At 44.4% G+C, this 72089-nt stretch overlaps 1 long non-coding RNA gene across 1 annotated transcript; it reads left to right on the forward strand.

The window, feature by feature from the left end:
- Window positions 1-5912: 5912 nt before the first annotated feature.
- LOC122461101 lies at window positions 5913-41923 on the forward strand. The gene is made up of 3 exons (XR_006282833.1): window positions 5913-6049; window positions 6554-6615; window positions 41678-41923. It is a non-coding gene; the product is annotated as an uncharacterized LOC122461101 (long non-coding RNA).
- The last annotated feature ends 30166 nt before the right edge of the window (window positions 41924-72089 follow it).

Below are 72089 nucleotides of genomic sequence, written 5' to 3' on the forward strand. Positions count from 1 at the left end.
GAGTTTGTAATCATTCATGAGAATTGCCTGCAAAGCAAGTTGTTTATGGTCTTCAGGGGTAAACACATTTGTAAAAGAATTTAGAAGAGCCTGTTTTAATCTATTAGCATAATAACATCCTGAAAAACAAGCGTTTTTGTGCTCCAAAGACATCTGATATTGAGCCATTAAGTACCTTTTATCTTCTGCTCAGATGCCAGTGGGTCCCTGTTTTGGGCAGCATCTGGTGATTGTACATGTACCACAAAGTATTGTAGCTGAGGCATTTCCTGCGGTTCTGTAAAAGTGACCCAGTATTAATAATACACTAGGCGTCAGTGTTTCTTACAACAAAAATGCTTTAAGCCCCTTGTGAATGTGAAAATCATGACACATTTTGCTGCATACCAAGATATATGCCAATATGCACATAGCTTAATCAAATTAGATCTTGAAACCTTTAATGCCATCATTAGGAGTTATTATTTCCTCTTCAAACCATGTAATTAAATATCACATGAGGAATATATAATTTTTCCTTCCCTTGTTTAGTAAAGTATCAAGGGTTACATTTGACAATGGTATTATGATACACATCTGTTTGTATTTAAATTAGAATGGTTTTAATGATACCTCCAGAATTACAAAAGCAATTGGTTAACTAAACTGAGGGAATTCACTGCAAATGAGATCATTATGTTTACATAAGATCTGTTTAATCCAAGAATTGTTCTATAATTAGTGACATTATGCAGAGGAAAATTAGATACACTTACATGATTTACTCTTCTTTGGCATACTGCGAAATTACAAAGAGCACTGATTAATCAGTCTTCATTGAACATCCCATTTATTCTTTTGTAGGTAATGTCCAGTGGCAATAACATGTACTGTTATTGCATTTTGAGAGATTCTAGCAAATTTAAAGGAAACTATATTAAATAGAAGTTGAAACGATAGTCTTTTTTTTGAAATTCACAAGTATTAAGAAGGAATGTACTACCTTTAAATGATAGGTAATAGTAAATATAACAATATTGAGAATAATCTGGTGATTGTATCTAGAAATAAAGCAACTGAAAGCATTCTGACTGTAATCTAAGAGCGCAGGCATTAGTCCATAGGAATATCGGAATTGCCAGAGAGACTCAGACAAGTGGCCTCTCTGGTCCAGTATTCTCTCTCTCCTACATGGCCAGCCCCAGTTGTTGCAGACGAAGGTGGAAGAAACCCCGCGTTTGGCAGTTACAGGGAAACCTGTCCATAGGGAAAACTTCTTCCTAATTGTCAGAAGTTTGGTTTATGGTCGAGGGCCTGCATTTTTCAGCACTTATCTCAAGAAGGGGTGGTTGGGAAGCCCATGTTCACCTTTTCTTAGAATAGGAGGTGGTTTAAGCCTGGCATGTGTTGGCTTTTTAATGAATCTCACCATATTTTAAAGGGATACCTACTGTTAGAGGGTTTTCCTTTCACCCTCTCCCCTGGCTCTTGTCACGCAGACAGAAAGCAGAAGTCGAAGTGCAGGCAATGGGATGTTTAGTGGGTTAGTTCCAAACAAGCACATCCATAGCTCTACGCACCAGCAGAGTCTGTTCCCCAGGGTTCCGTTCCCAGCTCTGACACCGCAGAGCATTTACCCCGTGTCCCCATTCCCAGCTCTGATGCTGCAAAGCCTTGCCTGTGTCCCTGTTCCCCATTCTCCCTCCCCACCTCCTCCTCCAAATATACCTGCATATATACATGCCTACAGTCCCACTTTTTGTACCCCATGGGAGGGTAAGGAGAGAGGTTGTGCTGCGGTCAGGGACAGGCATTCCTTTCGTCTTTTAGTGTTTTATACCTTCCTCCCATCCCCTTTGCCCCTCCCGACTGGTTGCTTGACCTTGCCTTGAGATAGGGATGGAGGCAATCTTAAAATGTGCTGTTGAGTAACACTTTAACTGCTCTTATCTGTTTCCATTGGATTAACAAATCCATCTGACTAGGCAGAAGCAACATCACAGTGTTTTTGTTGTTTGTTTACACATATTAGTATAAGATATAAGAGTATCAAAAAGTCAAACCCAAAATTCTATCCCAGGCTAATAAACAGACCTTTCCTATCACCTACCTCAATTTTCTAAAATCATGATCCATGGCATTTTGGAGGTGAGACCAATGCTCTGGCAAATGCCTGAGGTTATCACCTAATTCCTAAACATCAACACCAAGCATTAAACATGTTTCACAGGTTATATTCTGGACTATACATGTGTTGTACTTTATTGAAGTGGGGGAGGGAGACAAAAACCCATTGCATGTTTAATATGATCACATGTCAGATGTGCAACTGAGCACAATCTGAAATGATGATATTGCTTTCAAAAGCTCTAACCGTCATGAAATATTTGAAGATCTGCAAATCAGCCACCAACACATGTACAGTGGGAGCCATTATAAAAAATCAGCATTTCCTAACTGTTATCATGCAGATATTACAGGTATCGCTTCTTCAATGGGCCTTAATCAGAGTCCATTGAAGTCCGTAGGAATCTTTCCATTCACGTCAGTGGGTCCTAAGCACTGTTGTGTTCAGATCCACCATTTGCGGTCAGCCGGGTATAAGGACAGGAGCCATTGTCAAATTTCAGTCCAGATCCAGGTATGGTTTTTGAACCTCCATACATTTCAAAGGTATTTGGATTTGGTGTGTATTCAGAATAATGAATCTTAGCTGGTAACACATCAAAGTCTTAGCAATGACTGGAGACTCTGGGAAAACGTAAGGACGATATAAGTGCTTTTAGATCAGAGTGATGGCCCAGTGGAGACAGCAGTCTGGTGCTTTTAAAATGGCACAGTTTAGTGCCTCTGTTTTCTGCTTCCGTCACCAAAGGGCTGGGTCTTGGCAGTGCAGACTCTTTGCCTTCAAGTAAACATATTTGAAAATGGATTAGTTTGCAAGCACTTGAATTGATTTAGTGTGTATTTGCTGTTCAGATATGCACCAGGGCTATTTACCTCTACCGGATAAATATTAAAATTGCATTTGATCCTCACATTAACATTTATATTCTTGTCATTACAGTTTCCTTCTCTGAATAAGATTCACCTATCAGTCTTACAGCAGTAATAAGAATGGGTCTATTTTTGTAACTTTTCAGCTTCCCATGATAACCTGCCATAGGGAGGAATTAATTTTGTGGCATTTTCACTATTCTCTTTCATCGTTTGAGTCAGAACAATGAAGCATCCATCCGGATTAGAGGGAAAAAAATGGTATTTGTGAACAGAGCTAGACTGACATACATACAGACAGCATTAGTATTATTTAGTAAGTTTTATTATGGCATTGATTAAGGGCCAACCAAGAATGGGGTCCCATTGTACAAATACAGAATAGGAGATGGCCCCTGCCTTGAAGAGCTTTACAAGCTAAATCAACAAGACAGACCTACCATGGAGGAAGGGGTGGAACACAAACAGAGTGAACAATGTGATGGCAGCAAATGACATGCTAGTTCCACTGTTTTTGGTGGAGAGTGGATACAGTTAGCAGGGATTAGCTAAATTGAAAAGGGGAAAAAGGGACAGGTGGTGGAGTCAAGGTGAGGTGAAGAGACTGTGAGAGAGGAGGTGCAGGAGGTTTAGAGGACACAGCCAATCAGCACCTGGCAGAGAAGTCCAGTCAAAACTGTAGAAAGCTCTCTGAATGTCCAGAGATCTCTGCTTTGGCTTTTTCTGCCGCTGCTGGCTGGAGTCTGGCTGTCTTGATGGTTAGTCATCACTGTAGATTGAATCTGGGGTCTTCAGCACCAAAAGCGCCAGCACCTCGGAACATCAAAAGTAGATGAATAAGTATGGTACTGGTGTGGTAGATCTAGACTCTTTATCTTTGCTGTCGTCTGTCCTAGATGGAGAGAAGAGCCCAGGTATGATGGCAGTTTTAAGAGTTAGGCCTCTTGTACACCAGGATTAGGATGGAAAGTTTAATTTTACATCACAGAGCCTGCCAAACAGCTGTCACAGTGATGTTTAGTTACTATTGCTGCCTGTGCCACCTAGAGGCGAAACTTCCTACCACCTATCCCCTGAGGTATCAGAATATGCATATTAGCTAAACTAACATGGAGCTGATTTTGTACCTTGAGAAGTGATTGCCCTCCATTCTCTCTCTCTCTCTCTCTCTCTCTCTCTCTGGTGACCTATACTATGGAAATGTCTCTGGCATTATTTCCATAATTTTGACACTCGGTTCCCTTCTCAGCCCTTCTATAAACGGAGGAATCCCTACATGATCAAGCAACAGTTGCCTTTAAAAATGTTTTGTGCATTATACCCAGTGAGCACGGACTCAGAGTTTTACACAGGCATGTTTCAAATAGTGCAGTTTAGACACCTGACTGTAAACAGGGTTGTATGCATGTACATGGGGTGCTTTTAGCAAATGCCCATTTCAAAATGTGTTGCATTTAGGTAGTTTGAAAATATGGTCTACTTGGTACCAACTCTAGCCACGCTAGAAAAGCCACACTCTGAGTAATGTCACATATCTTGTTACCTGCATGTAATACCCTTACCTCACATACTGTGCCAAAACCATTGCGTACTTTGATAGTAGATGAGAGATTTTTGACTTTCCCGTTAATCTTACAAAGACTAAAAACTTTGTTCTTTCTTTCTGATTTTGCAGTTACCAATGTGAAATTTGACTGGTAACTTCAGATACAAACTTTCCAAGTACTAATGGGTATAATTAGGGCCCTACCAAATTCATGATCCATTTTGGTCAATCTCACAGTCATAGGATTTTAAAAATTGTAAATTTCATGATTTCAGCTATTTACACCTCAAATGTCACAGTGTTATAACTGTAGGGTCCTGACCCCAAAGGAAGTTGTGGGGGGGGGAGTGTCACAAGGCTATTGTAGTGGGGCTTGCGATACTGCTACCCTTACTTCTGCACTGCTGGTGGTGGTGGCTGCGCTGCCGTCAGAGCTGGGTGGCCGGAAAACAGTGGCTGCTGGCCAGGAGCCCAGCTCTGAAGGCAGAGCCACTGCCAGCAGCAGTGCAGAAGTAAGGATGACATGGTATGGCATTGCCACCCTTACTTCTGCACTGCTGCCAGCAGCCACCACCCTTCAGCTGTCCAGCTCTGACGGCAGCAGTGCAGAAGTAAGGGTGGCATGGTCTGCGGGGGTGCTGCCTCCACCTGCAGGCACCATCCCCGCAGCTCCCATTGGCTTCAGTTCCCGGCCAATGGGAGCTGCGAAGCCAGTGCTCTGGGTGGAGGCAGCTCGCAGAGCTCACGCCTCCACCTAGCAGCTGAGTGAGGGGGATGTCGCCCATCCGGGAAGCCCCAGGTAAGCGCTGCCAGAGCCCTGCCCACTCCCACACCCACACTCTGCTGCTGGGGAGTGGGGATGTGGTGGCCCAAGAGACTTCCCCAACAGTGTCTGGTGCGCCTGGTACAGGGGCTGCCTGTGCACCGGCCACTGCAGAAGTCATGGTGGCCACGGAACGTCATGGAATCCATGACTTCTATGATCTCCATGACAAACTTGCAGCCTCACTCATGATGTCCATCAGTTAATAGGTCACTTGTTAATCAGCTCATTGAGTTACCCTTGGGAAGGGTTCACATTTTTCTTTCTTTGTAGTATTCATAGTAGTCCAGCAGGTCTTGACCCTTTCCACTATCTAGTTCATCTTCCTTGTGGCAGGGCAGGGGTAAAACCCCCTTTAAAGCCCTGCCAAAATGCTGGCTGCAGATGGCTCTCTGGTCAAAAGGCCAGGTAGAGAGACATGGGTCTGCAGCAGGGAGCCCAGCTGTAAGCCCTAATGAGGGCTAGCTCAGAGCGACAAGCTGGGCTGAGTGGGGACAGCTCGGCTAAAGACTGGGAGGGCTATAAAAGCCCTGGGAAAACCTTAGTGAGGGGGTGGACTAGGAGGAGATAGGAGGGCTCTTTCTCTGTTGCCTTACCTACTGGAAGGAACCTCAAGGGCCAGAAGACCCTGGGAGGGGTCTGTGGTGTGATTGTTGTTGGGGGAATTGGGTCTGCACAAGAACATGTTAAATAAAGACACAAAGGTGAAACCATTGAAGAAGGTGGTGGGACTCTTTATTATACCAGCCTAAACACAGGGTGCAGGTACAAAAGTGGGAGTGCTGGCATAGACCATGGATCATGTCCTTCAGTGTATTTCCTTGTACTTTGTTCCACCTGAGTATATTAGATGGTCTTCAATAGTTTGGCATGGCTGGAAGTCAAGGCAGACTGTGACCATCATCTTACTTTGGTTATATGCTCTTCGGTACAAGCCTGGCATCTTCCATATTTTGTACAGTACTCAGCACACTTTTAGTACTTTATAAGTAATAGATGATAATGATAAAGGCTCTGCAGACAGGTACTTCTATACACAAGCATGCTGGTCATGTGTGATGGGGGTAGGATCTTTATGGTCAGAAACTAGTATCATGTTTTGTATCCAAGAACAAAGACAAGTAATGTGAGGTTCCTTCTTGATGTACTTGCGGTACTGCTATGAAGGTAGGCCGCCAAAGTTAATTTCCCATTTTTGTTTTTTTCAGAGGTGACAAGAAATATCAGGGTCCTGGATGGTGATGGTGGTTGTGCAGATCATTGTGCAGAGGTAAGTCCATGTGGCAGCATGTCTCCTCTGTCATCCTCCTGAAAAGATAAAAAAATGATGCCTTCAGGACAATAGATATTACTTTGATTCAGAGATGTAACACTATGAAACCTTTTGCAGATACAGGATCACATTTTGAGATTATTTTCAGGGTACCTTCTACTAATATTTAAACTGCCATATTACCTTGTAAGCAGGCGCAGAGCCATCCTGCCAGATGGCAATGAGTGAATGGATCCAAGACATCCAATTTGTGTATCAAATTTAAAGTGTTGGCGAGCTGGCTTCCTATCCAAGAATGCTGAAACAGTTGAAGGCAATACTTTTCACACTACATTTAAAAAGCTGCACCACCCCTATTACTAGTTTGAAATTTTAATAACTTTAGAAAACCGCCCAATAACAAACCTCATAAGCTTTCTCTCAGATGATTCAAGATGAGTGTCTTCTAGAAAAAAGCAATTGGTACAGAATGTCATGGTTACTAAGGGTATTTTCCATTCCTTAGCGTCTCTCCATTTATCTGCAAGATGGCAAAAGGCTAACCATGCTGAGTTTTATTGTTAATAGGGAACACAATATACAAGCTCCTGCACACACACTTCTGATTCTTTTTCTTTTTGGCAGGAAATGTGGGTGAGGTTAGGTCTGAAATCATGCACATCAAGTTGGTTTTATGGGGAAATCATTTCTGAAGAATGTAGACATAATTGATTATGCAAATCTCAAATTGTGTTGCTAATTGCTCTGCTTGTTAGTGGAGTACTTCTGCTGTCTGTTACAATACAAAGGAAAGACAGTGCACTTTATCCCTTTGGGGCCATGATACTCTCAACAGGCCAGACTCTGTTCAGTTTACACCAGTGCAGCCCAACGGATTTCAGTGGGCCTGCTGAGGTGTGACTGAGAGCTGAAAGTTGGCCTAGTGTGGTTGGTGATATATTTGCCAGTCCAGGAGAGATGCTCAGTGTATTCCCTTGATTTTAAGAGGGTGATGAATTTATACGAAACAGAGAAAGCACTTTCTGATACTGGGCTGGCTTCTTCCCAAGGAAAATGGCTGGCTGTTCTGTGCAGTTTGTGTTTATTTGTTCAAATTCAAATCTTGCTATTGGACACTTATCTGCTTTCAAAGTTTAAACAATAGTTTTGGCAATAATTACTGACCCAGCATGTACGTAATATTAATATCTTACTTTGGGGAATGGGTTGATAAGTTCTTCAGTCCATGACTGTAGCAGGCGGAGTCATATATTTTTGTTTGGTGGGGCTGACTCTCCAGATAATTCCTTCCACTGAAGAGCTGCTCCAGAATTTTCTCTGCCTTCAAAGGTATAGGAGGTTACAAGTCGGGTCCTCTGCAGACTGTCCAGGTCCTTTTTTCCTTAGTGTAGGCCTGGCTTGACACAAGTAATTGGACGTGGTTGAGGCCTTTTTTATTGGGAGACAGGATTAGGGAGGCTAATGGATTAGCAGGCTGGAAGCAGAATGCCTGTAATAGCTAAGATAAGGGGGAACACCCAGGGAACCATTGACAATTTACAAAGAGAACAATGGATAAGGTAAGCCTGGAACGTAAGATGAGGTAAAGTGTAAGTTTTTCTTGGACAGTGTGTGCTGTACAGGGATTGGTTCCTACAGAGTGACTAACCCAATCCAAAAAGGTGTGATGCAATATAATATGTAAGTGTATATAACTGAAGAGGTTTGCTGTGTAACTTTGGATGTGTGGTATTCCCTTTACCCTACCCCTTACGCTTGAGTATAATCAACTCTGTGTAGCTTTGCTGTATGCCAAATAAAGGAACTTGAGTGACGAGACTGGAGCCAGGTGGGGAGACAAGTGTAAGAGATGTTGAGAGAACTCCAACACAGCGGTGACATGACTTGATCTGCTCATCTAGGGCAAGTAATGTATCCATCCTTTAATATAAGGGCCACAACCTAGCTTTAAGGGAAATGGCGTTGGAAGGGTTTTAGAGATTATAACTGAGGAAGTTAGTACCGCACTGGTGAAGAGGGGTAAATCTAAGGGTGGACCACATGGACTCACCTGGAGAAGTATTAGAGGGAGACTGGGACCAGCTAAAAAGGGCACTCCAGACAGTGGTATTAGATTTTTAAAAAATGCTTGGCAGAGCATGGCAAAGGTATGCCACTAATATTTTCAGAAAATAGGACCCATTGGCAGCCAAGGAAAAACTAGTAACCAGGTTTTTTTATCCTAAGGCAAAGAAAGCCCAAATCAAGCCAGCAGTTTTACAAGGATTATTTCTAGAAGCTAAAAATTTACTAACAAAATGTGCTACCTTGAGAAATAAATACAAAAAAGCATAAAGAGAAAATCAAAATATTAAATAAAGCATCCCCAAACTAAATAATTACTTTTCATGGAAAGTCAGGGAGAACACGATGTCTGTTCTAAATCCAAATTAAAAAACACAGCTGTCCTTCAAGGACTATATCTGATGAGTACAGCTTTGCAGGCAAACTGTACAAAGTTAAAAAATAAGTGTAAAAACCATAAATAAGCTTAAAGCTGTGAATAAGTCAGCTAAAATATCTATTACTCTAAAAAATAAAATCAAGTTACAATCTCAACATTGAGTAGCTAGTAAAATCTTAGTGTTTTATTAAATAATAAACAACTAAAATAAATAACTTTTAAAAAGTGTGGGCAGTTAAGAAGAGCTTTTGTACAAATTAACAGTGCACAGCTCGGAGGGAACTAAATAGTCAGAGGTAGTTGAAGTAATAAACTATGTAACATTCTCCTTTAGTGCTGGCTGAGTGTGTTGAAGGGGAATAGTGTACTTTTTGGCCCCGCAACCTTAGAGCTGCTGTGGTTAGAAAGAAGGCTACCAGCCTGCCCCAGTAGGACACAGCTGTGGACAAACGCGAGATCCAGAAAGGCAAAGCAATGACACAGGGACATGATCGGTACCATTGATGTGGACCAGGCTCCACAACAGGTGTCCCACCCCGGGAGCTGAACATGGGCCCTGGTGTCACATGGCCACTGGTCCCATCAGCGAGTGTACCATGGAGTCCTCAGGAGATGAACAGAGCATCCAGAGCACTGGGGGTCAATGGGGGCCCCATTGCTGGGTGAACTATAAAGGCCTCAGGAGCTTCAGCCAGTGGATCTGGTGCAGTAAACCCCCAAGTCCCCAGTTACCTTCCCTCCTCCCCTCCACCAGCCAAAATATTGTGACGTGGGGCTACATGTGTTACCAGGGACTTGCCCCTACCATTGGGCCTGGTGTGGTCAGGATACCCCCTCTGTTCCTCTGAGCTCCTCAGACTCACCAGAGGCACAGAGAAATTAGTTTCCTGCCACTCTCCCCTCTTCCCTTTATAGTGGGTTGTGGCGACCATTTTGGAGTCGGAAGCTATGTGCCACAAGCAGCCATTTAGGAACAGGCTCCTGGCCTAACTTCTCAGCAGCCATCTCAGTGGGAAAGCACAGGCATGGGCTTTCCTGTCTGGACTCCCATGATTCTGAATCCTCTCTCCTGTTAGTCCTCCCTGTAAGCAGACCAAGGGTCATAAATACGGACATAAACAGAGAAATCCTAGAGGATGCCCAGGAACTCTTGTTCTCTGCACAGTTCTTTTGAGTCTATTTCTGAACAACTGTTTCTGTTCCTTGATGTCGCCCCTGAGCACTCCACCAAAAAGAATAAAAAGGGGGCTGAGGAAAAAGAGGCAGTCAGAGACAGAAATACCCACAAATATTTTCCAGTGGGCTCTAAAACTGACTTTTACATTCCCATTTCAGCTGCCATGCTTAAGGTTGCAAGGGAAGAATGAGGAAAAATCCAGCAAAGAGAAAGCATCCACCCATCAAAGTCATTCTTGTTGCTTTAGCTAAAATGGATGCAGCCTTGTCAGCCCTTATCTAGGAGACTTCCTACCCAAAGTTTTCAGTGACAGAAGGGTGGAATCAACTCTGCATAGAGACCATGAGGCAGTCTTGGCAGCCCTTAGCGCTCAATGGAGATGACTCTTTTTCAACAGAAAAGTAAGTACTTGCCCATAATGAGTCCCTGCTTTCTGTCATTTGTGAAAAGAGCCCAGAGGTTCAGATCCAGAAAGTCCAGAAAGTTTTATACCAATTCTTAGTACTGTATATAGTAATATGGAGAAGATTTGATTCCTTGTGCACATCAAGAGGATACACAGCAGGATCAGCATTGGTCAAATTGTTCCTAGAATTTTTACAAGCAGGCCCATCTCTGGGGCTGTGCTACAACTGCACTCAAGAGTTAAGTTATATCCTCAGTTCTGGCAACTGAGAGTTGGCATACCTGACCGCATCACCCACACATCACAAAATTCCTCAAAGCTACCACCCTAATCAGATCTCCTCCCACTCATGGGGTAGCTCCATGGGATCTCTTAATATTTAGTGCATTCTTGGCTCAATTTTTTGAAATCCTGTCTGAAGTGTTCTGATGATTAAGGCCACATTTAGTGGCCATAACACCTGCATGAAAGGTATCAGAGTTGGGATCCCACTGTCTTCCTTCAATATTGTGATTTTTGTTTTGCTTTTTTGCCATAATGACAGGGTAGTACTATGAACAGATCCTTCGTTCATTCCTAAGAGAATTTCCCTCTTCCACCAATCCCAGGAGATTTTGCCCCCCTCTTTTTGCTCAAATCAGCCTATCCCAAAGAAAGGATTTGGTACACCTTTGACATCTGCAGGGCAATTCAGATCTATATTAAGAGAACAAAGTCCTTCAGTAAAATGTCCACTCTTATTCATTCTGATACACCATAGGGTCAGGGGACAGAAAACTTCCAGATCCACGATAGCAAGATATATTAGGGAGGGGGGATTTCCCCAAGCATGCAAAGTCAAGGGGAAAACTCCTCCATTTCAGACTAAAGCCCATTCCACAAGGGCAGTGGCCATTTCATGGGCTGACAAGTCCAATGCACCCAATGAACGGTTTCGCTGAGTGCAAATTTTGGGCATCCCTGCATACATTCGCAACATTTTATAAAACTGAGACTTCTGTCAAGTGAAACAGACTTCGGCAGGAGGGTTCTGCAAGCTGTAGCTCACTCTAGCTCACCCAACAATCAGTTGGAGTGATGGGGTGTAGGGAAGGGAGGACTGCTACAAAAATCCCATTACTCCTGAAAATCTCTCTCACTTCTCTGGGACTTTTCATTCCGGGTAGAGGGATGGGTCCATAAAGACACTGTACCTTGTTCCTTTATCTCCTTCTACCGGGAAGTGTTTTTTTCAATATGTTTTTTCAAACAATTGCATTGTTTTGTTTTGTGTTTTTCCTCTTTTTTAGAGAAATCTAATGGATAACCACATTTGTACAATTAATTGATGACCCTTGAGGTTATCCTAGATTATATGCATCTGTCAGAATGGACAGTCCTACTTCCTAGTTGTTGGGTAGATGTATAAACTATTAAAGTTTTATTCAGTTCTGACAATCTTCAGCTTTGGAAGCAACTCTCTGGAGGGGCTCTTCAGTGGGAGGAGTTATCTGGAGAGTCAGCCCAGCCAATCAAAAACATCTGCCTCTACCTCCCACAGCGTGGGGGTCATCACTACTGATTTTATGGATCCACCCTCTACCCAGAACCAAAATGTCCAGGAAGCTAGACAAATTTTCTCATTTTGTGCTATTAATAGGGACATAGGACTGGAAAGGTCCTCTTGGGTCGTTGAGACCAGTCTACTGCTCTCCCAGGTAACCTCATCATATAATGCCATTAATAAACTTGTCAATCTTCAGTTTAAGACTAGTTAGGTTTTTGCTCCCACATCTTCTACGAGGAGGCTGTTCCCAAACTTTGCTGCTGTGATGGTTAGAAACTTTCTTCTAATTTCCAGTCTGAATTTGGTCATGGCCAGCTTATACTTATTTGTTCTTATGCCAACATCCTTAAATAGATGCCCCACTCCCCGGTATTTACCCCCTAGTGCATTTTGGGCAGATCTTGCAAAGGTGCTAAGTGCAGTGACATCAATGCTAGTGGAGTGTGGATTCAGTCCATCAAGACTTTGTGCACTGTAATCGTGAATGGCTGTCGCCAAGGTCCTGATTCAGGAAAACATCTCTACCCAGGGCAGCACGTAAGCACATAATGGGACTTAAGGGCATGCTTAAAGTTAGACACATGCTTCTGTGCTTTCCTGAAAGATGGATGGACTAAAGTACCTGCTTAAGTGCTTTCCTGACCTGGGCCTCCGGTATATGAGAGGAGGAATAAATGTTACCTCTGCTTCCTCGTCTGCATTTAACTGGACCATATCATCTTTGCCCACCTTATCAAAATGTTTTATTTTAAATGGCTACATCATAGAATCATAGAATAGAATCATAGAATATCAGGGTTGGAAGGGACCCCAGAAGGTCATCTAGTCCAAACCCCCTGCTCAAAGCAGGACCAAGTCCCAGTTAAATCATCCTAGCCAGGGCTTTGTCAAGCCTGACCTTAAAAACCTCTAAGGAAGGAGATTCTACCACCTCCCTAGGTAACGCATTCCAGTGTTTCACCACCCTCTTAGTGAAAAAGTTTTTCCTAATATCCAATCTAAACCTCCCCCATTGCAACTTGAGACCATTACTCCTCGTTCTGTCATCTGCTACCATTGAGAACAGTCTAGAGCCATCCTCTTTGAAACCCCCTTTCAGGTAGTTGAAAGCAGCTATCAAATCCCCCCTCATTCTTCTCTTCTGCAGACTAAACAATCCCAGCTCCCTCAGCCTCTCCTCATAAGTCATGTGCTCTAGACCCCTAATCATTTTTGTTGCCCTTCGCTGTACTCTTTCCAATTTATCCACATCCTTCTTGTAGTGTGGGGCCCAAAACTGGACACAGGGCGTCGTAGGGCATGAAAGGAAAGGGCTGATGTTAAGAGAGCTGCTAACTGCTCCCTGCCAGCTCAGAAGAATGTCTCTGCTCTTGAATATTTAGGATAATTGCATATGAATTTTTCAGATATCACAAAGGTTGGACTGTCACAAAACTGGCCAAGAGCACTCTGTGTCAGCCATCAGTTAGTAATCTATCTAGACAGCCGGCATCTGAGCAGAATTAATGGCAGCAGATAGAAGCGCAGCAAATGTTAAAGTGACTGTAGCATTTACACCAAGGTGGATTCTGTGGTTCACCAGTTCTGAATTATTTTGGTTCTCAGTTGCTCACAACTCTGGGGAAAAAACAAGACTTGCTCACCCCGTACACTGAGTGAAGACTGGAGTGTGAGTCTTCACTGAAAATACTTTGATTTAGTTTTCTGTGAAGTACGTAGTCTAGAAAACACTTTTTTTTCAAATTGTTTAAATTTCTTGGGGTTGACCTCAAGCCGAAGGAGGTCAGAAGTGGGCATTACCTTCAGACCAATACCTTTATTTGCTCTATATTAGTTTGAATATATAATTTATGTACAAGATATAATTACACTACTTATAAATGAAATATTAATGTACAGACATTTTACTATGATTTTGCATGTAGTCACAACTTAAAATACAAGCTATATGTTCAAAAATACCATGGGGAAAGGACCTGATTTTAGCTCTTATGAAGCAAATTTGTAAGATACTGGTCCATATGAAAATAATTTAGCACTAAGAGTGACATAGACATCAAATGGAAAAAAAGGCACTGACAAGTAAAACATTTCCACAGCAGCACAGAATTAGAGAGAATACTAGAGGTTATTCTGGCTCTATTGAAAAGACATCTTACAGTGTCTAGACATCTGAGTCCCAGTTGCTATACCATGCTCAGTGAGATGCTTTCAGTACTGATCTTTCAGCTAAGTCGGTGCCATTAGAATTCGTACTCGTTAACATTTCAAACATTCATTTATTACTTTTAATTCTTAAAACAGTATATGGTGAATATGAAGGAAAAGACCTGTGTTCTCTGTAAGATAAACTACCACTGAGACATTCTTGCTTTACACCACTAGACTCTCAGTATAGAACTTGCAAACAGTGCTTGACAAACTAAACTAGCGTTGGGAAAGCAGTGGTGGCAGATAAGGGTGGTGGAATTTATGAATTGGGAATGGTAATATCATCCCTTAATGCTCATGCAATTAATTCACTAATAACAAAGTCATGCAGAGATGTGGGGGATTAAAGCATTTTAAGAGATTAAAGTACATCTCTCCTTTTGGGGTTTTTTCTGTTTAAATGTTTTATTAGTTTTAATAGTATGCACTGGTTACAGACATTAAACGTTAACAGCATTGTGAGCCTGATCCAACTCCTATTAAAGTCAACAGACCAGACCCTCAGCTGGTGTAAACTGGAATAGTGAGTAAACACTCTTCCCTTCCTATTGACTTCAATGAGCGATGCTTATTTACACTAGCTGAGGATCTGGCCCAATGTGATTCTTTCCATTGACTTTTATGGGAGTTGGAGCAAAGTTTGGACCAGATTTTAATGCTATAAAATAAAGATCCATGATAAAATTAATACTACCTATGGGGAAAAGATAGCAAAGTACTACAGGGATTAGCATTATCTCTCGTTTCACATCTTTATTAATGATCCTGAATTTGGGCTAAGCACCCTTGGGGAGTAATGTGCCTAAGGGTGGCAGAGTTAGACCATTCGGGCATGTTTGGTTTTCCTGTCTAGCTGTTCTCATTTGCAGGGGTTACCTCTTGGCACTCGCTCCCCTGTTGAATGCTCAAGGTTGTCAGTCTCACCTTCAATACTCATGCTTCACTTTAGCCTTTTAATGTTAACACATCTGAGGGAAGATGTTTTTTAATCTCTTGGTTTAATTTTGCAGCAGAGAGTGGGTTGGGGGAAAGCGGTTGAGCGGGAGCAGTCCGAATCCTGCAGAGAAGGAAACCAAGAAAGCAAATGGCAGGGTGTGACACAATGTGACAACAATGTGACACTCCATGTCAGTTTTGAAAGGGGAGTGCTTTGGAGAGCAATGCTGCTCAGTAAATTATTCAGGAGTCAGTCTGCAACCAAATTGCCTATCATTGCATATGGCAATTCAACATGTAAGGCAGCTGGGAGCGAGGAGATGAATAAAAAAAGACAAGTGGCACTAAACAGCAGCCAAAGATAGTACAAAAGCAATTACATGAAATACAAATTGCATGTATTAATGACAACTTTTAGGTGCTTTTGTCGCTGAATTGATATGCAGGGTCAGAGGTTAATTACTCCAGGGGCCAGTTCAATGGCAGTAACGTGTGGACAGTTGAGGAGGTCATTGACATGGCAGAAGAAAATTCTGTTGGGAATTCATCTGAGGTTCAGAATGATCACTATCTATTGGGGAGAAATCCTGACTCCACTAAAGTCAGTGGCAAGACTTCAGGGGGGCTGAGATCTCACAGTCAGTCTCTGCCCTAGAAAGGGACTTGTGGCCCAAAGATCAGTTGGCATAATTCTACTGAAGCCAGCAGAGTTTGTACTGTTGTGTGTGAGGCTTTATGGAACTGATTTCCCACTCCTCCATTCATTCACCCTGATCCTTTACAGGCAAAACCTCACAAGACATCAACTAAAAAAGCCAATGGGAGCTTGTCAGATTTCCTCTAGGTTCAAGCTGGAGAGTGAATGAGATGCTGTCCTTGGGTGTAAAACATCTGCCCAGTCTGCTGGCTTGGTATTAATAGAAAATCCCTTTGCTAACACTCAAACTTCCTTCACGTGCTAGTCTTCAGAGTTCCCTATTGTGTTAGTTTTGGTAATCAGTGGTATAAGTCAAATACAGGCTTGAAAGGAGCACAGTAAGCAACAGTGGATTGCAAGAAGATCTTCCTGGGGGAAAGAGGTTCCGAGACCCATGTGTTTCAGTATAGATGTGGAAATTGCAGGTTTCACGTGGAAATAGCTGCAAAGCAAAACCATAAGATAAAATTTCACGTATCTCTGTATTGATCCACCCTGTTACTTTCATTCAGGAAAGTTAGTCATCTTATAGCCTGCAGCCCCTCTGTACTACCACAGGCTGAAGTCTCACACATTTCACAGGCTAAGCAAGATCATTCTAGGTCTGTGTTGGATGGAATCAGTCTAGGGGTAAAGGAATGGTCTTGGTGATCCTTTTACTTGTGAGCTGGTAGTGACTCAATGCTCTAGCTTGGTTTAGGGGGATATGGAGGTACCAAGCTGAAGTCCTGTCCATGTGGGGTCAGATTTGGCTCCATGGGTTAAAGGCAGAGTAGCCTATGAGCTTCTCTGATCAGCAGCCAAAGAATCTGAAATCCCATTACAGTGGACCCATAGAAAGTAGGTTTATTTTATGCCAGTTTTACATCTCCTTAATGACCAGTTGACACAATTTTATTAATCTGTATTGATTGCTTTTTATATGTAAACCGGATACTTCAGCAAAAACTGAATGATAAAATTACAGCAGAATTAGTCCAGGTAAATGAGTATAGCATATTGGTAGGAAGATCATCATCTGCAAAATTATAAATTAACAGCATCGAAAGGCAACTTGATTACTGTATAACAATTAAGAGGAGACAGCTTATTGTTTCAATAAAACAATTAACTCATTAAAAAGTCACATGCAACAAGTAAGCAGAATCTGCCATCCATGGTATGTAAAAATTGAATCATAGAATCATAGAATCATAGAATAGAATCATAGAATATCAGGGTTGGAAGGGACCCCAGAAGGTCATCTAGTCCAACCCCCTGCTCAAAGCAGGACCAAGTCCCAGTTAAATCATCCCAGCCAGGGCTTTGTCAAGCCTGACCTTAAAAACCTCTAAGGAAGGAGATTCTACCACCTCCCTAGGTAACGCATTCCAGTGTTTCACCACCCTCTTAGTGAAAAAGTTTTTCCTAATATCCAATCTAAACCTCCCCCATTGCAACTTGAGACCATTACTCCTCGTTCTGTCATCTGCTACCATTGAGAACAGTCTAGAGCCATCCTCTTTGAATCCCCCTTTCAGGTAGTTGAAAGCAGCTATCAAATCCCCCCTCATTCTTCTCTTCTGCAGACTAAACAATCCCAGCTCCCTCAGCCTCTCCTCATAAGTCATGTGCTCTAGACCCCTAATCATTTTTGTTGCCCTTCGTTGTACTCTTTCCAATTTATCCACATCCTTCCTGTAGTGTGGGGCCCAAAACTGGACACAGTACTCCAGATGAGGCCTCACCAGTGTCGAATAGAGGGGAACGATCACGTCCCTCGATCTGCTCGCTATGCCCCTACTTATACATCCCAAAATGCCATTGGCCTTCTTGGCAACAAGGGCACACTGCTGACTCATATCCAGCTTCTCGTCCACTGTCACCCCTAGGTCCTTTTCCGCAGAACTGCTGCCGAGCCATTCGGTCCCTAGTCTGTAGCGGTGCATTGGATTCTTCCATCCTAAGTGCAGGACCCTGCACTTATCCTTATTGAACCTCATTAGATTTCTTTTGGCCCAATCCTCCAATTTGTCTAGGTCCTTCTGTATCCTATCCCTCCCCTCCAGCGTATCTACCACTCCTCCCAGTTTAGTATCATCCGCAAATTTGCTGAGAGTGCAATCCACACCATCCTCCAGATCATTTATGAAGATATTGAACAAAACGGGCCCCAGGACCGACCCCTGGGGCACTCCACTTGACACCGGCTGCCAACTAGACATGGAGCCATTGATCACTACCCGTTGAGCCCGACAATCTAGCCAGCTTTCTACCCACCTTATAGTGCATTCATCCAGCCCATACTTCCTTAACTTGCTGACAAGAATGCTGTGGGAGACCGTGTCAAAAGCTTTGCTAAAGTCAAGAAACAATACATCCACTGCTTTCCCTTCATCCACAGAACCAGTAATCTCATCATAAAAGGCGATTAGATTAGTCAGGCATGACCTTCCCTTGGTGAATCCATGCTGACTGTTCCTGATCACTTTCCTCTCCTCTAAGTGCTTCAGGATTGATTCTTTGAGGACCTGCTCCATGATTTTTCCAGGGACTGAGGTGAGGCTGACCGGCCTGTAGTTCCCAGGATCCTCCTTCTTCCCTTTTTTAAAGATGGGCACTACATTAGCCTTTTTCCAGTCATCCGGGACTTCCCCCGTTCGCCACGAGTTTTCAAAGATAATGGCCAAGGGCTCTGCAATCACAGCCGCCAATTCCCTCAGCACTCTCGGATGCAATTCGTCCGGCCCCATGGACTTGTGCACGTCCAGCTTTTCTAAATAGTCCCTAACCACCTCTATCTCTACAGAGGGCTGGCCATCTCTTCCCCATTTTGTGTTGCCCAGCACAGCAGTCTGGGAGCTGACCTTGTTAGTGAAAACAGAGGCAAAAAAAGCATTGAGTACATTAGCTTTTTCCACATCCTCTGTCACTAGCTTGCCTCCCTCATTCAGTAAGGGGCCCACACTTTCCTTGGCTTTCTTCTTGTTGCCAACATACCTGAAGAAACCCTTCTTGTTACTCTTGACATCTCTTGCTAGCTGCAGCTCCAGGTGCGATTTGGCCCTCCTGATATCTTTCCTACATGCCCGAGCAATATTTTTATACTCTTCCCTGGTCATATGTCCAACCTTCCACTTCTTGTAAGCTTCTTTTTTATGTTTAAGATCCGCTAGGATTTCACCATTAAGCCAAGCTGGTCGCCTGCCATATTTACTATTCTTTCGACTCATCGGGATGGTTTGTCCCTGTAACCTCAACAGGGATTCCTTGAAATACAGCCAGCTCTCCTGGACTCCCTTCCCTTTCATGTTAGTCCCCCAGGGGATCCTGGCCATCTGTTCCCTGAGGGAGTCAAAGTCTGCTTTCCTGAAGTCCAGGGTCCGTATCCTGCTGCTTACCTTTCTTCCCTGCGTCAGGATCCTGAACTCAACCAACTCATGGTCACTGCCTCCCAGATTCCCATCCACTTTTGCTTCCCCCACTAATTCTACCCGGTTTGTGAGCAGCAGGTCAAGAAAAGCGCTCCCCCTAGTTGGCTCCCCTAGCATTTGCACCAGGAAATTGTCCCCTACGCTTTCCAAAAACTTCCTGGATTGTCTATGCACCGCTGTATTGCTCTCCCAGCAGATATCAGGAAAATTAAAGTCACCCATGAGAATCAGGGCATGCGATCTAGTAGCTTCCGTGAGTTGCCGGAAGAAAGCCTCATCCACCTCATCCCCCTGGTCCGGTGGTCTATAGCAGACTCCCACCATGACATCACTCTTGTTGCACACACTTCTAAACTTAATCCAGAGACACTCAGGTTTTTCCACAGTTTCGTACCGGAGCTCTGAGCAGTCATACTGCTCCCTTACATACAGTGCTACTCCCCCACCTTTTCTGCCCTGCCTGTCCTTCCTGAACAGTTTCTAACCATCCATGACTGTACTCCAGTCATGTGAGTTATCCCACCAAGTCTCTGTTATTCCAATCACGTCATAATTCCTTGACATCACCAGGACCTCCAGTTCTCCCTGCTTGTTTCCAAGGCTTTGTGCATTTGTATATAAGCACTTGAGATAACCTGTTGATCGCCCCTCATTCCCAGTATGAGGCAGGAGCCCTCCCCTCACAGACATTCCTGCCTGTGCTTCCTCCCGGTATCCCGCTTTCCCACTTACCTCAGGGCTTTGGTCTCCTTCCCCCGGTGAACCTAGTTTAAAGCCCTCCTCACTAGGTTAGCCAGCCTGCTGGCAAAGATGTTCTTCCCTCTCTTCGTAAGATGGAGCCCGTCTCTGCCCAGCACTCCTCCTTCATGGAACACCATCCCATGGTCAAAGAATCCAAAGCCTTCTCTCCGACACCACCTGCGTAGCCATTCGTTGACCTCCACGATTCGACGGTCCCTACCCAGGCCTTTTCCTTCCACGGGGAGGATGGACGAGAACACCACTTGCGCCTCCAACTCCTTTATCCTTCTTCCCAGAGCCACGTAGTCCGCAGTGATCCGCTCAAGGTCATTCTTGGCAGTATCATTGGTGCCCACGTGGAGAAGCAGGAAGGGGTAGCGATCCGAGGGCTGAACATTGATTGGTCAGGAAACTAGCAAAGCATTGAGACATGAATTTTTATCACCACAATCTTCTGAATATTAATTAATTAATTAATTAATATTAATTAATATTAAGTGACAGACAAGTAAAGAGAGTCATGAATAAAGAACAGTCAGTGCAAATGCTCAGCTATGGAATATCAACTTCCAATCTTTTACAAATATTTATCATAGCGCAGTTAATAAAAATTAAAGCAAAAAAGGGACTTCACTTTACCACTGAAGTAACCATCTAGGACACTTAAAACTAGAGTTGGATCTGAATCACAAAATTTGGCCCCAGATATTCCTAGACCTGTGGGGTGAAAGGATCATGGATTTGATTTGGACTATTTAAGACTAGATTGTGTGAAAATCAATAACTGTACAAATACAGGACCAGATCCTGAAATTGATTTGGAATAGGTGTGCCTTGTGCTTGTGTAGAGCCCATTGGCTTAAAATGCTACCTTGGTGGACGTCATGTGTGAGTCCCCTTGAAGTGAATGGGATGCCAGATAGGCTTTGTTTACACTGCACGCTAAACCCTGGCTCTGACTCAGATTTGAGCCCAACCCCCTGCTTCTGTCCACACCCACACACATCTGTCTGACTTGGGTCAGCAGGCTCTCAAGACCCAGGTCCTAGTATCATGGTAGGTGTGGAGTGGGTCAGAGCCCGAGTCCCACTGGACTCTGGTCCAAGCCCTGTTTCATTTTGCAGGGTGGATGCAGGTCAAGCCGTAGACCTGAATCAGAAGGTCTTTGTAGTGCAGTATGGATTTGTTAGCATAGCTGTGAGACGCGGGTCCAGCAACTGTAAACCCAGCTTTATAACGCAGTGTGGATTCTCAAGCAGTCCACAAGAGTTCAGTGAAGTGTTGACATCTCCATAGATGCAAAGATTGGCCTACACAGATCTGATTGCAAGAAGTAAACTCTTCTTATTATAGAGAAACTCCTCTGATTAATGTCAGTGGCTCCAGGATGTCCCTTGCTCCACTCAGCTATGGACAACATACTTTTCTCTGGGAATTCAAAAGAAATGCAGCTATGGCAGCATGGAGGTTAGCTTCCCAATGAAGACTGTGGGGTACCATAACAAAAGGAAATGGGATCTTCCCAGGCACACTGACGTGTGTTTAAAAAGAAAAAGCCTGGGGGGGGAGGGGTAATCTATCAAGCTGCAAATCAAAGCAAAGGTTATTCTCTCCTGCCAGTAGTAATTCCTTAATGATTATTTGTGGAAGGAGATGGCTTGTCAGCTTGCTGTGCCTGAGCTGACAGCATTGATCACATCCCTTGGAAATATGTGGTGCAATGTGTATTGTTTTGACTGCTCAGGGACTAGTACTGGAGTCAATGTGCAGCTGGCCTGTCAATGGCTAATCCCAACAATTCAGTGGTTATGTTCTGAACAATAGCAACAAAGAAATTATAATCCAGATCAGACAACTCAGCGTGAGCGCTGAATAATGAGCTTTGTCATGGGTTTTACAGCTTCCCCAGACCACAGTGGCTCTACATCACATTTCCTAGATTGAGGGTGAAGGGGTCTCAACCTCTTCCATGCTGGGCCACTGCCTCCATCTAGCAAGTAACTAGCTAAAACCTTCCTCCTGCCTAGAGAAGATCTAGACAGCACCTCCCTCCCATTCAGCATTATTGGAAAGGCAGGGTGCTCCATACCCCCAACTTGAGACCCTAGTCTTAGATTGTAAACTGTTCTGGGCATGGTCTGTCTCTTTACTGTGCAGAGCTCTGCACAATGGGGCCTTGATCCTTACTGGAGCATATGAGCTCTATTGTAACATACATATTAAATAAAAAAGCCCACATTTTAGGTCCTTATCCTGCATTGGGGGCTGTTAACATGGACCACTGCACCCTTGCAGAGGTCACTTGAAGACAACAGTTGCTGGGGTTAGCACTAACAGCACTGGGGACATCTTGCTTACTTATATTGGACGCAAAGGGCTACATGAATCCCAGCTGTAATTCCATTAGCTACATGGAGTTAGAACAAGGATACTGGCAACTGGCAGAGGCACATGGAGGGGTGCAGAGGGATTACAAAATTCTCCTGAGTCTGGTATGTATATTTTGGTTCACCAAAGAATGTGATGTGAGGTCTTAAATAAAAGCTGGTGTCATGTCGGTCATCAATATCATTGCAAAATGCATGTACGGATGTTGTGTAAGGAATTATGTATATAACCTGAAAATAATGTCACTGACACCTAGGGCCCATTATATAAAATAACATTTGTCAGACAGCCTTAATAGTAAAAATAAAAGTAGTAATAAACTAATCCTAAGACTGGGGTTTTGAGGACCAACACTGGGCCTGATGCTGTGAAATATCCAGAGCAAGACATGATCCCTGCTGCACAGAGACTCAAAGCAATACCAACATGGAATATACGGAGCAGGATGGTATTGATGTGATTTCAGGATGTGAATTTTGCAATCAAAATAAGATATTGAACATATCTAGCTGGCCCACCAGAGAAAAAAATCATACTTCAGAGACCGATATTGTAGAGGTTAGAGAATTATGAAGCGATACTGCTTTAAACTCCCCCCCCCACAATAGATGGGCATTCCTCATCATTGCTCTGGAGGTCTATCTGACCAGCTATGCAGGGGTTGTCTGAATTGAGGATTAATGTAGTTTTGTTTACTGGAGTAATTATACTCACTGTGTGTATGTCAATTTCCCACACATCACTGGGAGGACAGACCCTGAAAACGCCAGAGTTTCTCTGTTCAGGTGATAGGTCTGAGAATTTGGAAGGGACTCTGATTTTGGCACTTCTAGATGTCTTGTAAATTGTGTGTCTCATTAGGTTGGAATAAAAACAATTCTCATGTTAAACTTCAGAGATCTGAAAACTGGGGCAATACTTATCTGTGATCAAACACACCAGATGAGACAGTGTGCTGATTTAATGAAGCATAATGATGTGATTAATATTTGTTACATTTTACTTCCCTTTTTAAAATACAATGTAATAAAAGCAGTTCCCTGTGAAAGAAGAATGCCAACGTGCAATAATGTACTACTTTACATAGTAGGGGACTAGATACTTTATATGGATTGAATTCACCCACAGATTAAAAAAAAAAGCATAGTATTTGAACTGCTGCGCAGCCCAATTAAATAAAAACCTAGTGAGGGAATAACCCTGCTGAAAGATTACCCTTCCCTTCACTAAACCTCAAAGACTAAGACAAAGAAGCTCTTCTAAAGATATGCCTGCCATAGGGATAAAGTGCTTAAGGAAGGCATCCTGTGTGCATCAAGTTTGAGATTAACAGGTCTCTACTGCACTTTATCTTAAATTACTTTATAAAAAGAACCATCACTCCAGGATGAGCTCTGGTAGTATCTGTTGCCTGCCTAACGACTAGATCATCATTAGCAGTGGCCCTTATCTAGCCTTTGCTTGTGCTGCAGGGTTTCTAATGCCACCCAACCCATTGGAATGTAATGCTTCCATTTTAATTGTTTTATCTTTTGCTACTATAGAGCCAGCTGTATACATTATTTAAGAGGTAGAAAGTTTTTCCTCAGTAATTAATGACGGGTTTGTCAGATATGGTACCAGCCTGAGGCTTTGCTTTCCATACACAGTCCTCTAACAATCTCATCATTATCCAATATAACAACCAGCTGCCATCGCATTATACAATTATAATCAATGGCTCATACCAATAGCACTTAAGGAGGAAAGATTGAGGTAGAGTTGGATGCACTTGTTATCGCCGACAGATAAGAGCTTGTTTCTTGACAGCATATGGCCCATTTTTCAACTAATCAGGAAATACTGTGTGATATCAGAACCTAAGAAACTAACTTCTTTTATGTCTGACCTTGACCAGATTTTAATCTTGAAAATGATGTGTTGCCATACACCTAATATATTGTAAAGTATGTACAGTAGGCCAAGAAAACCCATGCTGGTAATAAATTCTTCACAAGGGCCTTTTTCTCATTCCCCTTTCTTCCATTGTCTGCTTGATAAGGGTGTAGAGTTCTATCGTTAAGTGTACTGCAGGAGTCTTTACGAAGGGTTCATTTTCCTCCTACATCATTTGAAGTACCATAGGTCACCTCCTTAATAGGAGCCTTTGTTATACTTCTGAGCAATGAATCCTTTCCCCCATCAGGTACTAGATACAGTCAGTCTTGTCAGTTCTAATCAAAGGATCTTTGGTTTTTCAGATGATGGATAAACACAGCTCATTTGCCAAAGTTCAGCAGTGAAAGCACTTCAAAGCTACTATAGTGGCTTGCCTGGATTAGCAGACTGTGTCTTTGAACATGGCACCAAATGTGCAGTAAGAAAAGGAGGGCTTGTGGCACCTTAGAGACTAACAAATTTATTTGAGCATAAGCTTTCGTGAGCTACAGCTCACTTCATCAGATGCATAATGTGCAGTAGTTCAACACTTTTTGGATTTAATTTAGTCAAATCATAAACCTAACTAGAGTGTGGTCTCTAGAGGTTTGGTTTCTCCTATGTCTCTAACTCCGTAACCTCAGTATATTTTAAAAATGATGTCCAGGATAAATACCCCTCCCCACACACCTTATAAAACTAAATGAATGATGTCCTCTGTCCAAAGATTGTTCCTATTATAATTCCTTCTTTTGCATATTATGCAATGAAACTGAAACCCATTTTGAAATCCTTCCGTATGTGTCCAGAGAAATCAACACAAACATAAAGGAAGGACGACTTCCTACAGTGCATGGTGCAGTTATTATTATTATTTTTTTAATATCTGGCAAGACAGGGCCAAAGTCTAGGAGGATCCAAAGCAGCATGTTGTTTGGACAGAGCTGGCAGCAGTGGAAACTAGAAACTAGAGACAAGAAAACCCAAGATGGGGGAGTAGGAGAATATCTAGTCAAGCAACAGTAAACTCATGGTGCGATGTTCTAACAGCGTGTTGTGGTCTTTGTGTCATGATGTTGTATTTATGTTCTGTTGAAACATTGCAACAGGCATTACAGTGCACCACGAGGCTGCTGGGGTGTACCTATGTTCAGACTCTGTAATGTCATGAACATAGGTACACCCCAGCAGCCTTGAGGTGCACTGTTGATAACAAGAGCTAGCAGCTCTGCTAGGTTTGAGTACCGCTAGTTTAGGAGTAAGTTGCATGACCCCGCTAGCCTTCTGATGCTCCTGTTGACATTTTTTTTCATAGCAAAAGGGGAACATATTTCTTCCAAAGAGTGCTGTGGGGGAGGGGATTGTTTTCTCTTAAATGGAGACTTTAGAGCCTACAGTTTCTTTCTGGTGGGCCCACTTACAAAGTAGGGCTGCCCACATCCTCAAAGAGGAAATACAAGCTCCCGTATAGTCATACTGAGGCTAACTTCAAGCCTTAAAAACAAAACCCAAACCACTACTATGGCTCAAATCCTGCAAAAATCCCTGGACAAGTGCAGGGGTCCACCACTCAGAGTTCTTTGCAAGGCCAGGGTTTTAGGCCCTAATCCCTCACTTCCTCCAGTCTGGAGGACTCCCCTAATAGTGTTGACAGCTTTATAATGAAAAGTGCAGTTCTGCTGTCAATGTCTGCTCTAGATCATGGAGACATCAAGGTTAAAATGATGGGAATCCATAATTTGCTGTGATCTGCAGATAGCAATGATTAAAACTCCTGTTTTGGCAGGCCTGCTTCATGACTCACAAGGTGCTAATGCATTGGCATAGCTGTATATAATTTATTTGGGGCATTAAGTGAGTTAGAAAACAGATTAGGAAATGGAGAATTCTGAGCACTGAGAGAGGGCATTCACCCTTATGCTGTGAAATCTGCACTATTCTCCCTCCTAGAGAATGGAACTCTTAGGTACAGGTGAATGGCCACAGTCAGTCAACTGACCCTCGTTTGCTTGTATGCTATAAGAGACTGTGAGTGAATGCTTCCTAGCTGTCATTTTACCTGAGAGTCCTGCTTTCAAAACTTGAAGGCCCTTTAAAATGCAGCTCCTTTCACATTGCTACCCCACGTATCTTGCTGTCAAAATTATTCAGACTTCTTAAGGAATAGGTGGAGAGTGCATGAGAACAAGCCAAAAGAATTATGTTTTTCTGATCTTTTGCTCCTGACAGCCTTGCTGATGTGCAGTGAAATATAAATGGCTTAAAGCATGATTCACTATTAAACATTAAAGAGAAAAAATTCAGCTATTCATAAATTAATGTTAAATCTGTTTTCTGCAGCCCCTGTAAGAGCTTGTGATAGCTCACTTGTTTGTAGTTAGAAAAGAGAAATGCTCTCTGAAGAATCATATTCCATTGTTTCTGTTGGCAGCTATTAAGAACAATATTTAAAATACCTTTTAAAATTGTATATGTAATTCTTGGTAAAGTGACATTGCATATTTTCATTAAGTTATCACCCTGTAGTGGGACTGGAATTTGTGACATACTAATTAACTCTGATTTAACACAACCATTATTTTGGGACTTAATGGTTGGAGACCATTGTCTAATATTATTATACAGCAATTAATATCATTAAGGAAAACAAGTTAAGTAAAGTGGGAAGAAAGTTAATATGGCAATTCAGGGATACAGATAGGATTTTGTTTCTTTATGCTAAATAAAATAAAGGATCTGTAATTTACCTTTATCAGAGGAGGTAAGGAGACGGAATGTGCTGGACTTATTAAAACTATTCAATGTGGGTGTAATTCACTTCTTTTGAAGAAGGCAAGATCAAACCCTATGCACCGTGTAAGTCCCACTTAAGCCCTGTTTTTGGTCTTAAATGGGATTTATGTAGTGCATAGGCCTTGAGCTGGCCACAGAAGTGATTTTCACCCCATGTCCTAATCCCTGAAGACATTACTTAGTCCAAACTCCTGTTGAAGTCAAGGATCTCAGGAGTGGGTCCCAAGGGTGGAAATATAGATTCCAGGGACAGAAGGAACCATTGAGATTGTCTAATCTGAGCTCCTGTGGAACACAGGCCAGAGAACTGCACCAGAATAATCCCTAGAGCAAATCTTTTAGAAGATCATCCACTCTTGATTTTAAAATGGTCAGTTATGAAGAATCCATCACGACCCTTTGGAAATTGTTCCACTGGTTAATGACCCTCACTGTTAAAAATGTACACCTTATTTCCAGTGTGACTTTGTCTAGTTTCAATTTCCAGCCATTGGATCGTGTTATGCCTTTCTCTGTTAGATTAAAGATCCCATTATCAAATATTTGTTCTCCATATAGGTAGTTACAGATTGTAATCAAGCCACCCCTTAGCCTTTTCTTTGTTTAAGCTTTAATAGATAGACTGAAGGTGCTGAGTTGCTATAAGGTAGGTTTTCTAATCCTTTAAGCATTCTTATGTCTCTTCTCTGGACCCTTTCCAATTTATCAGTATCCTTCTTGAATTTTAGACACCAGAACTGGACACAATATTCCAGCAGTGGTCACAAATACCGAGGTAAAATAACCTCTCTCTAGTTACTCAAAAGTCTCCTATTTAGGATCACATTAGCCCTTTGGGCCACAGCGTTGCACTGGGAGCTCATGTTCAGCTGATTATCCATCACTACCCTCAAACCTTTTTCAGAGTCCCTGCTTCCCAAGATAGACTCTCCCCTTGTGTATGGCCTGCGTTCTTTGTTCCTAGATGTAGATATTTACATTTAGTTATATTAAAGCACATATTGTTTGCTTGCACCCAGCTTACTAAGTGATCGAGATCACTCTGTGTCACTGACTATTATTATTAAAAGGCTTTATTGGTAAAGAGGAATAAGTATTTACTGTGTTCCTGCAATGATCTGATTCCTATATACCTATTCAAATAGGCTTGTTACAGAAATTTCTCTCCAAAAATACTCGTGAAATTCTTGATTACCATGAAGTTTTACAGGAGATTTTGAGTTAACCACCCAAACTAATTAAGTGAAATTATCCTAATTTGTTTATTATGTTAATGATTTGAGTTAATTTATAGTAATTTAGCATGTATTACTAAAGATTTATTATGTTTCCTACAAAATGACTTAAGAGCTATAAATCCCATGGTTAAACATAATTAGTGGAGACATATTTATCGAAAGGGATAATTACATCTGATAAAAGTTCTTCAGTTAGGCTTAATTAAAACAGATTATTCCTCCATAAATGAAAAATAAATATGGTAATTTACTGAGTAGATTTTCATTGCAAAAATGAATATCTCAGCATTTTAATATTTTAAAAAGGGTGGGAAAATAAACTAAATAGCTGATTGGTTCCCAATAATTGCTTCCCAATATGATTAATAATCCCTGGGAAACAGATACTTTACAGGAGTAAACAGTTTGCTACTTAATGACCAAAGAGTAGAACCTGTTCAGAAAAATCAGCCACTGACTTGTTTTTAAGTGGGCTGTTGCTGTTTTGAACCATAATGAAGAAAGGGTTAAGAAAATTAATTTTTCTTCCAATGAGACTAATCCTAGCTCATCTAAGTAGTGCTTTGGGGGAAAATGGATGTTAAGCACCCGGGAAGTAATTTGTACTTATAGTAACGTGAGCCATGCTCTGTAAGATATATAGTAAATTTACAACTTTTTCTGAGGCTAACAGAATATGTTTAATACACATCAGTACACATGCAGAGATTAAACTGTAAATCTGTGTTTTCATAATTTATATATGAATACTGTGTAGAAGCACTTTCACTGGGCCCTTATTTGTAAATCACACTGCAAACAGTAGAGCATAATTTAGAAAGGCAAAAAATTAGATGCACAGCCAGATTCACGGAATTCACAGCCAGATTCACTCACGGAAGCTACTAGATCACATGCCCTGATTCTCATGGGTGACTTTAATTTTCCTGATATCTGCTGGGAGAGCAATACAGCGGTGCATAGACAATCCAGGAAGTTTTTGGAAAGCGTAGGGGACAATTTCCTGGTGCAAGTGCTAGGGGAGCCAACTAGGGGGAGGGCTTTTCTTGACCTGCTGCTCACAAACCGGGTAGAATTAGTGGGGGAAGCAAAAGTGGATGGGAATCTGGGAGGCAGTGACCATGAGTTGGTTGAGTTCAGGATCCTGACGCAGGGAAGAAAGGTAAGCAGCAGGATACGGACCATGGACTTCAGGAAAGCAGACTTTGACTCCCTCAGGGAACAGATGGCCAGGATCCCCTGGGGGACTAACATGAAAGGGAAGGGAGTCCAGGAGAGCTGGCTGTATTTCAAGGAATCACTGTTGAGGTTACAGGGACAAACCGTCCCGATGAGTCGAAAGAATAGTAAATATGGCAGGCGACCAGCTTGGCTTAATGGTGAAATCCTAGCGGATCTTAAACATAAAAAAGAAGCTTACAAGAAGTGGAAGTTTGGACATATGACCAGGGAAGAGTATAAAAATATTGCTCGGGCATGTAGGAAAGATATCAGGAGGGCCAAATCGCACCTGGAGCTGCAGCTAGCAAGAGATGTCAAGAGTAACAAGAAGGGTTTCTTCAGGTATGTTGGCAACAAGAAGAAAGCCAAGGAAAGTGTGGGCCCCTTACTGAATGAGGGAGGCAAGCTAGTGACAGAGGATGTGGAAAAAGCTAATGTACTCAATGCTTTTTTTGCCTCTGTTTTCACTAACAAGGTCAGCTCCCAGACTGCTGTGCTGGGCAACACAAAATGGGGAAGAGATGGCCAGCCCTCTGTAGAGATAGAGGTGGTTAGGGACTATTTAGAAAAGCTGGACGTGCACAAGTCCATGGGGCCGGACGAATTGCATCCGAGAGTGCTGAAGGAATTGGCGGCTGTGATTGCAGAGCCCTTGGCCATTATCTTTGAAAACTCGTGGCGAACGGGGGAAGTCCCGGATGACTGGAAAAAGGCTAATGTAGTGCCCATCTTTAAAAAAGGGAAGAAGGAGGATCCTGGGAACTACAGGCCAGTCAGCCTCACCTCAGTCCCTGGAAAAATCATGGAGCAGGTCCTCAAAGAATCAATCCTGAAGCACTTAGAGGAGAGGAAAGTGATCAGGAACAGTCAGCATGGATTCACCAAGGGAAGGTCATGCCTGACTAATCTAATCGCCTTTTATGATGAGATTACTGGTTCTGTGGATGAAGGGAAAGCAGTGGATGTATTGTTTCTTGACTTTAGCAAAGCTTTTGACACGGTCTCCCACAGCATTCTTGTCAGCAAGTTAAGGAAGTATGGGCTGGATGAATGCACTATAAGGTGGGTAGAAAGCTGGCTAGATTGTCGGGCTCAACGGGTAGTGATCAATGGCTCCATGTCTAGTTGGCAGCCGGTGTCAAGTGGAGTGCCCCAGGGGTCGGTCCTGGGGCCCGTTTTGTTCAATATCTTCATAAATGATCTGGAGGATGGTGTGGATTGCACTCTCAGCAAATTTGCGGATGATACTAAACTGGGAGGAGTGGTAGATACGCTGGAGGGGAGGGATAGGATACAGAAGGACCTAGACAAATTGGAGGATTGGGCCAAAAGAAATCTAATGAGGTTCAATAAGGATAAGTGCAGGGTCCTGCACTTAGGATGGAAGAATCCAATGCACCGCTACAGACTAGGGACCGAATGGCTCGGCAGCAGTTCTGCGGAAAAGGACCTAGGGGTGACAGTGGACGAGAAGCTGGATATGAGTCAGCAGTGTGCCCTTGTTGCCAAGAAGGCCAATGGCATTTTGGGATGTATAAGTAGGGGCATAGCGAGCAGATCGAGGGACGTGATCGTTCCCCTCTATTCGACACTGGTGAGGCCTCATCTGGAGTACTGTGTCCAGTTTTGGGCCCCACACTACAGGAAGGATGTGGATAAATTGGAAAGAGTACAACGAAGGGCAACGAAAATGATTAGGGGTCTAGAGCACATGACTTATGAGGAGAGGCTGAGGGAGCTGGGATTGTTTAGTCTGCAGAAGAGAAGAATGAGGGGGGATTTGATAGCTGCTTTCAACTACCTGAAAGGGGGTTTCAAAGAGGATGGCTCTAGACTGTTCTCAATGGTAGCAGATGACAGAACGAGGAGTAATGGTCTCAAGTTGCAATGGGGGAGGTTTAGATTGGATATTAGGAAAAACTTTTTCACTAAGAGGGTGGTGAAACACTGGAATGCGTTACCTAGGGAGGTGGTAGAATCTCCTTCCTTAGAGGTTTTTAAGGTCAGGCTTGACAAAGCCCTGGCTGGGATGATTTAACTGGGACTTGGTCCTGCTTTGAGCAGGGGGTTGGACTAGATGACCTTCTGGGGTCCCTTCCAACCCTGATATTCTATGATTCTATGATTCTATGATTCTTTCCTACCCCAAGGTTTGCTCAGCAAAGCGTGGGCAGGGGCATCAAGGAACCAACCGGTTTTGACACCTTCTTTCTCAAGCTGTCCTGTTCCTTAGAGAAAGCCAGGAATTTCCCATCAAAATGTTTTTTCAATGGAAAACACAATTTCTGCAAAAAAACCCCAAGATTGAAATCAAAACAAAACATTTCGTTTTGTGGCAAAATGTTTGTTTGACCCAGAATGATTTTTTTTTACTTTTTGATTCACTGAAAATTTCAAAACATTTTATTCTTGGTTCAACCCAAAACTATTTTTAAATTTTTTTTTTAATTTTCCAGAATTGCCAGAAAATCAGAACAGAAAATCCCTTATTCTGCCAGCTCTGCCTGAGACAGCGTGTGTCAGTTTTCTCATATACAGTATATAGTGATGCAAGATCTCTGACACTATACCCTCAGATCTACTGGGGCAACTGGCTTACAGAATTGTTGACAGGTGTATCTGGGAGGGGAGTGCTGGGTCTTGGGAACACACAGTGGGGTTGGTTTTACTAAAATGTTAATGTTGAGTGATTCCGAGGCAAACAAAACTGAAATGGCCATGTAGGTGGCTACTGGGTCACTCAGTGTCTCCCTTTGGTCACAGTGGCCAAAGGGGTATACAGGCAATGAGCAGCAGCATATGCCAACTGCCAGAGCTGGGATCAGCCATGTTTCTTGGAGTGTGAGGAGGGAAGGAAGAGAGATCTTCATGTTTGTAGCATGAAGATAGCTGGCTTCCAAGGCTGCTATTCAAGAGTAGAGGTTGCTTCCATTGACCACTCTGTTTTAGAGCTTACAACGAGAACACCTGACAGGGTAGTGGGCAAGGGACTGTAGCTGGGGCTACAGAATGTGTCTGCATAGGGCTTAAAGGAGAGGACAAAAATTGGCCAAGGGTCCCAGGAGCTGCGCTGGCTAGGGTGCAGGGCTGAGGGACCTGGTGAAGCATAGCCAGCACAGCGGTGAAAGTTTTCAATAATGCTCGTGCTTCCAGTACTCAGAGCTTGTCAGGCTTCTAGGCCCTTGCTGCTTCACAGAAAAAGGAGAGACACCACACCCCAGAATAGACCCCTGGGGGATTCACCTGGGATGTGGGCTCAGGTCCCTGGTCCAAATCAGGCAGAGTAGGGCCTTGAAGCCATGTTTCCTGCTGGTCTATTCTGGGGTATGTCTCTCGCTGGGTTTTGACCAGAAATTCCATCCTGGACCTGAGAACCCTTTTCTGATGGAGATTTTGTCAGATGCGCCATGTTCCTGTGAAGATTTTTGTTTAGAACAACTGATGTTTTCCAACAAAAACCTGGCTTAATCAAAAAATTCCCTACTGCCAGGAGGGGAGTGGATAATACTTGGAGGTTGGGATTGTGTTGGCTGTGTGTGTGTGTGGGGGGGGTCGCTTGAGCATGGAATTTCCTGCCTTTTTAGCGCTTGAGATGTTGTGAGGAAATAAATGTGTCGTGTTGTGTTGTTTTGAGGAATACTCTGGTTTCCCTTCAGATCACATGAATCTTTTCTTTTCTAAATACACTTGCACACTGTCAACTCTGCTAACAGATTGTGTGTGGATTCCTGCTAGGTGTGAGACATTTACAGTTATGTTCCTGTGTTCGATATTGAGAGACCACTTTAAAATATTTGTATAAATCAAGTCAAAGGATTAATTCACTTATTTTCAGGCTAAATTCTGAACAAGAGTATCCATAATCCTCTCTTCATTTTGGGGCAATGAAAGAACCAGTCTTTCCCCATATCCTGTTCTATCTACATTTTTGTTGACTTTTTTGTCATTAATGTTTGCTATTTCCACGCTACGTGAAGAGCTTTTGTTCACTCAGATGATTTCCACAGCTCCTTAAACCTTTTGAGTACAATGGTTACAGGACAAGAAACTGCTGGTGAAATCAGATCTAGGTCTGAATTGTTAATTATTGCAGCAGATGCTCATGCCTTCATTCCCTCCTTCAGTACAAATCCTGATTCTAAGCCTTCATTCCTAAAATCCAAAGGGATCAGCACACTCCATGTCTTCTTCCAGCAGGGGTCAATATTTTGTTAGTCAATCATGACTTTAAAAAATGCATGATGCATTTATTTATTTATTCAGTGAAAGTTCAGCCTCATTTTATGGACCATTTTCTTTTTATTCCCTGTCTGGTTTTGTTTGCTCAAAATTTGGCATGAATGCAAAGGATTTGAGTCCCGGTTCAATATTATGATATTAATTGACTCTCATCTCCAAGATAGCAGCTATGCCTCTGTGTTTGAAATCCATTTCTTTGGGCCATGTAAGATTTATGCTGTAATTGATTTCACAGTCCATACCCACAAAAGGAACTTTGCTCATCTCCATGTGTCAAACAGTGGAGGCACATTAATCCCTGGTGCAATGTCAGCGGCGGTCGGTAAGATTACACAAGCCTTTTGTGCATTGTCTGACGCTGCCGGTATGGAGGAGAAGATTCAGCTGCTCCCATGGCCTGAATCCCCTTTGCCCTGGACCATGGGACAGCCCTCTATAAGAACTCTATAGGTAGGAGGGTTGAGGACAGAGCAGTGCACCATACCATCAGTGGAGCAGGAAACCTGCAGGAAAATTATTGCTTCCATAGGGAGCACCCTATAACTTTGCAAATTCCCTTTGGAGGGGATTCTGTGAACACCCACAGCCTGGGGAGTCCCCGGCAGTGCAGCTCCAGTGGTACTGTGCTGCCAAGGGGACCAGCCAGGCACCCCTAAATAGCGCATAGAATCATAGAACTGGGAGAGACCTTGAGGGGTCTAGTTCAGTCCCCTGCACTTGTGGAAGGACAAATACTCGATAGGCCTTCGTGCAAGTCTCTGGCAGGTTTCCAAGATCCACTGGTGTCCAGGAAACCGCTGCCCCAATGGAAGAATTTGAGTAAAACCTGTGTCACATGGAATTTCTCATCTCCCCCTATGAGCACCCACTCCATGGGCAGAGAGGGTTAGCTGGGACAGAGATTATACAAGAGGGATGGTTTGTGTTACTATGATGTCTCTGGCACTCCATTTTTATTTAATGTTTATATGGCAATAGCAACCGGGGGTCCCAGTCAGGATCAGGGCCCCAGTGTGCTGGGCACTACAAACATATACAAAGACATTACCTTTGCTCAGCGAAAATGAGAAAATGCAGGATGGGAGGAGTTGGATGCACTCATATAGATATAGTTTTATATGCACATCACCACATTGTCCAAATCCCTCTGCAAGAGTCATTTCTTCAGTGATCCCCACAAGAAAACAGCAATAAGAACAATCCAGATCTACTTGTTTGCTACTCTGCACTTCCTCTTGTGTCCTAGCTACCCTCTCTGTCATGTTTATATCATAAAGTCTTCAGGGCAGGGCATATCTGGGCCAACTGCAGTTCCCATTGATATCTGTGGCAATTCACCCCTTGACTGCAATGGGGCAGAATTGATGTACCTGTGTTTTTGTTTTATATGGTGCAAAAACATTGTCAGCACCCAACACATAATCCACATGAATGCTATCAGGAACTGGGAAAATGATCTTTACTGGGTATTCGCCAAAGTCCAATTAAGTCAATGGGAAGATTTCCATTGATTATAAGAGCTTTGGGTCAAGATCCTGGTTCAGTGTCTGACCCAAAACCCTACAAGGTGCATTTAGATCCCCTGTACTGAGATTTCAAAATGCTTGTGTTCGAGACTATTCTAGACCTATAACAAATCATATGAATAATTACTCTCTCATCATATGTGCAACGTGCCCAGCCATTTGATGGTGACATCATCAGCCAGGCGGAGAGCCGGTAGCCCGCCATTGAAATAAGTCACTGGGCGCTCATCAAGAATATGTGACATAGTCTGAAGTTGACCACAGCTGCATTGCAAGTCATTAGAAAAACCCCATTTCAGGAGATTGGCCGCACAGTTGCCCTGACCTATTTGAAACCAGTTCAGAGATGATCACAGGTGCCTTGGCAGATCAAAACCTGGTAGACAGCCGGTTGGCTCAATGACGAGAGAGTGATTAACAAATATCATCGCTGACCACTCATTACAACAAACAGATTCCACCATCATGTCCTACGGTGGTATAAGTGACCGTAAAGGGCTTCTAGAAGACAGGCGAGCTGGTGGGTGGTTGAAGAGGTCTGCGTACAAAGGAAGGTCACTGTTCTCATGGATCTTGGCCAGCAGCAAATTCATGACAAATATGGGGTGATGCTATGTTACTAAGCATTGGCAGCCATGGCAACGGCATTGCACATAAAGTCCCAGTAACAATACGCATAGCTTTGTTAAGCTCTCCATTGACCAGCCTGGTGTGAGACGAGCGACATCAGACAGGAGTGTAGTCCTCTAGATCACTGAAATATTTGCATGCCGTCAAGGCTACTATTGTATCCATTGTTAGGATATAACTTGACATTTTGAACAATTAGTCTCTCCGTTATTTAACATAACATAAATCAGATTTATTGTTATGTAAACTATGGAATGCAGCAAAGGTCAGTTACAAAGTTCAGCACATTTCCTAGCAGTCTTTACCAGATTTCAATTAACTCTTTAAAATCTCAATACAGTACAGAGGCTCCTGAAATGACTTCAGATAAACATTCTGAAACTTAATTAACTTTGATTCTAAATATTAAATTAGATTAACCTTCCATACCCCTCATATAAATGACAGCACATTGGCAGAAGTGTTTTATGTACTCTTCAAACTACTGCGTTGCATGCATATTATTATTATTTGAGTCACCATAGTGCTTATCTATAGTAACTATAGGTAGAGAGCTGAAAGTAAACAATAGACAAAAATTCTCCTGTAATAGTTTTAAACAGCATCTAAAGGCAAAGAGTAATATAATGCACAGACGATGAAAATTGCAGCAACCATGCATCGCTGGTTGCATATATGTTCCCAATCAGAAATGCAAGTGTCCATAATTTGGTAACAGTGTGGTTTAAATGGGTTGTCGTCTTTGCAAACGATGAACCTAAATATAAAAGAATACGATGCTGCTTTTTTTTTAATTTCTAGAATGTAGAGATCAAATCAAAACACTCAGATCTCGTCCATTTCCCCTCTTTCCTTTTTTCCAGTTAGTTATTTATGGGGATGTTTTTAAAGAAAAAATATCTTCTTATGGGACACAGACCAGAGCAAGGAAATCCGTCATGCACAGTACCTTTTAAAATGTTGTTTCGGTTGTGATTCCCCTTAGTGAAGTGACCCACAGCATCAAGAAGCGGTTCAAATCCCAGTTCCATTGAAAAGGCTGAGATATGAATGACATAAACGATGAGTCATCTTTGCATATCTTGGGTTCACTAGGCAATTGGGTCACTTTCCTTCCTGAGTCTCAGGATTAACAACTTTCCCAACAGGGATTTTTTAAAAAAGCATCCCTCCACATCCTGCATTCTGCTCCCTTGGGACTCAGTAGACCTTGTTATCTCTTACCTGACCCACTGCTGGAGTAAGAGAGGGTTTCTCTGGAAGCACTTTGTACAAAATAAAAACCCACCAAACCTGGCCATGTCTCAAAAACAAGACTCTAGTGAATCAACTATATCAAAACAGAGGCAGACTATAGAGAGGCCATGAAACAAAGAAGATTAACAAAGAGTTCTTTGGGGGAAAGGGATAACTAGTGAGTGCTGTAGTAAGAAAGTTGAGAAGCCATTTGTTTTTATAAGGTGACAAAGCATCCGATGAAGTGAGCTGTAGCTCACGAAAGCTTATGCTCTAATAAATTTGTTAGTCTCTAAGGTGCCACAAGTACTCTTTTTCTTTTTGCAAATACAGACTAACACAGCTGCTACTCTGAAACCTGTCATTTAAATAAGAAAGGGTTTTGTTTTGAATGTGTAAACTCCTGGGAGCAGTAAATCTTGACAGCTGGTTTCTTGTGTTATCTACTGCTATGTTGTCTGAGTGGTGGACAGGACATAAAATACCCAAGTTGCTTGATCCTGATTTATACTGAGGTCTGTAACACCCACTGACTACAGTGTGACAACTTCTGATGCATGGCATCTGATGGCACAAACAATGAATTAGATGTTGGGTAAGTGATGCAGCCACTCTATCATGGCAGCAGCATCTGGAGACATCAAGTACATCCATCTGCCATCAAGATGAGAAAGAGGGCAGTCCGTAACCAGCAGGTCTGCTGTTTGTTCTTGAACTCCATAGGCATGAGGATGGGGGAGCTCAAGAAGCCTCAGCAGTAAAGGTGTAAGGTGAACTTCCCATGACCACGATGCGTCTATTGTAACAAAGAAGGTTCTTTCAGTTCATATGGTTGTTCTGGGGGCATGCAAGAACTGATCCGGAGGGAGACTAGGGGCCACAGATCTGAGTTGTCTAGCTGCCAACTCACAGTGTGAGTTGAATGTGTGCAGCCCCTCTTAGGATCTGGCCCCAAATAACCTACCCAGAGTAACTGGGCAAACTGACCTGTGAGTACCAGGGCCACATCATATTACTTAATAGTTTATTAAATGTAAACAAAACCTTCCTCTTTACAGACACAGAGAAGAGAAAGTCATGCTTTATATTATAAAAGGTTAACAAATGATTAAAATTTGTTAGTCTTCAAGGTGCCACAAATACTCCTTTTCTTTTTTTAAATGATTAACGGATGTTTTAATAAATAGTTAATCATAGATTGGTATAGGATCCAATAGGTTCCTTATGACCATACAAAACATATTCTGCTGATGTACTTCTAACCATCTATAAGATATACAACTATCTATGATAGGCTTATAACAGCTAGAAATAATTTATTAACCCTTTACTAACCCTTTGGAATGTTAATATTCAATGTCACTGAAGAGAGAGCCAAAGACTTGCTAACTTTCTCCTGGAACTGGGACAGTGTAGAGGGCAGATAGTGCCCTCTTTAGAATGCTGATTAACAATATTTAAGGGAAGGATTCTTTGTCTGAAGACAAGGAAACACAATTCCTCTTTTGCGAAACAATGTTATTTCTAAGTGAAAAGAGTTTATTCTAATCCCTGCGATCAGGGTGTTAGGAACCCAGAAATCCACCAAGAAAAGGGCTTTCTCTGCAACTTTTTAGGGTTACTCAGTTTTTTCAATGGCTTAAATAACAAAACCATTGAATATCCTTCATCTGGAGTAAAAATAGATTGAGCTTCCTCTGTACTGCTTTGCTGTGGGATCTAGTGGATCAGACAGTTCCAGCCCTGTGGGGACCAGCTCTCAGAGGAGCAGAGATCCAACCTAGTGCAGGCTCCTGAGAACCAACCCAGACCCCACAAGATTGCAGATCTGGAAGCTAGGAGATCCCCACCCAGGAGTGAAGACTCCATAAGGGACCCTTTTAATTGAAGCTGGCGAACATTCACAGCACTGCAGCACTGGTCTCTGGACTCCTCCCCAGCCATCTGCCTGGCAAGGTACCAGGGAGGGACCTAGGGAATAGGAAGAGCTGGGAGTGTTAGAAGGTGGGAATTTGTTGATGTGTTAGTACCTAAACCTTTCTTTCCCCAGATCCAATTCTCCTGCTCCCAGTAAAGTCCCCGTTTATATTGTTATTTTGGGGTATGTCATGTCTTTGCTGGGGTTTGTGCTGATGTGCATTGTTTTTTTCATATGTACTAGGCTTTATACTCCTTGCCAGCAGAGGTAGCATTACTCATTTTCCCAAAGGAAGCACCCCTTGTATCTCAAACAAAGTGAGGAGGATTCACCTAGTGGTGGGGAACTAGGCACCATTAAAAAAGAACCCAGGGCTCAATCCAAGTGAGGAGAGCTAGGGGAGAAATCACTCCAAGTAGCAAGTACCAGGGTAGAGGTTTGAGCCATAACATCTGTGGGAGAGGCTAGACAATGTGTTTGCAAGGAGGACACATGGCTTCTCGTGTTTGTGTTGGAGGTTCCCTATATACTTTTTAAACTGCTCTCAACAAAGTCTGGGACAAGATTTTAAGGAAGGGCTAGTGATTTTTGGGACCCTAACTTGAGGCATCTTGAAGCATGGGTGCTCAGCACTTCAGGAAAAGTAGGCCCACTTGAGGGGTCTCAAAATTGCAAGTCACTTTTGCGAACCTTGGCCCCACTCTTGTCACAGATATCAGGCCTTGTCCATAAAAATCAAACTCTTGGCTTTCCCTTGATAGTTTTTACAGTCTCTCTCTTTCTCAACTAATCAGGCTACTTCTGCTGAAAGAAGAGAGAGATATAGAGCACTATTATTTCTATACTTTAGTTACTCTTTAATAAAGAGAAATAGAGCACTTGACAGGACAAATAATTTCCTTACATATGTATTAAGAAAAGTTGACAAACACAGGAGGTGAGGGGATACACAAGAAGAAAGGGTGACAAACACAAGGGGTGAGGGGATACAGAAGGGACAAAGATAATCAGATCTTTGGTAAAATAATGGGTACATGGTGTGCACTTTCATCCTGCAGACCTGCAGGGTAATACTGGCAATGTGAGGTTAGGCTGGGGAAGGAATGGACCCAGTAAATTCCTCCAGCGGATAGGAAAGGTATGATACTAATGACTACAGCATTGGCCTGCTAAACCCAGAGTTATGAGTTCAGTCCTTGAGGGGGCAATTTGAGGATCTGGGGCAGAAATTGGGGATTAGTCCTGCTTTGAGCAGGGGGTTGGACTAGATACCTCCTGAGGTCCCTTCCAACCCTGAGATTCTATGATTCTAAAAGTGCTTCATCCTGGAGAGGATATCAATGGGGAATTAGCATTAGGTGTCTTTGTAAACTAGTTTGGCAAACAAAATAGACACAATATTACCAGCAAAGTACTAGTTGTTTGGCACTCCGAACCTACAGTGAAAGGGGGCCAGATAAATACCTATTACTGTGTGCATTTTGGGAGCACTGAGAGGGACCAGCTGAGATGAGGACCCCATTGTGCTAGGCACTGTACATACACATACTAAAGACACTCCCTGCTCTGGAGAGCTGACAGTCTAAGAAGGAGGGCAACAAAAATGATTAGGGATTGGAAGACATGATTTATGAGGAGAGGCTGAGGGGACTGGGATTGTTTAGTCTGCGGAAGAGAAGAATGAGGGGGGATTTGATAGCTGCTTTCAACTACCTGAAAGGGGGTTCTAAAGAGGATGGATCTAGACTGTTCTCAGTGGTAGCAGATGACAGAACGAGGAGTAATGGTCTCAAGTTGCAGTGCGGGAGGTTTAGGTTGGATATTAGGAAAAACTTTTTCACTAGGAGGGTGGTGAAACCCTGGAATGCGTTACCTAGGGAGGTGGTGGAATCTCCTTCCTTAGAAGTTTTTAAGGTCAGGCTTGACAAAGACCTGGCTGGGATGATTTAGTTGGGGGTTGGTCTTACTTTGAGCAGGGGGTTGGACTAGATGCCCTCCTGAGGTCCCTTCCAACCCTGATATTCTATGATTCTATGAATCAAGAGGACTGAAGGCCAAAGTTTTACCAAGTTGACTTAAGAGAAAACTTTCCCACCCTCTCCCTCCCCCTCCCCAAAAAATAAAGTGCAAACTAGGATAAAAGCAAATAGAAAGTAGGGAGTACATAACAAGTCACAGACAAGTAGGAGCAAGCCGTGATTTACTGTGTGCTGTTATAAGAAACTGACTTATCAATTCATAAATTCATGGTAAGCCTGTTTTTTTGTATTATCATCTCTATTGTCTTCAATCCTTAGGATTGATAACACACTACACAAGTAATCCTCAGGCCTTTCAGTCTCTGTCACCTATCTCACAGATTTCTTTTCTTTATGCTGTTTAGGCTTTAGGTCTGCGGAGAGATCTGTGGTAGAGACAAATGTGCTGGACACCGAAGCAGGAACAAAATACTACAAGCTTGTGGCTGAACTTGTCCCAAGTGGGAGAATAAGGATCTGATCCAGGACACATATCTCACTTGCTTTCATTTGGCTCCTCCCCTAGTACGCATTGAGCCAAGGATGATATGAATGTGTACCCACACTAGCAGACTCTCCTTCTAGCGTCTGGTTCACATAAGAGGATAAGAGTCTACTATAGTCACAGGTAAAGGAGTTACCTCTTTAGCTCAAGCCGTGTAGACCATCCTTTTGACAATGAAGGTCCTGGAGTGCAATACCACTGATAGCCCAGGTGGGGGCCGTTACAATGTGACATGCTCAGTAGCAGCTGTGTCACTTTCCAAGGCAAGGCCACCCTTTAATCCTTTTCTGGCCATTCAGAACAAAGTAGGAGCTAACTCCCTTTGGTGGATTTTGTCCCTTCTTTTTAATGGCACTAGAATAATCTTTGGGGGACTACAGAGTTTTTTCTGCATTTAGTCCCCCCCACCTCCCATGGTGATCTTTCTTCCCCCTTTGTTTCTGCTGGCCCTTATTGTGACCTTTCCCAGAACCCCTGCCTTGCCTAGGGGATACTCCTAGGAGTTATGTACACAACGTTCATCTCCATTCAAAATGCCCAGTAGCGAAGATGCAAATCTGGGGACAACCAGGAGCATATAGTCACAAATATTATCACATTCACTCCTTAAAACAGCTGTCCTGCAGCTCAAAGCTAGGTATCCAGTGGGACCCATCAGCATTCTTCTAAAGGTTGGTGCCTGGACAGACAGCTTGTCAATATGTGCATGCTTCATGATTTCTTGGCAACATGAATGATGAAGTGGGGACTCTACTTCCTACTATATCTATGTATGTGTCAGCAGTGTTGCCTTATGGTCAGAGAATGGAATGGGCAGTTGTAGACCTGGGTTCTCTTCCTGGCTCTGACAATTGCTTGTGTAACACTGACAGACCCCAGTCATCGGCTGGTGGGTGGGATTGAACCTAAAGCCTCTGGAGCGAAATGCATGAGCCTCCAGCCACATGGCCCTTAGCTGTAGCAGACTCATTAATCTCTAAGTAGTCTCGGTGCCACTAAAGGGGACAAAGCACCAGAGGTGTGTGGGTTACATATATCCCCTAGCTGAGGAAGCGTGTCCCGAGCTTCAGAGACTTCTAAGAGATCCCGGGTTCAAATCCAGGACAAGCTCCCACTTGTAACACTGACCGACCCTGGTCATTGGTAGGTGGGATTGAACTTGAGACCTCTGGAGCTAAATACATGAGCCTGTACTGCATGAGCTAAAGGCATATGCTTCTTAGCTAAGGTTGTAGACCAGACTCATTATTCTCTAAGTGGTCTCGGTGTCACTAAAGGGGACAGAGAACTACAGCCAGGAGGTGTGTGGGCTATACTTGCTGTGTAACCTCCGGCAGTGGAGAGACAAACTTTTTGTGTGTGCACAATTTTGCACAAGCAAACACCTGTGCATGCATGTTTCAAGAACTACCCCCTCTTCCAGGTGACAGAATATGTATGTGCATGCCCATCACCTGTGCGTACAGCAGTTAGTGCACAAAAAATCATGCACAGGGGCTTGTGCATTCAGAGTTGAGTTCTCCCTGCAAATGCCATCCTTGAGCTTTGCGAAGTGCTCTGAGATCCTTGCACAGAAGATGCTTGCGAGGTGCTTGGCCTTGTTATTACTAGTTCTGTTTCAGAGCCCAGTCTCTTCTCTGCATGACCTTTTCCAGACGGTAAATGATATACAATTGCAACATTATCCAGTAGTCTCACATATTGGATGAGTAATTTACAGCCAGTTTTCCAGGGACAAATTTATCTACTTCCTTTTTACCTTGAACTGCCCTGTCTGTCCCCTAGTCAGGGGGATTACTCAGATTGCACGCTGGTCTTTTAGGAGCCAATTTTCAGAAGTGCTGAGCACCCTCAGTTCCTGTGGAAGTCAGTGGCGGCTGCAGGTGCTCAGCACCTTAAAAATCAAGCCCTTGGCACCTCTGTCATTGGGAAATCAGGAGATTGTATCATTAGGGCCTAACTCTGGGTTGCCCCTGTGGTGCCTAATACACTAACACAGCTGAAAAGATACATCTTGGCTGCCAAAAGGATATAGGGCTGAGCAGGAGGATATAGAGCTGAGTGGAGACACTCCACCAGCCCCGTTCTACAGAGCCCCCTACCCAGCTCAGGCCAAGGGCATGGCTGCTGGGTCTGCACATTGTGAAGATCCCCTGGGCCTAGTGCCGGTTAGAAGGAGAGTAGCAGTAGCATCCCAGCTGCTAGGGAGTCCCGCCTGCTTGGGCCTGAAGGCTCCAGCACTTTTATGTTGGTGTTGCTGCGATGCCCAGTACTCAGTCCCCAAGTGGGCCTTTCACTCTCTTCTTTAGGAGTGTGCTGGGCTGACCCATCCCATCCGATAACAGTCTGATGACTTCACTTTCCTGTGCAGTGAGATGCTGATAAATGTTTAATATGAGCTGCAGCCAAGATACACCGTAAACATTTCCTGTAATTGGTCAGCTTTAAAAATTCATCTCATGTGAGAAAGCCAGTGAAGTATCACATTGCACTTCATACGGCGTTGCGGGCTCCAGCCGGGAAAAACAGTCTTTGCTGCACTTATCCTCTAAACGACCATGGTGCGGCTGGCCTGTCAGTGATCCCCAACATCGCATTCCATGCCTCTCTCTAACAGCTTCATGGACATGACACGCACAGACACAATGCTTCCTGGCCAAAGTGCAGGAAGCCGCAGACCTCCACCATGTGAGCTGTAAGGAGTGATGCATTAGCGACAGCACCTTTCAAGTCTTTTTCCATTCCTGGACACCTCTAGGAGGGTGAGATGGCGCTAATCCCTTCATCGGGTCTGGTGCTCTGCAACTGAAGTCACCGGGAGGCATGCACAATAAAGAAGAGATTACATCATCTTCCAGCTTCACATCAGCCTCTGTACTCCAGGACTGCCACAGCCATTCACTGAGGGTGACATTCTCTCCTGTGCAGAGGGTCAGGTCTATGGCATGAACCTTGTGCTGCTCCTCTGCACAGGGAGACACTTTGCCCTAAGTACTTGCTGCATTTCTGGTTCCACTGCTGCATCGGATCCCCGCCTCTGTGGCTCAGACAGTGAGACTTGTACATGATATCTCCACCTCTTGGCTTGAATGCTGCAGTCTGACCAGCTGGGCTATGGGTAAGTGTTTTGACACTCAAAGGCAGTGCCTCCAAAGTAGAAGGCCAAATTTTTCCAAACTGTGCTTTAATTTTGGGTGTCAAGCTTGAGGTACCCTGGGACCTAGTGTTCTAATATGTTGAGTCATCTGCAGCCCCCAGTGACTTCATTTGAAGTTGGGCTTGCTCAACACTGCTTGAAATCATAGAATCATAGAAAGGCAGGGCTGGAAGGGACCTTGAGAGGCTATCAAGTCCAGCCCCCTGCTCTCTGTCAAGACCATGTAAATCTAGACCATCCCTGTCAGGTGTTTGTCCAAACTGTTTTTAAAAACCTCCAGTGATGGGGATTCCCCAACTTCCCTTGGAAGCTTATGCCAGTGCTTAACTCTCCTTAGAGTTAGAAAGTGTGTCCCAATATCTAACCTAAATCTCCCCTGCTGCAGCTCCTGCTCCCAGGGACTGACATTCAAAGATGCTGATTGCCTACAGCTCCAGGTGAAGTTGCATGGGAATACTGGATGCTCAGCACCTCTGAAAATCAGGCCCAGGGGTTCTCAAGTTGGGTACTGCCAGCAATGCCCCTCTGCCATGTATATTAGCTAAATCGGACAGTCTCTACGCAAAAGAATAAATGCACACAAATCAGACATCAAAAATTGTAACATTAAAAAACCAATAGGAGAGCACTTCAGTCTCCCTGGATGCTCAATAACAGACTTAAAAGTGGCCATTCTTCATCAAAAAAACCTTCAGAAACAGATTCCAATGAGAAATTGCAGAACTGGAATTAATTTGCAAACTTGACACCATCAAATTAGGCCTGAATAAAGACTAGGAGTGGCTGGGTCACTACTGTAGCAAATTGCCAGCACGATTATGATGGGTCCCACGCTTCCTCTTCTTGTGGGGGGGTGGGGGTGGGGTTCAGGGTGCAGTTTCCTGCCCCTGAACTAGGGTATCTACTGTCCAACTAGTAATCCAGAGAAGGGTAATGGAGAGGGAGTCCCCTGGGCCCGCCCTCTGCTCCAGGGATAGTGGCAAACCACTTGAACTAGTGCTTCCTTCCCTGGCTACTTCCCTCTCCTGCTCTTCAGCTTGTGGGGCTTCCTGCCCTCTTTCTCTGCACAAGCCGGGTGTCTCTTTGCCTAGGGTCATGGTCTTCTAGCCAGCCATGGCACTTCTCCAAACTCTCCTCTGCTTCAACTCCTTCAAACTGCTCTCTGCTCCAACACCAAACCACTCTGCTCCAACTCCTTTTCCTGGCTGATTGAAGCAGGGGATTTTTATCAGGTGACTGGCTTCAGGTGCTCTAATTGGCTTCAGGTGCTTTTAATTAATCTAAAGCAACCTTTCTTCCCTCTACAGGGAATAAGGCTTCTCCTCATCCTGGGGTTTACATATCTCTCCTATATCACTCTCCTGCTGCCTTCTGGTTATGCTGTATCACACTACAAAAAGTAATTTTCCCTCTGTTGATACTCACACCTTCTTGTCAACTGTTGGGAATGGGCCACATCCACATTGATTGAATTGGCCTTGTTAGCACTGCTCCCCTCCTCCCCAACTTGGTAAGGCAACTCCCCTCTTTTCATGTGCTGTATATTTATACCTGCCAACTGTATTTTTCACTCCATGCATCTGATGAAGTGGGTTATAGCCCATGAAAGCTTATGCCCAAATAAATTTATTAGTCTCTAAAGTGTCACAAGGACTCCTTGTTTTTGCTGATACAGACTAACACAGTTACCTCCCCCCCCCCCCCCGAAACCTGTTATAGGACAGTATTCAACCAGCGTGTACCTGAAAAACATTCACCTTTTCTCAGTCTCGCCCAAATGATGAAGTAATTAATAGAATTAAAACCAAGGAGCTCACTTTTATAACAGCAAGCTTGTTGTTTGCATTGTACTGAGACAGGCCTTTCGACTACATTCCTACACTGACACAGAATAGGCATCTCCATAGTTTAATCAATCTGTCCTCCTTGCTGTTTGTTGGAGACAGAATCAAGCACATCACCACCTCTAATTAGCAGCAGACAGCAAGGCAAATTCATCACTCATGCCCCATTTTTACACTGGTTTCCATGCCTGTTGATTTCCATGGAGTTACATTTGATTTGCACCAGAGTGAGTGGAATAGCAGGTCGAGTTCCTGTCTGCCTGAAATACAGATTATGCCTTGGAAACAAGCACAGAAATGTAAAGCAGAAGCAGGTCCATGGGAAAGAAAATGGAAAAGAAGAAGAATTATCCTGCTTTAACCTAATGTTGTAAATCTATATTGCCTATTATAATCTTGAGTGTCCTGCTTAGTGAAGTATGCGATCGGTAGTGCTGGTTCTTGCACCAGCACTGTATCTAATATAATGGACTGCCTCAACATTCATCATCGTAATTACTGGGTCATAATTTGCTGCTCTTCAAGCCTTTGCTGCAGAGAGATAGAAGAGACCTTTAAAGTACTCAGGAATTTTCATCAAAAATTTCTCAGGGTGTTTTATACAGAAAGAACTCTGTATTTCTGCCCTATTTATTTTATATGTTTGGCCTGACATAAGGGAGTGTATTTCATTGGCATTATGTAAATGTAATTTGAATACCTGGAAAAATCTGTTTCTACTAAGATGTAAGTTTGTTAGGCTGTACAGCATCAGAAATCAGCCTGCACTTTCCTAATAAAGCTACCTTGGAAAAGGATGCCTCCCACTAGAATCCCTGATCCAAACATATCCAGACTCTGGGGAAGTTCAGGTCTGGAGCTAACCTTGCAGCACAGGGTCACGTCTAATTCTAAGTAGTTTAAATGGTGGTCCCCTTACCTTGTTATTCCTTTTGACATGCATTGAACTGGAAGCAGTCCTATCAGTGTTAACTCTCCAGCTAGGCCTGGAGGAAGGTCTAAGCACTTCATGCCTAGGCCCCCAGCTTCTGTGATTACAGCACAATCTCAGCTTTCATTTAAAAAATAAAATAAGTGTCTAGACCTCACTGTGGCGGAGTGAAGTCTGGAACCATGACCTGAGTGAAACCAGTGCAGTGTCGTCTGCAGAGAGACTGAAGCAGCAGCTCTGAGAGGGGTGAACTGTCTCAGTTGCTCAATGGGGTGTTAATGCCAAGACCCACTGCTTTGGGTGGCCTCTCCAACCAGAGCAGAGGCCTCTGCATGTGGCAGGAGGAGAGTGCAGTGTCCTGGGCCCACCCATCCAAACACATGCATCCCAGCTGCTGGAGTAAGTAATGGGTTGGGATTCTGTTGGGATCCCCTCCCTCTCCAGGGAAGAGGGGGTCCCTTCTGCCCTTGCAGAAGTTGCCAGTTATTAACCTTGGCATGGTATTTTTCTAAAGATCTAGTGGAATACTGAAATGCTAGGATTCTCCTGAGTCATAGATGGCCGTGTATACTGTTGTTCAGTGCAAAGTATGTCTAAAATACCACCAAATTAAAAGAGTAGCATTTCAGGCACACTTTGCACAGGAAAAAATACCTGCACAAAGTCAGGGACTATGTGTTTGGACATCCATACCTTTACCTACCACAAGGGTCACAAGTATATTTTTTGGTCACTGCAAAGGTATAGTTCCTAGCAAGTGGTATTCCGGACTCTCCTCGGTCTGCATTTCTGAAGCACCGTCACCTTAGTATGTAAGCACTGTTACAGGAAAGATGTGACAGCTCCAGAAATTATCATTTATATAGGTGTTCTGAGCACTAAACCAGGGCAAACTCTGGGAGCTAACTTGTGGTACACTAACTTCAGGACACAGGACGGTAAATTCATGACACAACAGATCGTAGATTGTGACAAAATCAAATCATGTCTTTTGGGGATTGGGAGGACTAATGTTTTTATACCCGCACTTTACTAGGGAAAATGCACATAAAGAGTTTTATTGCCCAAGAAAATAATTCAGTCACTGAAAGATGATAAAAAGGTTTCTTAGTAAATATACCATAGCGAGTACTACTGAATGCAAAACCAAGGCCCAGATTCTGTGAATGGATTGAGCTGCACAGACCGAGCATTTGGGGCAGCATCTAAACTGAATTGATTCCATAAGACTCTACAGGTGTTTTTTTAATTTATTGCAAAATGAATCCCTTCCATGTATTTATCTTAAAGAACTTTTTCTTCGTGATGGATGAATACTAGAAAGACCAGAATGATTTTGGACTCTACTTAAAGGGACACACCAACCTTGAGCACTTGCCAATTAAAAAAAGAAAAAAAAAAGAAAAACAGAACAAGGTATTACAGCTGTCCCTGAGGCTACCTGACAATTTTGGTGATTTTAAAAAGGCCAATCTGCCTAGTTCGGTAAACATTTTTGTCTCCCATGGAAGAGCCACGCCAAAAGTGGGCACCATCCTGCAAACGCCTGTGCATATGTTTAACTTTCCATACGTAAATAGCCCTATGTAAGAGCTAGATCCTGTAATTGGATCTGCCCAAGTGAAGGCAGAATTTTATTTCATTTTATGTTTGTAGTATAGGGGGTGTCTGATCACATGAAGGAAATAGTTGTTCATCGCCAAAGTCTCTCCCGTGCACAAAGTTAACATCCTACAAAATAGAGAGAAATAGTTTTGTCTTTTAATCTTACATTTATAGCCCTTTGGGTGTTTTAATAATAGTAGGTAAAAACAAAAAGTGGTCAGCCAGAAATGTGATATTTCATTTGATAGTGTCCCTTTAATGAGAGAAAGCCTGATTGGAATCTGAGCTCAGAAGAGTCTCACGATACAGACTTGGAGAGATTTTCCACTATGGAAGAAAGTACAATGGCCTCAGAATATCTGAATATTGAAATCCTTTTAAACCCACCTCATATTATCCTATTACTGGAACAAATCTAAGAGTAAATTGGATAAAAAAAATAGGGATCATCTTAAAAATATGCCTTCCCCATCCATTTTCAGCTACAGTATTATGTAAAGATGACAGTTATCAGCTATGTAGAAGAGCAGCTATATTAAATGTTAAATAACCTTTAACAGCACCAAATATTTAATCATAAAAAATTAAATTGACAGTGGTGTGGTTCACATAGTATCCCCTCGAAAACCTGACAGCATCATTTCTCATATATATTGATAAGCACAAGACGTCCATAAAATTGTAGGCTCTGTAGCCTTCTATTTATGAGAGACTATCTCAAACTCATTCATTGCAGGTAATATCAGTAAGTCAATTCAGCTTAGGCTGATAGCTCATAATTTTCAGACTGTTGTATTTACTGAGCCATAGACTATCCTTTCTTTGAGTGTACTTGAGAAAATGACTTGTACTGAAAGACTATTTCTTCTCAAAGTACAATCAAGTGCTTTAAAATGAACTCCATAACTGCAAATTCAAAACAGCATTAGACCTTGGTAATATCAAAAATATTGCTTTAATGGTGCCTTCAAAGTTGCACAGACTAGCGATACTACTTTTTTGATTCTAGTAACCCACCTAGAAAACCTATCAATGGATGTCTGGTGCTAGATGTCTAGATCTGCGTTACAGGGTGACAGAAGCCTGTGAAGCAGAGAAATACAGACTCAAAATACACATGAGCACCTAGTGGTGAATCACCAACTTTGGATGGGAATTCTGAGCTGAAGAAATGGTGGCGATTCCAAACCAAAGTTTAACAGGAAATAGTGCCCTGGGTTGCATGGATGGGACTCCACTTGGCCACATTCAGCCTTGATGTCAACGAATGCATTCCGCTGATTCTGATGGAGTTGCATGCACCTCCTTATGCCAGGTGCTGAACTTGACCCATTGACCTCAGTGGGATCCATATGTGAGCCTCTCCCATTGTAGAGCCTGCTCCTACTCCCGTCAAAGTCAATGCCAAAACTTCCATTAATTTCAGTGGTGTACAATCAAGCCCTTAAGGAGAGAGACTCTTCATTTACCTCAAGGGTCATGACTGAACTCTAGTAATGGGTGCAGTAAAAATTCACAGCTCTCTCAACTAGGTGGAATAGTAAAGATTGTCTCCTAGGTAACAGAGACCTGATCTGAAGCCCACTCAAGTCACCTGAAAGACGCTTATTGATGTCAATGTCTTTTGGATCAAGTCTGGAATTTGCTAGTGAGCAAACAGCAGAGTCATGTGAGATTCTTATTTCTGTAAATGTAGGCCATTATTAAAGGCAGCCATTTCCAGATGCAGTCACAACTACCCTGAACCAATGTCCAAAACGCAAATGGACTCTGAACAAAAATGGGCATAGTGAGGTAACATTTCCTTGCCACTGCTTGTCCTTTCATGTGCTTCCTGCATTGCTTGGTACTCTCCGGGAGCTGGAGGCAAAATTTCAGGAGCAAGGCTATTATTTTGTTTGTGCTAGCTGAGTTTGCTCTGAAATCATTTCCGTCCATAATTCATTCTGCGAATTGCTGCCTTGAAGGGCGTGAGGGTGGAGAATTGTGGTGCCAAACCCTTTCATTATCTTTAAACCAGTTTTTTTGCTGCCGGATGGCTCTTGGCATTTAGATGGCAGCAGTTGTTCCTGATGCAACTATTTTCCCTAGAAATGAGGCTGAACTGTAAAACTGAAGCTGAATGCCCCCAAGCTGTGGGGACTGGGGAGGAGAAGGTGGCTTAAAATCCACAGCCGGACCTAGTTCTGAATTTTGGGTTTGGGCCCATCTCTGGCTTCAGCCTCATTGAGAATTTGGGACAATTGGAGAAAATCAAAACACTACTTCATTTTGGGTTGAGTCAACATTGTTCTCAGTCCACCTGAGCTGCTGTGGTGCCTCATCTGAGTTGTGGTTTTGGGCTGTTTATGTCTCTGTTTTCTACACATGCCCTGCTCCCTGACTGGTCTACATTTCCCATGATGCATCATGGGAGTCCTTAGGCAATGTCTGTGCTGGGGGACTTTTCTTTCTCAGTTGACTCTACAGTTGACTGAAAAACTCAATTTCTGTCCCACAGGGAATTCATCGTGCCTAACTTCAACTCCTGGAAAGATACAGGAACAAATTATTAAAGAATCAATTTGTAAACACCTAGAAGATGATAGGATGATAAGTAAGAGCCGACATGGATTAGTCAAGAACAAATCATGCCAGACCAATCTAATTTCCTTCTTGGACAGGGTTACTAGCCTAGTGGATAGCAGGGAAGCAGCACACATGATGTATCTTGACTTTAGGAAGGCTTTTGACACAATCCCACGTGGCATTCTCAAAAGGAAACTAGGGAAAGGTGGTGGAGATGAAATTACTATAAATAAGGTACACAACTGGTTCAAAAACCAAACTCAGAGAATAGTTATCACTGGTTCATTGACATATCTAGTAGAGTCCTGCAGGGGTCAGTTTTGGGTCCAGTACCAGTCAATATTTTCATTAGTGACTTGGGTAATGGAATGGGGAGTTTGCTTATAACATTTGTGGATGACACCAAACTGGGAGGGGTTGAAAGCACTTTGAAGGACAGGATTAGAATTGAAATGACCTTGACAAATTGATCTGAAATCAACAAGATGAAATTCAATAAAGACGACAGCAAAGTACTTCACTTAGGAAGGAAAAATCAAATGTACAATTACAACATGAGGAATGACCAGCTAAGTGGTAGTACTGCTGGCTAAAAAGGATCTCGGGGTTCTTATGGATTGTGAACTGAATATGCATCAATAATGTGATGCAGTTATAAAAAAAGGCTAATATCATTCTGATGTGTATTAATAGGAATGTCCATATGTAAGACATGGGAGGTAGTTGTCCCACTCTGCTTGGCACTGATGAGACCTCTGCTGCAGTACTGTGTCTAGTTTTAGGTGCCACACTCTAAGAAAGAGGTGGATAAATTGGAGAGAGTCTAGAGGAGAGCAACAAAAATGAGAAAAGGTTTAGAAAAGCTGACCTCTGAGGAAAGGTTTAAAAAACTGTGCATGTTTACTTTTAAGAAAAGAAGAGCGAGGGGGGACCTGATAAGGCTTCAGCTATGTTAGGGATGTTGTTCTCCATGCCCACTAATGGTAGGACAGGAAGACATGGGCTTAACATGCAGCAAGGAAGATGTAAGTTAGATATTAGGAAAAACTTTCTAACTATAAAGATAGTGAAGCTCTGGAACAGGCTTCCAAGGGAGGCTATGGAATCATTGGAGTTTTTTAAGAACGGGTTAGAAAACCCCCCGTCGGGATGGTCCAGGTCTATGTGGTCATGCCTCAGCGCAGAGGGCTGGACGAGAGAACCTCTCATGGTCCTTCCAGTCCTACATTTTATGATTCTGTGAAGTGGGACAAAAAGTCAAATTATTGAAACGTTTCATGCAACAGAAATTTCAGAAAAATATTGATTTGGAATCAGCATCATTTTGTACCCAGTTGGTACTGGTGTAACGGATGCCACACGGGGCAGAGCAGGATGGAATCTGTCCCTTTGTGCTTAAAATCCTTTTCCCAGATACATGGAGGTCTTTGCCATTCACAAAGTGTTTGTGTTGTCACTCAGAGAGACTGCCAGGACCATACTCCAGGTGTCAGTCACAGCTGCCCTTGAATGGGCTGCTGCTTGTATATGCTGCATATTGCAGTGCAGCATAAAAATCGCTTGACAGCTTTTGTGCCTCATACTAGCACTTTATATTTCAAAAGAATCTGTCTGTAAAATAATAGGTGCCGTTGACAGTGGGTGGGAGGATGTGATTGGTGTTTGGACTGCTTTATGCCAGCAGAATGGAATTTAGCCTGGACTCTAGTTTAATGGTCCTAGTCACATGAAAAGAGCTGTGGGATCTCTCAAGACCACAAATGGTCAGGGATTTTGGTTTTATATCTCACCTGAAAGAAAAATGCCTTAGCACTATATTGGGGTATCCACACAGTACTGATGCTGAGGGAAGAATGTCATCTGGTGAGCTGAGCCACCAACTCCAGCTCCTGGGTTTTCCACGGAGGTCTCCCACCTGGGTGCTGACTAGGCCCTTGTCACAGGGTATCAGAACTGAAAGCTACCTGCAGACACTTCTGAGGTGAGTTTTTGGATTTAGAACAGACCAAGAACCTTGGAATGTGTTGCACTGGATTCTCGCATCATGGAAGGTGCAGGTGAACTTGGTCTCTTCATATGGCCCAACTTGTTGCTGCTTTTGTAGCATTCCATGTTCCTCACAGCAATAGGATTAATTTTTCAGTGCTAATAGTAAATCTTTTAGTGTATGCAGTATGTGGGAGACAGGCAATAAATAACTAAAGGAAGCTAACAGACAGTGCCTTCCCCTGAGGATTCTACTGAGAGAAATGAATTCTGTTAAACTTTGCTTGGTGGAATGGAGAGTTAAAACTGAGAGAAAAAACCCAAACCCTCACAAATAAAGTGCTGTGCTGTCATATTTGTGTCAGAAATCTCTGTGTAAAACGTGCACAGCAGAAACATGAAAGGACCTTCTTGGCAAAAGGGGCTTTTGTACAGTGTTGAGCGGCTGGAGCAGGAGAGCCCTGGACTTCCTGTTTTAAAGACAAACAGAAAATGCTTTTTAAAAAAATAAATCAATGTTGTCTGTTGCAGATCCCAAATCAAGGGCCAGATCCCCGCAGTCCTCATGGAGTCCTTTCCCAGGCATCTCTTCTGCTGGAGCCAGTGGGATGGTTGTCTGAGAACCAAGTGAGTAAGGACTGCAGAATTTGGCAGTTTAGACACTTAGGCTCCAATTCTGCAACTGATAGGAACTGGGCAGACTGCTGCACACACCTGGAGCCCCATTGACTCCGAATGAGTGTGCCTTGCAAAATGCATTTCAGTTAATGCAGGAATCTTGAGTGAGGGTCTTTGGCCTATGTTATACAGGGGGGCCAGACTAGATCATAGTAGTTTCTTCTGACTTTAAAATCTATGTATCAGAGAAATCACTCCTTTCCAAAGGAAACAAAAACCTCGTAATAAGAAATAAGTCCTAATGGTCTCTTCCCTCTGCAAAGTCTATGGTTCACTTTTCATTCCAAAGCTCTTAGTACACTTGTAAAGGGTGGCCCTGTATGATGTCATTTGTAATTTATGGCCTAGGCGCAAAGGACTGGATGGGCATCTCGAGGCATATTTTTAAACTCTGAAGAAATAAGTAAATAGGAAGTCAAAATGTTCTCAGCAGCGAGTTTCCTGCCTACGTTTTTCTCTCTGTGTTTTTAAATGTGAAATAATAGTAATGGCCATCATCTATTATATTATTGTGGTAGCACCCCCAGGATGCTAGGAGCTTGAACTTTCCAAACATAAAAGAGGGCTGGGTGTAGGACCCAATGCTGCAAAATCACACATGCTCACCTTTATCCATGTGAGAGTCCCACTGTGGTCCGGGAGACCCTCTCCCTGGGATAAAGGGTTTGCAGGCTGCTGGCTTGTGGTCTAAAATATCAACATCTTCTCTTTTGAATATTACATTTCACTCTTAAAACCTTTTTTCATGGAGAGGAGAGTAAGGAGTCTGAGACTGATCATGTGTCGGGGTAGAAAGGAAGGTCTGGATGATAGGGCACTGAGAGCTGGGATCAATTCTGATCTCAGACACAGATTTCATGGGTGTCTTTGGGCAAATCACTTTGGGATTGTCTACATGGCGCGTTAGTCTGCTCCAGAGAGAGAGGATTCAATACTAGTGTGCGCTAGCATGTTGTACACTAACTGGCCTGGTGGCTCCTGCTGGTGTGCACTAAGAGTTCCCTTGTGCTTGTCAATGTAGTTTACATGACTACTGCATGCCAGAAGAGTCCACACGGCCAATTCACGCACAACATTCATGTAAATTACATTGTCCATGCTCCTCTCATGGCGTACGCTTATTGAGCTAGCCTTAGAGAGGGAACATCTGTGATTTACATAACTGGACAATGGAACCATTGTTGGACGGTGCCAAAAGAGTGCATGTGGCCAATCAAATGCTTAGTTTTGGAGACTGCAGTTCGACCGTGAAATGTTTGTGATATTCCCCAGTGTGCAAAAACAAAGAGCAGCAGGATTGTCCATCCTGATTCCACTGCTTGGGCTGCAGCACAAGAAGGGATTACTACACAAAATACAGAGAATGGCTCTAGGCGGAGGGAAAATCTTTACTTCAAACACAAGAGACATCATAAGAAATAGCTCCCTTAATCTGTTGTCTTTTTAAAATCCAGCCAACATTAAATACAGAACACGCTATCAAGGTCCCTCTCACATTGAGGGAAGAAAAGTATCTTTACAGTGTTAAGGGCTTCTGTCTTACAATTGTCATCAGTAGAAGATATGGTATTGATTGGTCCTAACATTTCATTTGATTGGTTGCTTTAATGATTACAATATTGATTTGTTTCACATGCTGTGTTTGTTAAGTCCACAGCCCCATCCCTGGAAGAATGATGGAGATTCCTATTTGTTATTTATATGTTTTTCAGGATGGAAACTGGACAAAATTCATTTTTCACTCGACGGAACTGTGACAGTAATTAACTGACAGGAAGGCCATGGGAATTAGCAAGGGAACCAAGCATGTTTATAGTTTTTCAGGCATGTAAAAGGAAAGAAAGATTTTGCATTTTCAGAATGTTTGGGAAATGTTCTGTGCAAAGGAAATGTAATTATGACTGGAAAAAATGCAAAAATATAATACTTACCAATAGTTTTAAAAATCATCCCTGCAGCTAACTCTATGGAAAAACCCTTACTGGTATTTCAGATAGCTGCCAAATTGCTTGTTGCTACACAATCCTCTGGGAGGTGATCTAAATGGTCCACTTCAGTTCAGGCAGTGCCCAGGCATATGGCTCACCCGGCTCTCTTGCGTCTTTGCCTTAACCAGTCCAGTGGTGCAAGGTATACAGCTTCAGACATAAATAGTTATTACATTCAAAGAATTGCAAATTGTCTGCTTTGAAACCCCTCCAAACCTTTGCCCATTTCTAGAGCTCAATTGCAACTGACTCTCACTTAACCTTTAGGAGCCAGAGGTGTTTCAGTTGTTTATGCCAACCCCTTGGAATGTCCTATTCAAACCCATCTCTGAAGGCAGAATTATTAATTTCCTCGTGAGCTTTTCTGTGGTGCTCATCGTTATAGTATCTGAGTGCTTCCTGAACATTTAATTTTCACAGTGCTCCACTGAGGTGATAGGGAGGGGTTATGCACATTGTATGGATGGGGAGCTGAGGCACAGAGAGATTAAGGATAAATATTTCCATTACTTTTGAGAGCCAAATTTGAGATGCTAGGACCTGGTTTTTCAGAGAACTTGCCATTCGATAGATTTCATACATTCAGAGTACAGTTCCTATTGAGTGCTCAGCACTTCTGCAAATCTGACCCTGAGGCATGTTGGGCATGCAGAAAATGAGAAACAAACACTTTGTGACCACCCATGAAAAGTGTGTCCTCAGCGACTTGCCCAGCATCACATAGGAACTCAGTGGCAGAGGCAGGAATAGAATCCAATTTTCCAGGTCAGCATTTATCTGCTTTGACAATGAGTTCAAACCTTCTCTTCCTGCAGCCCCCCGACTCATTCACTACACCCCTTACAGCTTCACCAACTAATGAGGCAAGGCCCCTACAGACAATAGCCTCCTTTCCATGCAACTGATTCATCCTCAGAGCAGGCTCAGCCAGTGCATTGAATGAGGCAGGTGTCCTGTGGAGAGGAGAGAATGTGATCATGTAATTTAAGACTGTATCATTATATGTACTGTGACAAAGTTCCTCCTCTCTGCTTATTGGTGGATTTTCTCACCTCAGAGGTTCACGGCAGCCCTCAGTTTGGCCACTTTCGTGGCTCAAATCTGCCATTCACTCAGTTAGCCTCATCACTGGCCAGCATGGGGAAAGGAAGAAGAACAATCCCCACAGTCTCTGCTGATCCACCTAGTGTATCGGGGAACGGGCCAGAGACCTTCCCCTCTAGTGGAACCCACAGTCCAGTTCAACTCCTCTGGTATCAAGTAGGGAGTTGGGGGGATGGTCTGTACCCTGTACTCTGGCTTCCAGCCCAGGGCCCTGTGGATTGCAGCTGTCTACAGTGGCTCCTGTAACAGCTGTGCGACAGCTACAACTCCCTGGGCTACTTCCCCATGGCCTCCTCCCAACCCCTTCTTTATCCTCACCACAGGACCTTCCTCCTGGTGTCTGGTAATGCTTGTACTCCTCAGTCTTCCAGTAGTACGCCTTCTCACTCTTGCTCCCAACTCCTCGCACACACCACAAACTGAAGTGAGCTCCTTTTTAAAACCCAGGTTAGCCTGCCTTCATTGATTCTAACAGCTTCTTGATTGGCTGCAGGTGTTCTAATCAGCCTGTCTGCCTTAATTGTTTCCAGAAAGTTCCTGATTGTTCTGGAACCTTCCCTGTTCCCTTACCCAGGGAAAAGGGACCTTAGCTCTCCCTTTGACCACACTCCTGTCCCTGTTATTTCATTAGTTGTCCCCCGTATTTATTTGGTGTCCAGATCCTGTGGATCCCTCTCTTAGGCTGGGGGTGGATCCTTTAGCAGTGGACGGGCATCGCCTGCCCACTTCCCAGATCCCAACAGGATCATGCTCCTGTAGCCCTCTGGCCTGGAGGGAGAAGGAGGGAGAGAGCAGCTGCTCCTGCTGCTGGTACTGCTGCTGCTAGGCCCTGGGCTCTCCCTGCTGCTCCAGCTGCTCCCCTGGCTGGGCCAGACACCACCCCCCTTCTCTGCTACCTGGTTGCTGGCCGGCTGCTGGACCCCCCACCTTTGGGTGCTGCTACTGCTCCAACTGCAGCCCTTTGGGGGTGGCCTGCTCCCTAGAAGGGGGGAGTGAGGGACCCCAGCCCCAGCCATTGCTGCTGTGAACACCACCACCACCACCATCACCTGAGAGGGGTCCTTTTTGCCTGCCTGGACCACCACCTGGAGTTCCTGGAGCTGCTGCTGCCTGGAGCTGCTGAAGCCCCGAGGAGGAGAAGAAGAGGATCATCTACCAGTGGGGGAGCACCTAGAGACTTTGCAGACCACTGTGAAGGGGGCCTTTTGAACTGAGTAACTTTCAAACTGTGCTCTTGTGGTGGCTGGCCCCCAAAGCCACCCCTCCTCCTTCCCAGTCCACCACTGCTCCCACTTGGGCCCAAGGGGCATCTCCCCCACTATGCCCAGACGAGCGGGAGAGCCCCGCCCCCACTGCTTGCAATCTGGCGGGGCCTGTGGAGGAGGCTGCGGCAGGGACACCGCCGGGCATGGGAGAGGGCCCGCCCCAAAGGGAATCTTCCCTCCCTTGTGCTGCCCCACCATTACCCCCTCGAGTCCCTGAGCCATCGCCTCTGCCCCCTGACACAACCCCTGCTAGCCAGCCCCCGGATGATGCCATGGAGGGCTGGGCCCTAGTCCAGGGGAAGCGGGGCAAGCGGGAGGCTCGAGCTCCGCTCCTCCCATCTGATGCAGAGGCCCCCGCAAGACCAGGAAGGGGGGCACCGATGCCGAGCCTTCCGCTCTACCCACGGGTGTGCTCCACCCACCAGAGCCGGCTGGGGAAGACGTGGCAGCACTGGAAGGCGGTATCTCCCCTCCACGGGAGTCCCTCCCCTCTGAGGCCCCCGAGGGAGCCCCCCCTGCCCTGGTGCCATCTGAAGCCCCTGTGAGCCCTGAGGCGACTGTCGTGTCGGGTGCCGGCGGGGTGAAGCCCGGGGTGGCAGAAAGCGATCTCCCCTCCATATACGAGGAGATCGAGGCCCTAGGTCTTCCCCCGGTCACCCAGGGGGAGGACGACCCTATGCCAGCGGGCCTCGATCTGGGCAGCCTCACTCCAGCCCCCCTTTCCCTATGCTCCCTTCCCCTAACCGTTGCTTCCGCTCCCACCTCCGAGGAGCCCCTGGACTCCTCCATCAACCCGGCCATAGATGGCACCCTGCTGACGGCCACCGAGCTTGTTGAGGCGACGGCCAGTGCCACGCGGTCGGGATCCGAGCCACCAGGAGCACCCCTCATTGGTGAGGAGCAATCAACCTCCTTCCCAGGAGGACCCTGTCCCTATCCCCTCCATCTCCCGCAATGTTATTGCAGCTCCTGGGGCTGTCTCCTTCCCTTTTCGAGTAGATGACCCCCAAGGAGCGGCCTTTGTGTTTACCTGTCCCGACTCACTCGGGGCTGCTACCTTCCCTCCACCGCCCCCTAGTGCCCCAGGATTCGAGGTGGGCCTAGTAGCGCCAATCCATCAGGCACCCCGTCGGGGGTCCGCACCCTGTCTGCCCGTCTCGGTGGGCCACGGGACTGCACCAAGGGCCCCATCAGGGGATAACCAGGAGACCGTAACCCCACCCCCTCATATGCTGCGAGAGGAGTTGCGGGAGTTTTTAGAAGACGTCCGTGGCTCCTGCAACAAGGTACAGCTTGCTCTCCAGTGATGGGGGTTTTTCATCAAATCCTCCGGGCCGTGAGGGCCCTCATGTGGGAGGGTAAAAGGACCAGGAAGCAGGGCACTGTGGCCTACCAGTGGGTCCGCCTCTTCTGTGACTTCTTACTCACCTACGGGGTAAGTCATGGACTGTTGCGTGGCCTGTCAGGAGCCGCGAGCGTCCCTGCCGGTGAGGACCCCCCCAGCCCTCCTCATGGCACCTCTCACCATCAACACCTCTCACTGCAACATTGAACACCTGGGGCTGTAGGATGGGTCTCTGCAGGTCCCAGGTGCTCTCACTCTTTCGGGAGGGGGGATACTCTGTGGTTTTCCTGCAGGAGACCCATACAGATCTGACCGCTGAAGACAGCTGGCGGCTAGATTGGGGGGATGTCTACTTTAGCCATCTCACAGTTCGTATGGCTGGAGTGGCAACCCTGTTCTCCCCCGACCTATGGCCCGAGGTGCTGGGGGTCTCCAAGGCTGTGCCGTGCCATCTGCTGCACTTCCGGGTCCGTATGGAGGGGCTCGTGATCAACCTCATTAACGTCTGTGCCCTGATATCGGACCCGGAGCGGCTGCAATTCTATCAGCAGGCATTCGCCTTCCTCGGCACCTTGGATTCTCACAAGTGCCTGGTCCTGGGAGAGGACTTTAACACCATCCTCGAGGAGCGGGACTGCTCAGGGACTGAGCAGTGCCCAGCCGCTGCGGACGTCCTCTGGGAGATAGTTGAACATCACCTCCTGGTGGACATCTGGCACGACCACCACCCAGATGACATTTCCACGTTCACCTTTGTCCGGGTGGAGGCCCATCAGTCGTGCCACTCCCGGTTGGACCACATTTATTTATCATGCTTCCACCTTTCACGAGCCCACTCCTCCAGCATCCGGCCGGCCCTATTTTCTGACCATCATTTAGCCACTGTGATGGCCTCCCTCTGCAAAGAGAGGCCGGGACCGGCCTATTGGCATTTCAACAACAGCGTGTTGGAAGATGCGGGCTTTGTGACATCCTTCTGGTTCTGGCTGGCCTGGTGAGGGCAACGGCATGCCTTTCCCTTGGCGCGGTGGTGGTGGGACCTGGGGAAGTGTGCGCCCGGCTTTTCTGCCATGATTACACCCGGGGCACCAGCCAATGGAGGGATGCAGCGATAGAGCTGTTGGAACGGGAGGTCTTAGAGCTGGAGAGGTGTCTGGCCGCCAGTCCCGAGGATCCGCCCCTCTGCAGAGCGTGCCGGGAGAAGCGGGAGGAGCTGCGGGCCCTCAAGGACCATTGGGCCCGGGGTGCCTTTGTTCGATCCCGCATCCATCTCCTTCGGGAGATGGATCGCGGCTCCCACTTCTTCTACCCTGGAGAAAAGGAGGGGAGCCAAGAAACATGTCACCTACCTTCTGGCAGAAGGCGGCACCCCACCTTACGGATCCAGTTGAGATGTGCGGGAGGGCGAAAGCCTTCTACGCAAGCCTTTTCTCCCCAGATCCAACCAATCCTAATGCTTGCAGAGTGCTCTGGGAGGAGCTCCCTATGGTCAGCGTGGGCGACCGAGACCAGCTCTCACTCTGGCCAAGTTCTCGGAAGCCCTCCGTTGCATGCCCACCAATAAATCTCCGGGCATGGACGGGCTGACCGTGGAGTTCTACCGCATGTTCTGGGACGTCCTAGGCCCAGACCTAGTCACCTTATGGGCCGAGTCTTTGCGGAGCGGGGTCCTCCCTCTTTCGTGCAGGCGAGCCGTGTTCGCCTTATTGCCGAAGAAGGGGGACCTCTGTGATTTACGAAATTGGCGTCCCGTCTCGCTCCTCAGCACGGACTACAAAATCATGGCAAAAGCAATCTCACTGCAGCTAGGGTCTGTGCTGGTGGACGAGGTCCACCCAGATCAAACCTACACCGTCCCGGGCCGCAGCATCTTCGACAACCTATATCTGGTCCGGGACCTTTTGGAACTCAGGTGTAGGGATGATCTGTCGTTCGTCCTCCTGTCCTTGGATCAGGAGAAGGCATTCGACAGGGTGGACCATGGGTATCTCCTAAGCACTCTGTGAGTGTTTGGCTTCGGACTCCAGTTTGTGAGTTTTCTCCAGGCTCCACAGAGTGTCTGGTCAGGCTCAACTGGACCCTGACTGAACCGGTCAGCTTTGGGCAAGGAGTACAGCAGGGTGCCCCCTCTCGGGCCAGCTGTACACTCTGGTGATCAAGCCCTTCCTCTGTCTTCTCCACAGGAGGTTGACGGGGTTGGTGCTGTGGGAGCTGGAGCTGCGGCTGGTCCTGTCAGCGTACACTGATGACGTGCTCCTCCTGGTCCAGATGATTCACCTTGGTCCCGAGGCCCGCCGGGGATATCAGTTGGTGGCTCCTTCATGGAGCTGTGAGCACAGGCATATATTTGGCATGGTTTATCTCTGTCCCAGACACCTGCCCCTTTTGTGGCCTGAGGGAAACCCTGGCACACATATACTTAGTGTGCCAGGCTGCAGCCTCTATTCCGGCTCCTCACGAATATTTTGTTACGTTTTTGGTTGCACTTTTCCCCTCACCTTCTTATTTATGCACTCCCTATCCATGGCCCCACAAAGTCACGGGACCTCCTGGTCAACCTCCTCCTGGCCCTAGCTAAAATGGCCATCTATAAAACAAGAGTGAGGAGGTTGGCTGGTGGAGTCTCCTGTGACTGTGGAGCCTATTTTCGATCCTCCATCCATTCACATATCCGGGCAGAGTTCCTCTGGGCGGCATCCACTGACTCCCTTGACGCCTTTGAGGAGCAGTGGATGCTGTCTGGGGTTCTCTGCTCGGTGTCCCCATGTGGTTCCCTTCGTTTGACCCTTTGACCACACTCCTGTCCCTGTTATTTCATTAGTTGTCCCCTGTACTCATTTGGTGTCCAGGTCCTATGGATCCCTCTTAGGCTCGGGGTGGGGGTGGATCCTTTAGCACTTCCCAGATCCCAGTAGGATCACTCTCCTGTAGCCATCTGGCCCGACCCTGTCACACTACATCACACCTATAGTTTGCCAGTGAGGGAGGAATAGTAAAAGTCAAGAATCTTGGGTTCTATTTCAGTCTTTGGAAGGGAATGTTCTCAAGTGGGCACATTCCTGGTTAAGCTTGAACTCTTCTGTCCCAGCCTCTTCAACCTGTCTCTGTCCCATCTCTTCCCCACCTGGGCTCTTTGTCCCAGTCCTGTTCTCCTTGATTACTAAGTCTCAGTCTCCATTCAGGATTCTCATCCCAGTTCCAGTCTCCTTGTTTAGCCCTCCCAGTTTCGCCTCTCCTCCCCAGCTCCTCATTTAATCTCCATGTTCCTGATCCCCCAGCCAACTGGCTCCAAATCCTCCCCCCTCCTCCCCAATGCCCAGTCCTAATCTCCTTGTCCAACCTGTTATATCCTGCCCTCCCTGGATACCAGTGTGTCTTCTGCCCAACTGGTCCTAGCCACTCCTCCCAGCCCACTTGCCCAGGCTCCCGGTTTCAGCCTCTCCACCCAACCAGTTCCATCTTCCCCTCCTCTCCCAGTCCTAATCTTCTTGCCCAGCCATTCCCAATTTCTCTTCCCCCACCCAGTCCCAGTCTTGCCAGGTTCCTTGTTCCAATCTCCCCTGGTTGTGCTTTTCCTCTTCATTCAAATTGGATGGCTTCATCCTCCAGGCTGTCTGGGCAGCAGCAGGTGGTCATTGAGAGCACAGGAGCGACAGGCTCCCAGCTCTCAGTTCATGCTTGGCACCATCATGCCCCAGACCCTTTGACCACACTCCTATCCCTGTTGTTCATTAGTTGTCCCCCGTAATTATTTGGCTTTCCAGGTCCTGTGGACCCCCCTCTTAGGCTAGGGGGGGATCCTTTAGCAGTGGACGGGCTTTGCCCGCCCACTTCCTGGATCCCAATACGACCATCATGCCCCAGAGCAGCTGTTATAGGGAAGGTCTGGTTTTTCTCCTTTAGCCCTGGGCTGGAGCATGCTCAGTCGCTCTGTGGGGATGCCACATGCACAGTCTGGTCCCAGGGAGGAAATAGAGCATGTTCAGTGATGATGGAATCTTTGGAGACTTTAGCTGCTAAAATCTAGAAAGTATCTACTAAGCATGTGCAAACTGTGAGTTTTTTCAAAGGTTTAAAACTTGGCCAAATTTGGGGCAGATTTTCATGGGGGCAGCAGTAGTTGCATCCCTGACAAAACACTATCCTCTGCCAGATTTCAAGTCCTGGCTCCAAAGCATGGGGCCACCAGAGCTTTAACAAAATGGTTGTCAGACTTTTTTTTAACATGTGCAAAACAATATATTTTCCCCAAACTCTTTCTAAGAAATGGCTGAACCATTTTGGTTGACATTTTCCATAAAACAAGCAGTCTGAGGCAGGCCCCAGCATAATTATTTGTTGAAAAATGGGGTTAAGAAAAAATGGGTTTTTTTGGCAAAAAAATCGATTTGATGACTTAAAAAAAGTTTGAAATGAAAAATGTGCGGCAAAAATATTTTTTTAAATAGTGGGGAAAAAACATTTTTCTCAGCACTCCCCACCCCCCATTTTCCCACTGGAGAGAATATGGAAGAGGCAGAAAAGCAAAAAAGTGGGGGAAAAACACATACACTTTCTCTCTGACTTTAAATCCCTTTCCCACTAGGAAAGTACGACAAGGTAAAGTAAAAAGCAAGCAATTTTCTCCAGTGCAAATTGTGGGGGGAAAGATAAAAAAGGGAAGAGGAAAAACCCTAGAAATCTGAAACAATACATTTCCATTGAATCATGCAGCAGGGGGCGGGGGCGGGGGGGCGGGGTGTGTGGGAAAAAAATTGAACAACATTAAAATTGTTATTGTCTTCAGAAATTTTTATGTGGAAAAAATCCCAACATTTCAAACAGCTCTGCCTTCTACATAGGGATGAACTTTACCCTTGATGAATAATCTTGAGCAAATAAAAAAGGGCACCTTAGAGACTAACAAATTTATTTGGGCGCAAGCTTTCATGGGCTAGAACCCACTTCATCAGACGTATGAAGTAAAAGATACAGGAGCAGGTATAAATACATGAAAGGATGTGGGTTGCTTTACCAAGTGTTAGGTCAGTCTAACGAGATAAATCAATTAACAGCAGGATACCAAGGGAGGAGAAATAACTTCTGAAGTGGTAAGAGAGTGACCCATTACAGACAGTTGATCTTGAGCAAGACTTGTCACTGGATTGCCGTATAATTATGAATCCACTTTGGTGGTATCTGTGTATGACCTTAGGCTCCAAGCAATTTGCAAATTGCAGTATGGCGCATTGGTTTTTTAAAAATTATTATTTTATAAGCACAGTCAAAATTGCTGTTAGATTTGATAAACAATACTTGAAATCCAATTCTATATTTATGGAAGGAGGAACTAAAGCTTACTGAAATCTGAGTGGCATTCCTAAAGGGTACCAGACTGCTGTTGTTTTAGGCCCGAGTGGAACCACAAACATTAGAAGCTAGACTGAACTGGGGAAAAAATCCCTGTTGAAAATTTTGATGATGACAAAACAATTTCTTTTGTGTCACAATTTTCCGTGAAATTTTTTTACTTTCTGTTGAAAAAGCGAAAACTAACTTTTCCAGCCAAAACCAAGACATATTTTGCTTGGAAATTGTAAATATTTTGGTTTTTGAATTATATTTTTTCAATTTTTGGATGTTTGGTGTTTTGAACCCCCACCCAATTTTAGAAAAAAGCAGGCACCTTCTGTGAAAATTTTAGTTTTTTTCAAAAAACAAATATTCTGCACAAAAAAAAAAGCGGAATGGTTTTGAGCAGCCCTGTTGGAAACACTTTGTGGCTGTGTAGAACTGAAAGAACTGGGCCAACCTGTGGAGTGTAGAATCCACTGAATTGCTGCCTTCTGCTCCATCAGGTGTCAGGAAATGTAATGCTTAAGCTGAAGCCCTGAGAGCATGGTGTTCATCATGGAAGTGGGCACAGATCTTTTGGGCTATCCACTTTCCCATCATCACTCAGCTACTTCTTACCCACCAGGTTAAGGTACTTCATGAGGTAGGATACATATGGAAATGGCAACCACACACTGCCTTCCTTTAGACAAACCTGTTGTCCTGGAGAAGGGGAGTAGGTCACCATTTGTGCATGTACCCACTTCTTACGCACAACCACCATTTGGGTACATACAAGGATGTCTGCATTGCCCAAAATATAACTGCCCATCCAAACAGGTAATTTGATTATAGTTACCCAATTGTCATGGGAAAATGTGATTATTGCATCTGGTTATGTGAAAATTTGCCTCTTAAGATAAAGCTGTGACACTATCATATTGTTCAAAAATACAACTGTGTTTTAATGGAGGTCACCTCTATGCAAGGTGAAACAGTGCTGCAGTGTCTCTCAAACACAGAAATCAATTCATGCAGATGCTTTCCATGGTGGCTGAAACTTTGACTTGAATTCCACTCTAAAATCTTTCAATCAGGCTTTCCTGATCATTATAGTACACAGAGATACGCTAAGCCATGGATGTATGATCATTAAATTGGGGGGGAAACTGCTGCTGCGCATATGCTGACAACCAATTTATTCATTGCAAAATAGTGAAGAATTGAGTATCCATTCCATGTTAGTTGGAGGGCACTGTGCTATATTTGTTGCCATCATCATTATAAGGGTTACAAATGATCTACCTGGAGCTCAGCATATATCTTCTAGGATGAAGTGTCAACACAACTATAATAGGGGTGAAATTTGAATACAGGTTTAGGTACACTTGCCATTTTGCATGGCAACTGAATAGATATTGGTTGAAAGGTGTGCAAAAAGAAAGCAGCTGGAGAAAAGCCTAACTCACTAACCTCACTTTAGGCATCTCTATTTGGAATCCCGTTGTTTATCCTGCCTAGCACTGGCAGCAGCTAAGTACAATAACAATGATCTTCTGAAGAAAACAGGTTTGCTCTTCTTTGATGTATTTGTCATTAAAAAGCACACATAATGAATAATCAGAAGACTGGATGGCATTTTGAATAGTGGATCTATTCAGTAGGTTTCAAATCTCTAATTGGTCATTGGTTTTAAATGTTAACATGTTTCAGTTTTAAATGATTTCTATTATTTCTCTTTGATGTTTGCAAAGATTAACAAGTGAAATAAAGATATTAATTGGCATTCAGAGAACAGCAGTAGCTACTATATTTTTCACTCCCTCCAATGAACTTCAGCAAATTTGAATTGGATAGCTGCCATTCAAAGTGATGAGCCAGTAACAGTCTGAAAAGAAATGAAGAATCAAATCCTCAGCTGGTGTAAACTGGCATAGTGCCGTTGACTTTACTGGAACTATGCTGACATGGCCCAGCTGAGGATGTACCTTGATATTTTTTAGTATTTTGTCCCCAGCTGTATTTCTTGACTAGAGGGGCATGAGCCAATGTTTCACAGTTCAGAAGGAGAGAATTTACACACATTGTTTTAGGTCAGTGCAAACAGATCTGAACTTTTCTGGGAAGTGCACAGGGCTGGTTGTGGCTGAAATGATACTGGCTGTAATTTGCAGTGCATCATGTAACAGATATGCTTGGGCATGAGACCACAAAATATAAAGCATCCATAGAAAAGGCAAGTTGAAGTATGTACCAAAAGAATGCATCTTTACTCTCCTGGTAGAGAGATTGATCAACTGATTTGGGTACAGTGCACGATCCCCCTACCACATGCTATGGATGGTGATATGCATTCAGGCTTTGGTAGCTATAAAAGTCTTAGGACAAGTTTGCATTTACAATGTTGGGTGTGGGTCAAGGGCCCATTCCCTATGGAGGTTTAGCTGAAAAAGAGAAGGTCACAGACATGAGACCCTGCTCCACAGAAGGGACGAATGGGGGGAACAAAGAGAAGCAGACAAAAGGAAGCCAAATGAACTCTGGTTGTCATTAGAAGAAGAAATTGCTCGGAGTCAGTATTTCTGTATAAAGGTTTTCTTGGAAACTTTTCTGTAAGATGGACATTCTCTAAAGCCCACTAGTGACCTGATTTCACTGGCACACTTTGCCTACCCTTCTCTTATAGCTGTTTCCTTTACTATCAGTGTTGCAATCCCTGAGAATAATTACTGCATGTTGCGCCCAGCAGCTTTTTGTAAAGTCTTCAGTGGTGTTTAGCAAATGATACCAGATATCAGTGAGCCAGGAAGAGTCAAAGAAAGGAAAGGAAAAAGGTGAATCAGGAAAAGGATGTGGATAGAGGAAGGGTTTGGGAAAGGGCAGATAGACCCAAGCTTGGGGCAGATTTATGCCCATGTTAGGTTTTCTCCTTTCCCCCCCATGCTGCTGGTGATGGCTCATCTTAAGTGATCACTCTCCTTACAGTTTCAGAGTAGCAGCCGTGCTCTAATATCTTATGCTCTAATAAATTTGTTAGTCTCTAAGGTGCCACAAGTACTCCTTTTCTTTTCTCTTTACAGTGTGTATGATAAAACCCATTGTTTCATGTTCTCTGTGTGTGTATATAAATCTCCCCTCTGTATTTTCCACCAAATGCATCCGATGAAGTGAGCTGTAGCTCACGAAAGCTTATGCTCAAATAAATTTGTTAGTCTCTAAGGTGCAACAAGTCCTCCTTTTCTTTTTGCACACAGAACGGGTTTCTGATTATTCTGAAACATACAATAGCTTCTGACTTGGATCAAGTGTATCCGAGAGAAGCAGCTGTGTGTATGTGTGCTTAAAATGGACCCGCAGCTCCACAGCACCTGCATGCAAGTGGAGGATCCCAGATAAGGTCTGCAGCCTGCCGGTTTGCAGAGAGATCTGTGGGCATTCTCTGCAGAACCTGGGAGTAGGAGTTCAATTCTTGGGAGGCAGATACTGACTTTGCAATAAATAGAGCATCTTTTCCAGGCTAATGGAATATCACTAACATGACTCTCAGAGGAGCCTGTGAGTCCTGGATTATTTGCTTCAAGGAAAGTTACAAGATAGTCAGCGGCAGTGGGAGGATTGATATGTGTGTGTGTGAGAGAGAGAGTGAGTCCAGAAAGAAGGCGTTCACCATCCATATTGTGCTCTCTCGCTCTCTTTGGGTTTGTGGTGGGGTGGACTAGGTCTGAAGGTCCTCTGCTGGAGGTCTTGTGGCCATGATTCACCCTGCCCCAGAAAAGAGCAAGAGGAGAAGTACTCCAGGTAACTTAGAGTGGCGGCAAGGGAAGCAGCCAATGAGAGGGCCTGTTGGAGTGGCCAATCAGTGGTCAGAAGGGCCACATAAAAGAAAGCAGCAGGGGCAGACCAGTCAGTTGCTGCCTGGAGGTCAAAGAAAGAGGAGTGGGTGCCTGGCTGGCGGGCGGGACGAGCAGCAGGACCATGGGCAGGTCAGTGCAGGTAGGCTGAGCCCAGAACCTAGCCAGACCGGGAGTGGGTATCATGATGGGCCCTGCTGGTCTGGTTGAAGACTGAGCCCAGGGAGGGCTGCCGACCAACCGAGGGTACTGAGTGGGCACCTGTTACATTGTTAAAGAAGACAGTGTCTCCAGGAGGAAGCCTTGGTGATGTGGTCCCATACAAGGGCAGTAAGCAAGAACTAGAGACTTTATACCCCAGAAGGGGGGAAAGTATGTGTGTCTTGGCTGGAGGGATGAGTCACTGAGGACCTACCAAACAACTATCAGCCAGGGTGGGGGTGTGTGCTCACAAGAGGTGGGTGCCCCCTTTTGTAAGAACTGAAAGAAGAGTGGGCTTACACCCACTGAGAAGGAGCGTGCGTGTGAGAGGCGGGTGCGGAGGTGAAAGTAAGCCAGTACACCCCGGTACTGCATACCGGCAAGAGCTGGTGCACCGTACTGAGGCAGCCCAGCTTCCCCAAGGAAACATCAGAGGAAGGAGATTCCACCACCTCCCTAGGAAACCCATTCCAGTGCTTCGCCACCCTCCTCATGAAATAGGGCACACTGCTGACTCGTATCCGCTCCAGATGCCCCATTACGGCCCACAAGGACTCCAGCTGACAAATCCCTCCCCATTCCTGAATTACACGTCTTAGAAATTCTTGTAGACATTTAAAAAAACCCACCAAATGTTAGAACGCCTGGAAATAAACAGTTAAATGATGTAGCTAATTCTCCCTGCCATATACATATATATTGATAGATGTGTGTAGCTGTGTATGTGTATATATGGAGATCCCTGCAAATCTCCACTTTATATCCACCAACCATGTTGGGGGATCGGATGCAGCTACAGATTTTGTATCTGCACAGGGCTCTCTATACGTAGGCGTGTGTGTGTGTGTGTGTGTGTATACTCCAACTTGTGAATTACGCCACTTGATTTTTCACCCGTATTTTTACATCTTAATTTTGACTCTTAAAATTGGCCAAAATATATGCAAATTGTTAAAAATGTTGGAAAGGCTAGTGAGCCTCATGCTTCAGGATTTTAGCCAATCGCTAGCCGTTAGAGACCAGGATGAGATTCATGTGGGGGCAGATTATTTCTCATCTGCCCACAGAGGGGCTTTTATACTTTCCTCTGAATCATCTGGTGCTGCCACTGCCAGAGAAAGGATACTGGGCTAGACGGACCTTGGGTCTGATCCAGTTTTGTGGTTCCTATGTCCTAGAAGATTATAACATCCCATTTCCTCTTTAAGGGATGCCTTTCCAAAATGCGTTAACAGTAGCATATACTAAAATCCTACTCACAATGAATAACTCCCAGATGGCAGTGCTACATAATATATTTAAATACACAAAGTTGAAAGCCCTATATCTACTTATATAGACTTAATGCCATAAACAACACCCCTTCTAACGCCAAACAGGTCATTCATAAAAATGTCTTCCGTCCCACCAGCATACCACACTATGACAGAACTTGTAGACTTTCTGTCCCCTTGGTCAGTATTCCTTTAGGAAACTTTACAGCACATTTCATAAACAATAGAACAAATCATCTGTCCATATGATACACACCACAGCACGTTTCTATAACTGGGCCAAACAAGAAGGCAAAGTTAAGGTTGGATGGGTGGTGACAGTCAGGTTGGGTACCAGTGAGAATGAAGGATTATATGGCAATGCTGCAGATATTTTATGAAACAAAACTTTTTTAAAAAGGCCTTTAAAGAAATGGCACACGTTGCTAGAATTTTTAATTTTCCCTTAATGAAAAGGGGTTTCTGTGGCAGGAGAAGTGGGTTTAAACATACATGGGGTGTTTGGCTGATTTTGTTATGTCTTCGGAGGGTTGTTTCATTTGTCTCTGTCTCGATTAGAGGCTCCTCAGAGTTTGTGGGCCTTCCTGACCTTGCTTAAAGTCAGAGTTGGTATGAGCTTTGCATATCTGTAAATTGGCTCTGAGTTCGTCTTCCTGTCACTTTCAACTATCCTCTCTAAGGTATCTCCAGCCTCTCTATGCCTCTCACACATCTTATTGACCATCTCAAAAATCCATAGGCACATAACAGAAGATAGCTACCCAGGCTTTTAAATGGGCACCCAGAGCCAGTATCTAATGACCATCACTTTCCTTCAAACCAAACTTCTGTTGTATTCATGCTCATGTTAAAAAGAGGGGCCCTGTTCCATAGTTAACACTTGTCAGGCTTGTCTTGTAGAAAGGGAGGACTACTGGACTACTTGGTAGTCCACTTGTAGTCCAGTGGTTAGGACTCTAATCTGGGATTTGGGAGACCCAAGATCAATTCTCTACACAATCAGACTTCTTAGGTGACCACGGGTAGGTTACTCTGTTTCTCTGGGCTTCACATGAAAAATGGGGCTGATACCAGTTGTCTAACTCACAGTGGAGTTCTGAGGATAAATACCTGTCATTATTTGTACTATCTTAGTATGTATGAGCCCCAGTTATGGAGTAGG

Source organism: Dermochelys coriacea, chromosome 7, assembly GCF_009764565.3.
Source record: "Dermochelys coriacea isolate rDerCor1 chromosome 7, rDerCor1.pri.v4, whole genome shotgun sequence".
NCBI classification, from domain to species: Eukaryota; Metazoa; Chordata; order Testudines; family Dermochelyidae; genus Dermochelys; species Dermochelys coriacea.